This window comes from Aegilops tauschii, chromosome 7, assembly GCF_002575655.3.
Source record: "Aegilops tauschii subsp. strangulata cultivar AL8/78 chromosome 7, Aet v6.0, whole genome shotgun sequence".
Lineage (NCBI taxonomy): Eukaryota > Viridiplantae > Streptophyta > Magnoliopsida > Poales > Poaceae > Aegilops > Aegilops tauschii.
The window spans coordinates 513,369,943-513,440,188 of NC_053041.3; the positions used below are offsets into that span (position 1 = coordinate 513,369,943).

The following is a 70,246-nucleotide window of genomic DNA, read 5'->3' on the forward strand; positions in this document are numbered from 1 at the left end:
GTAGATGCAGGCAGGAGTCGGTCTACTTGTCTCGGACATGATGCCTATATACATGATCATACCTAGATATTCTCATAACTATGCTCAATTCTGTCAATTGCTCAACAGTAATTTGTTCACCCATCGTAAATACTTATGCTCTTGAGAGAAGCCACTAGTGAAACCTATGGCCCCCGGGTCTATTTTCCATCATATTAATCTCCCGACAACAAGCTATTTCTGGCGCCGTTTTTATTTTGTTTTCTTTACTTTGCATCTTTATCATAAAAATACCAAAAATATTATCTTATCATATCTATCAGATCTCACTCTCGTAAGTGACCGTGTAGGGATTGACAACCCCTTATCGCGTTGGTTGCGAGGATTTATTTGTTTGTGTAGGTGCGAGGGACTCGTGCGTGGCCTCCTACTGGATTGATACCTTGGTTCTCAAAAACTGAGGGAAATACTTACGCTACTTTGGTGCATCACCCTTTCCTCTTCAAGGGAAAACCAACGCAGTGCTTAAGAGGTAGCAGTCCACAGTATCAATTCTATTGGAAAAATTCCATCGATTATTTTTGGAGGTTTTGAATTTCCTCTTCCTACTGTCAAGAAGAAATATGATATTCTTATTATTGGGGATGTGCATATCCCCGTTGAGGTAACATAGTGTCACTCGAAATTTCTCCGGTTCCATGTTAGTCGGAATGAGTTTGTTGACAAGACCTGATCAACCTTGTTAGCGGATTCCTTTTGATGAGCATGAGATGGATGAAATTAGAAAGCACAACCTTCTATACCCTCCTTTTACTTTTTGTTATTTAGTTGAAGTAAAGTAAAAATAGTATTTTCCTGTCTGTTTTCTGAATTATCCGTGCAATATAAAAATACCCCGAAAATAAAAGTTCTCCAAATGCCCTGAAAATGGAATATGATTTTTTCTGGAATATTTGAGAATATCTGGCAGTGAGAACACAGCAGGGGAGCAAGCACCTGGCCACGAGGGTCCAGGGCGCGCCCACCCCTACAGGGCGCGCCCCCCTGCCTCGTGGGCCCATGGTGGCTCCCCTCCACTTATTCCTGCACCCACACACTTCTTCTTCCTCCCAAAAAATCACTATCCAGCTCAAGCACGAGTTCTAGCTCATTTTGCTGCGATTTTCGATCTCCTTGCTCAAAGCACCTCTCACAAAACTGCTTGGGGAGATTGTTCCTTGGTATGTGACTCCTCCATTGGTCCAATTAGTTTTTCTTCTAGTGCTTTATTCATTGCAAATTTGTGTTGCCTAGGTGACCATGTTCTTGAGCTTGCGTGTCAAATTTATATGGTTCCAAGTAGTTCTAATGCATGATATTGGCTTTAGGCACTTGTAGGAGTAGTTGCTATCAATTTTGTTGAGCTTGGTTCACTTTTATTTGAAGTTACTAAAAATTTCAGAATTTTTCAAAAAATAATGAAGAGATTTTTGAGGGGCTCATCGAGCCGAAGCTCGAAGGAAAAACAAAGTGAAGAAGCAGAGAGGCCCAAATATAATTTGCCTCGCACCACGAAGGTTCGGCCGTGTGAATGGCCTTCCAATGATTTTTGAGAGCAGCCGGGATTTATGATGATTTTTATGAATTGGCTGAGAATGCAGGCCTCGCCGACTTCCTTCGCGACCAACGCGAACAGTATCTCTTACTCACCAATACTTTTGTGCAAAACTTCTACTATTATCCTAAGGAATCACCTCCTTCAGTAGAGTTTCATTTATATGATGTGGTTAAGAAGATGTCACTAGATGAATTTTGCAAGGTTTGCAAAATACCTTTCGAGGGTAGCTTAGAGGAACCACATCGTAAAAATGTGGACGGGTTTATTGACACTATTACTGTAGGGGAAACTAGGAAGGTTTCCGATGCAAGAATCACTAGCATACATTTTCCTATTTTACGCTACTTTGCTATATTTGCTAGTCGTTTCTTAATTGGTCGCAGAAACTGTGGAAACCTTAGTGTTCCTGATATTATTATTTTGTTCCATGGTTTATTCTGTGATAATACTGTTAGTATGAGCGGTATTATTGCCAAACGGTTAAGTCTGAACCGTACAAAGGGCCCCATCTTTGGAGGTGTCTATGCTTCACGCCTTGCTGCATATTATAACATACCTATTAGGCACTATGAAAAAGAAGAAAAATTGTTGCCCACTGTTTATCTAGATTATAAGAGTATGGTAGCACATGACTTTATTGTTAAGAATAGGGAAGGGGTGCTTAAATACAAATTGTTCTTTGATAAACATCACCCTGAGACTATTACTTGCCTGCTTCTTCCTTGTTTGATTTATCTGCAGGACCGTATCTCGTTCCGCTGGCGGCCATTCACGCCTACCGGAACCCTACATCAGCCACAGAGCCGGAGCCGGAACCACAATTTGAACCTCCACGACAGTCTAATTACCAGTGGGATCCGGAGATGATTGCCAACCAGTGGCAATCAGAGTCTTCTTCATCTCAGTACGACCCCGGTTACAACTATGGATATCCGCCAGGCCACCCGTAGCAATAAACCAACTTAGGCCAAAAGCCTAAGCTTGGGGGAGTACGTATTTCTCACCGACATTACATTCATGTTCACACACTCATTGCTAGTTGTCGGTGCTCATACTCTTTCACTGTAATATCCATGCTAGTTTATTTTACTTTTTCTTGCTTTCTTCTTGTGTGTTTAATAAACCTTAAGAAAAACCAAAAAAAATAGTTGTAGCTTTTAGCTAGTTTACTTTCTTGCTGTAGTAGTAATAATTAAAAAGAAAACACAAAAATATTTCCCGTTCTTTTGCTTGTTGGGAGCTTTCCCGTGTAAATAGTTTTATTTCTTTTCTTTTCTTTGGGGGTCGATAGGAGAAGACCATAATTAAATTGATGAAGTGGCTCTTATATGCATTATTGTTGATTTAACCAAGAGCCCATATTGCCTTGTCTTCTCCTGTTTATTGAATGCTCGCAGATTCCAGCTTAGTCCAATGCACGTGCACTATTATTATTATTCACATCGTTCGGTCGTGCAAGTGAAAGGCAATTATGACGATATATGATGGACTCACTGAGATGAGAGAAGCTGGTATGAACTCGACCTCTCTTATTTTTGTAAATATGATTAGTTCATCGTTCCTGATTCAGCCTATTATGAATAAACATGTTTGCAATGACAATTAGAGATTATAGTTACTTATGACATTCTTGATTAGCTATGAGTTATAATGGTTTACCTTGCGTGCCAACATGCTATTAAAATGGTTGTGATGTGGTGTAGTGGGGTGGTATCCTCCTTTGAATGATTTAAGTGACTCGACTTGGCACATGTTCACGCATGTAGTTGAAACAAAATCAACATAGCCTTCACGATATTTATGTTCATGGTGGATTATATCCTACTCATGCTTGTACTCAATGTTCATTAATTTTAATGCATGTTCATGACTGTTGTCGCTCTCTAGTTGGTCACTTCCCAGTCTTTTGCTAGCCTTCACTTGTACTAAGCGGGAATACTACTTGTGCATCCAATCCCTTAAACCCCAAAGTTATTCCATATGAGTCCACTATACCTTCCTATATGCGGTATTTACCTGCCGTTCCAAGTAAATTTGTATGTGCCAAACTCTAAATCTTCAAATGAAATTCTGTTTTGTATGTTCGAATAGCTCACGTATCAACTAGGGCTGTCCGTATCTTCCATGCTAGGCGGGTTGTTCTCAAGAGGAGTGGACTCCGCTCCTCACTCACGAGAAAATGGCTGGTCACCGGGATGCCCAGTCCCATGCTTTATGCAAACTAAGTCAAAATAATTGCAAACAAAACTCCCCCTAGGACTGTTGCTAGTTGGAGGCACTCGTTGTTTTGAGCAAGCCATGGATTGATGCTTGTTGGTGGAGGGGGAGTATAAACTTTACCATTCTGTTTGGGAACCGTCTATAATGTGTGTAGCATGGAAGATATCGCCATCTCTTGGTTGTTATGTTGACAATGAAAGTATGCCGCTCAAAATATTATTTATCTCTGCTTTAAAATCGAGCTCTGGCACCTCTACAAAACGCTGCTTCCCTCTGTGAAGGGCCTATCTATTTACTTTTATGTTGAGTCATCATCCTCTTATTAAAAAGCACCAGCTGGAGAGCACCGCTGTCATCTGCATTCATTACTATTAATTTATATTGGGTATGACTATGAATGGATCTCTTTTACCATGAATTACAATGTTTAGTTAGTCCTTGATCTTTAAAGGTGCTCTGCATTTATGTTTTGCGGTCTCAGAAAGGGCTAGCGGATACCATCCTGTTATATCATATCATGATTGTTTTGAGGAAGTGTTGTCATCCAAGATTTATTATTATTGCTCGCTAGTTGATTATGCTATTGATATGAGTAACCATGAGACTTAAGAGTTATTGTGAATGTGGTTAGTCATAGTCTTTGCTGAAAACTTGAATGCTGGCTTTACATATTTGCAACAACAAGAGCAAACAGAGTTTGTAAAAGTTTTTCTTTATCACTTTCAGTTTATCAACTGAATTGCTTGAGGACAAGCAAAGGTTTAAGCTTGGGGGAGTTGATACGTCTCCGTCGTATCTACTTTTCCAAACACTTTTTCCCTTGTTTTGGACTCTAACTTGCATGATTTGAATGGAACTAACCCGGACTGACGCTATTTTCAGCAGACTTTCCATGGTGTTATTTATGTGCAGAAACAAAAGTTCTCGAAATGAACTGAAACTCCACGGAACATATTTTTGGAAAATATTAAAAATACTGGAAGAAGAATCCATGTCAGGGGGGCCTCCACCTGTCCACGAGGGTGGGGGCGCGCCTGCCCCCCTGGGCGCGCCCCCTGCCTCGTGGGCCCCCTGAAGCTCCACCGACCTCAACTCCAACTCCATATATTCGTGTTCGGGGAGAAAAAAATTAGAGAGAAGGATTCATCGCGTTTTACGATACGGAGCCGCCGCCAAGCCCTAAAACCTCTCGGGAGGGCTGATCTGAAGTCCGTTCGAGGCTCCGGAGAGCGGAATCCGTCGCCGTCATCATCATCAACCATCCTCCATCACCAATTTCATGATGCTCACCGCCGTGCGTGAGTAATTCCATCGTAGGCTTGCTGGACGGTGATGGTTTGGATGAGATTTATCATGTAATCGAGTTAGTTTGGTTAGGGTTTGATCCCTAGTATCCACTATGTTCCGAGATTGATGTTGCTATGACTTTGCTATGCTTAATGCTTGTCACTAGGGCCCGAGTGCCATGATTTCAGATATGAACCTATTATGTTTTCATGAATATATGCGAGTTCTTGATCCTATCTTGCAAGTCTATAGTCACCTACTATGTATTATGATCCGGCAACCCCGAAGTGACAATAATCGGGACCACTCCCGGTGATGACCGTAGTTTGAGGAGTTCATGTATTCACTATGTGTTAATACTTTGGTCCGGTACTCTATTAAAAGGAGGCCTTAATATCCCTTAGTTTGCGCTAGGACCCCGCTGCCACGGGAGGGTAGGACAAAAGATGTCATGCAAGTTCTTTTCCATAAGCAAGTATGACTATATTCGGAATACATGCCTACATTACATTGATGAATTGGAGCTAGTTCTGTGTCACCCTATGTTATGACTGTTACATGATGAACCGCATCCGGCATAATTCTCCATCACCGATCCAATGCCTACGAGCTTTTCACATATTGTTCTTCGCTTATTTACTTTTCCATTGCTACTGATACAATCACTACAAAACCCAAAAATATTACTTTTGCTACTGTTACCGTTACTTCCATATTACTTTGCTACTAAATACTTTGCTGCAGATACTAAGTTATCCAGGTGTGGTTGAATTGACAACTCAACTGCTAATACTTGAGAATATTCTTTGGCTCCCCTTGTGTCGAATCAATAAATTTGCGTTGAATACTCCACCCTCGAAAACTGTTGCGATCCCCTATACTTGTGGGTTATCACTCGTTCCATTGTTCCGGAGAACAGAGCCTTAGTCATCTTGCCCGTAAGGCATGGTTCGCAAGCATCAAGTGATTCATAATCAAGTGATTCCAAAATCCCATCAGCATGGAGTTTCTTCATGCGCTTTACACCAATATGACCTAAACGGCAGTGCCACAAATAAGTTGCACTATCATTGTTAACTTTGCATCTTTTGGCTTCAATATTATGAATATGTGTATCACTACGATCGAGATCCAACAAACCATTTTCATTGGGTGTATGACCATAGAAGGTTTTATTCATGTAAACAGAACAACAACTATTCTCTAACTTAAATGAATAACCGTATTGCAATACATGATCAAATCATATTCATGCTCAACGCAAACACCAAATAACATTTATTTAGGTTCAACACTAATCCTGAAAGTATAGGGAGTGTGCGATGATGATCATATCAATCTTGGAACTACTTCCAACACACATCGATAACATGTATATCAAATATACCTATGTTCACTTTGCCATCCTTCTTATCCGCCAATTACTTGGGGTAGTTCCACTTCCAGTGACCAGTCCCTTTGCAGTAGAAGCACTTAGTCTCAGGCTTAGGTCCAGACTTGGGCTTCTTCACTCGAGCAGCAACTTGCTTGCCGTTCTTCTTGAAGTTCCCCTTCTTCCCTTTGCCCCTTTTCTTGAAACTAGTGGTCTTGTCAACCATCAACAGTTGATGCTTTTCTTGATTTCTACCTTCGTCGATTTCAGCACCACGAAGAGCTTGGGAATCATTTTCGTTTATCCCTTGCATATTATAGTTCATCACGAAGTTCTAGTAACTTGGTGATAGTGACTAGAGAACTCTGTCAATCACTATCTTATCTGGAAGATTAACTCCCACTTGATTCAAGTGATTGTAGTACTCAGACAATCTGAGCACATGCTCACTGGTTGAGTTATTCTCCTCCATCTTGTAGGCAAAGTACTGTCAGAGGTCTCATACCTCTCGACATGGGCATGAGTATGAAATACCAATTTCAACTCTTGGAACATCTTATATGCTCCATGACGTTCAAAACATTTTTGATGTCCCGGTTTTAAGCCGTAAAGCATGGTGCACTAAACTATCAAGTAGTCATCATACCGAGCTTTTGTCAAAATGTTCATAACGTCTGCATCTGCTCCTGGAATAGGTCTGTCACCTAGCGGTGCATCAAGGACATAATTCTTCTGTGCGGCAATAAGGAAAATCCTCAGATCATGGACCAAGTCCGCATCATTGCTACTAACATCTTTCAACTTATATTTCTCTAGGAACATATAAAATAAACGGGGAGTTACATCGCGAGCTATTGATCTACAACATAGATATGCAAATACTACCAGGACTAAGTTCATGATAAATTAAAGTTCAATTAATCATATTACTTAAGAACTCCCACTTAGATAGACATCCCTCTAGTCATCTAAATGATCATGTGATCCAAATCAACTAAACCATGTCCGATCATCACGTGAGATGGAGTAGTTTTCAATGGTGAACATCACTATGTTGATCATATCTTCTATATGATTCACGCTCGACCTTTCGGTCTCAGTGTTCCGAGGCCATATCTGCATATGCTAGGCTCGTCAAGTTTAACCTGAGTATTCCGCGTGTGCAAAACTGTCTTGCACCCGTTGTATTTGAACGTAGAGCTTATCACACCCGATCATCACGTGGTTTCTCAGCACGAAGAACTTTCGCAACGGTGCATACTCAGGGGAAAACACTTATACCTTGAAATTTTAGTAAGGGATCATCTTATAAAGCTACCGCCGAACTAAGCAAAATAAGATGTATAAAAGATAAACATCACATGCAATCAAAATATGTGACATGATATGGCCATCATCATCTTGTGCCTTTGATCTCCATCTCCAAAGCATCGTCATGATCTCCATCGTCACCGGCATGACACCATGATCTCCATCATCTTGATCTATATCAATGTGTCGTCACATGGTCGTCTCGCCAACTATTGCTCTTGCAACTATTGCTATCGCATAGCGATAAAGTAAAGCAATTATTTGGCACTTGCATTTTATGCAATAAAGAGACAACCATAAGGCTTCTGCCAGTTGCCGATAAATTCAACAAAACATGATCATCTCATACAACAACTTATATATCATCACGTCTTGACCATATCACATCACAACATGCCCTGCAAAAACAAGTTAGACGTCCTCTACTTTGTTGTTGCAAGTTTTACGTGGCTGCTACGGGCTGAGGAAGAACCGTTCTTACCTACGCATCAAAACCACAACGATAGTTCGTTAAGTTAGTGTTGTTTTAACCTTCTCAAGGACCGGGCGTAGCCACAGTCGGTTCAACTAAAGTTGGAGAAACTGACACCCGCCAGCCACCTATGTGCAAAGCACGTCGGTAGAACCAGTCTCGCGTAAGCGTACGCGTAATGTCGGTCCGGGCCGCTTCATCCAACAATACCGCCGAACCAAAGTATGACATGCTGGTAAGCAGTATGACTTGTATCTCCTACAACTCACTTGTGTTCTACTCATGCATATAACATCTACGCATAAAACCAGGCTCGGATGCCACTGTTGGGGAACGTAGTAATTTCAAAAATTTCCTACGCACACACAGGATCATGGTGATGCATAGCAACGAGAGGGGAGAGTGTTGTCCACGTACCCTTGTAGACCGAAAGCGGAAGCGTTAGCACAACATGGTTGATGTAGTCGTACGTCTTCACGATCCGACCGATCCAAGTACCGAACGTACGGCACCTCCGAGTTCAGCACACGTTCAGCTCGATGACGTCCCGCGAACTCCGATCCAGCAGAGCTTCACGGGAGAGTTCCCTCAGCATGACGGCGTGATGACGGTGATGATGTTGCTACCGACGCAGGGCTTCGCCTAAGCACCGCTACGATATGATCGAGGTGGAATATGGTGGAGGGGGGCACCGCACACGGCTAAGAGATCAAGAGATCACTTGTTGTGTCTATGGGGTGCCCCCTCCCCCATATATAAAGGAGTGGAGGAGGGGGAGGGCCAGCCCTCTCTATGGCGTGTCCTAGGGGAGTCCTACTCCCACTGGGAGTAGGATTCCCCCTTTCCTAGTAGAACTAGGAGCCCTTCCAAGTAGTAGGAGTAGGAGAGAAGGAAAGGGAAAAGAGAAGAGAAGGACGAATTCCCGTAACTCTCCGGTACTCCGAAAAATACCCGAATCACTCGGAACCTTTCCGATGTCCGAATATAGTCATCCAATATATCGATCTTTACGTCTCGACCATTTCGAGACTCCTCGTCATGTCCCCGGTCTCATCCGGGACTCCGAACTACCTCCGGTACATCAAAACACATAAACTTATAATATAACCGTCATCGAACTTTAAGCGTGCGGACCCTACGGGTTCGAGAACGATGTAGACATGACCGAGACACGTCTCCGGTCAATAACCAATAGCGGAACCTGGATGCTCATATTGGCTCCCACATATTCTACGAAGATCTTTATCGGTCAAACCGCATAACAACATACGTTGTTCCCTTTGTCATCGGTATGTTACTTGCCCGAGATTCGATCGTCGGTATCTCAATACCTAGTTCAATCTCGTTACCGGCAAGTCTCTTTACTCGTTCCGTAATACATCATCCCGCAACTAACTCATTAGTTGCAATGCTTGCAAGGCTTATAGTGATGTGCATTACCGAGTGGGCCCAGAGATACCTCTCCGACAATCGGAGTGACAAATCCTAATCTCGAAATACGCCAACCCAACAAGTACCTTTGGAGACACCTCTAGAGCACCTTTATAATCACCCAGTTACGTTGTGACGTTTGGTAGCACACAAAGTGTTCCTCGGGTAAACGGGAGTTGCATAATCTCATAGTCATAGGAACATGTATAAGTCATGAAGAAAGCAATAGCAACATACTAAACGATCAAGTGCTAAGCTAACGGAATGGGTCAAGTCAATCACATCATTCTCCTAATGATGTGATCCCGTTAATCAAATGACAACTCATGTCTATGGTTAGGAAACTTAACCATCTTTGATTAACGAGCTAGTCAAGTAGAGGCATACTAGTGACACTATGTTTGTCTATGTATTCACACATGTATTATGTTTCCGGTTAATACAATTCTAGCATGAATAATAAACATTTATCATGAAATAAGGAAATAAATAATAACTTTATTATTGCCTCTAGGGCATATTTCCTTCAGAATTGACAACTCAACTTCTAATACTTGAGAATATTCTTTGGCTCCCCTTGTGTCGAATCAATAAATTTGGGTTGAATACTCTACCCTCGAAAACTGTTGCGATCCCCTATACTTGTGGGTTATGAATGATTGACTGGAGGAAGGAGGGCGTAGAGGCAGTGAGAATGATATCATCTATGTACAATAGCAAATAGGCGGCGTGAGCCCCGCGATGCAAGGTGAAGAGCGACGAGTCGGCCTTGGACGCGACGAAGCCGAGGGAGCGAAGATAGCCGGTGAACCATGAAAACCAAGCCCGAGGAGCATGTTTGAGCCCGTAGAGCGACCTGTTGAGACGACACACGTCCCGAGGCCGCGAGGAGTCGATGAAGCCGGTAGGTTGCGCGTTGTACACCGTCTCGACGAGATGCCCATGGAGGAAGGCATTCTTGACGTCGAGCTGGTGAACTGGCCACGAGCTGCTAGTGGCGATGCTGAGGACGGTACGAATGGTGGCTGGTTTGACCACGGGACTGAATGTCTCGCCGTAGTCCACACCAGCCTGCTGAGTGAAACCACGAAGAAGTCAACGAGCCTTGTAGCGCGCCAGCGAGCCATCGCGGTTGAATTTGTGGCGAAATATCCACTTGCCTGGCACCACATTTGTACCTGCAGGACGGGAAACCAAAGACCAAGTGGCATTCCGCAACAGTGCATTGAACTCCTCTAGCATCACGTTGTAGCAGTTGGGATCCCGCAAGGCTACACGGTAGGAAGAGGGGATGAGGCTAATGGGAGAGGTAGACGTAGTGACAGCGAGATCAAATGCTTTTTAGGCTGAGAAAACCCGGTCTTGGCCCGGGTCTGCATGGTATGTTGGTTAGTGGGCGGTAGAACGGGAACAGCGCGAGGCGAAAGCGGCCGTGTAGGTGGCGGCACGGGAGAGGGCGCACACGCATCGATGGGGGGGCAGGATCTAGGTGATGGGACGAGGCTGGAGGGACCAGGCAGCGTGGGCGGGCTGTCGGCTGGTGGGGGCGGGGAGCGGGGAGGGTGATTGGGTGGGGGCGAGCGGGCCCAGTGGGGCAAGCGCAGAGCGGCGTGCGGGGAGGTGTAGTGGGCGTGGGGCCAGGGGAGCGGTCCGACCAGGGCGGGCCTACGTGCACGACGAGGGAGGAGTGATCCGCGCGGATCCCGGGGCAGACGAGGTAGGTGGGATTTGCATGGGCTCTGCATGCATGGTGGGTGGGATCTGCATGGGATCCGGTGCGGTAGGTGCAGGTGTGGCCGGAGCTGTCTTGTGTTGGGCAAAGGGGAAGATCTGTTTATCAAAAATGACACTGCGCGAGATGTGAACTTTGCGGGTCTGGAGGTCTAGGCAGCAGTATCCTTTGTGCTCGAGGGGATACCCAAGGAAGACACAGGGGGCAGACCGTGGAGAGAGTTTGTGCGCGATGAGATAGTGAGGTTAGGGTAACACAAGCACCCAAAAACCCGCCTGTGATCGTAAGTGGGATGAAGGCCGTGGTGAAGGAAGTAGGGGGTGAGATTGGCTACGGCGGAGGAGGGTCGTCGGTTGAGGAGATGGTTGGCTGTGTGGAGGGCTTCAACCCAGTATTCGGGCGGCATGCATGTGTGCGTGGACTAGGAGGGTGCGAAGGATGTCGTTGGTCATGTGTATGAGGCGCTCAGCCTTGGCATTTTGCGAGGATGTGTACGGGCAGGAGAGGCGGTAGACGACGTCGGAGCGAGAGAGGAAGTCGCGAAGGGAGGAGGGCAAAAATTCGCCCCCATTGTCACACTGCAAACATCGGATGTCAACGTTATACTGGGTGAGAACATAAGAGAAGAAACGAAGTAGAACAACGCTAGTGTCAGATTTTTGTCGTAGAGGAAACGCCCAAGAATAGTGAGAGAAGTCGTCGAGTATGATGAGGTAATATTGGTAGCCGAAAAAACTACTAACGGGCGAGGTCCACAAATCGCAGTGAATCATATGAAATGGGGCAGTAGTATAAGAGGAGGAGGTGGGAAAAGGTAATCTTGGTTGCTTGCCCAATTTACAAGATTCGCATACATGGGAAACTTGCAGGTTATTACATGAATCTAGAAAGTCTTTAGCTAAAATGGAAATAGAGGTGGGACTAGGATGGCCAAGCCGCAAATGCCAGAGCGCGCCGGAGCCAGTGGTGGAGAGCGCCAAGGAGTCGCCTTTATTCTGAAGGAAAGGGTATAGATCGCCGCTGCTACTGGAGCGCATCAGGGTTCTCCCAGTGGCCATGGCCTTCACAGTAAAGCTGAAAGGGTCAAAACAAACAATACACCAATTATCACGAGTAAAGCATCGAACAGAAATAAGATTTTGAACTATGCGTGGAGAAAGAAGGATATGGTTGAGATGAAAGGGGTGGGGAGGGAGGGTTTTGGAACCAGTAGCTAGGACAGGAATCACCGAACCATCGCCAACAGTAATGGTAGAAGGAGTATGCAAAGAAGGCAGAGTGAGCTTGTCGAGGTTACCACTGGGTCCGGCGATGTGGGACGTGGCGCCGCTGTCCATGATCCACTCCTGGCCTCCCGACGGCTGCTGCAGCTGCATGTTGGCGAAGGCGTGCGCCATCATCACCTGCTGGTCCCAGTGCGGAGTGTTGGAGGAGGACGGGACACCGGTGGGGTAGGCCCGGTGCTGAGCTCCGGGACGGGGGCCGAGGACGCCCGCCGAGTTCGGCGGCACCAAAGGCTCACGCCACTGCTGCGGGGATGGAGGCGCCGAGCCCCACGGCGCAAAATACCCAAGCCAGGGCTGCTGGCCACCGCGCCCGATCGGCAGAGGAGCACCTCCGGGTGGGGTACCACGGCTACGACCACGGCCGTGCCCGCGTCCACCGCACTGACGATCGCTGGTAGAGGGAGAGGCTGGCCCCTTGCCTTTGTCGGTTGGGGAGGCACGGGCCTTCCCTTTGTCCGCAGGGTCGCCGGAGATCCTGTTGGGGAACGTAGCAGAAATTCAAAATTTTCTACGCATCACCAAGATCAATCTATGGAGTAATCTAGCAACGAGGGGAAGGAGAGTGCATCTACATACCCTTGTAGATCGCGATGCGGAAGCGTTGCAAGAACGCGGATGAAGGAGTCGTACTCGTAGCGATTCAGATCGCGGTTGATTCCGATCTAAGCGCCGAACCACGGCGCCTCCGCGTTCAACACACGTGCAGCCCGGTGACGTCTCCCATGCCTTGATCCAGCAAGGAGAGAGGGAGAGGTTGGGGAAGACTCCGTCCAGCAGCAGCACGACGGCGTGGTGGTGTTGGAGGAGCGTGGCAATCCTGCAGGGCTTCGCCAAGGACCGCGGGAGAGGAGGAGGGAGAGGGGTAGGGCTGCGCCAAAGAGAGAGATGTTCTCATGTGTATGGCAGCCCCAAAACCTCAAGTATATATAGGGGAGGGGGAGGGTCTGCGCCCCCATCTAGGGTTCCCCCCCAAGGGGTGCGGCCAGCCCTAGATGGGACTTGGGGGGCGGCCAAAGGGGGGAGAGAGGGGGGCGCCCCACTAGATGGGCCTTAGGCCCATCTGAGCCTAGGGTTTCCCCCTTCCCCCTTTCCTGCGCCTTGGGCCTCTTGTGGGAGGTGCACCAGCCCACCTAGGGGCTGGTCCCTTCCCACACTTGGCCCACGCAGCCCTCTGGGGCCGGTGGCCCCACCTGGTGGACCCCCGGGACCCTCCCGGTGGTCCCGGTACGTTACCGATAGCACCCGAAACTTTTCCGGTGACCAAAACAGGACTTCCCATATATAAATCTTTACCTCCGGACCATTCCGGAACTCCTCGTGACGTCCGGGATCTCATCCGGGACTCCGAACAACATTCGGTAACCACGTATATCTATTCCCTATAACCCTAGCGTCATCGAACCTTAAGTGTGTAGACCCTACGGGTTCGGGAACCATGCAGACATGACCGAGACGTTCTCCGGTCAATAACCAACAGCGGGATCTGGATACCCATGTTGGCTCCCACATGTTCCACGATGATCTCATCGGATGAACCACGATGTCGGGGATTCAATCAATCCCGTATTCAATTCCCTTTGTCTATCGGTATGTTACTTGCCCGAGATTCGATCGTCGGTATCCCGATACCTTGTTCAATCTCGTTACCGGCAAGTCTCTTTACTCGTTCCGTAAATCACATCATCCCGTGATCAACTCCTTGGTCACATTGTGCACATTATGATGATGTCCTACCGAGTGGGCCCAGAGATACCTCTCCGTTTACACGGAGTGACAAATCCCAGTCTCGATTCGTGCCAACCCAACAGACACTTTCAGAGATACCTGTAGTGCACCTTTATAGCCACCCAGTTACGTTGTGACGTTTGGTACACCCAAAGCATTCCTACGGTATCCGGGAGTTGCACAATCTCATGGTCTAAGGAAATGATACTTGACATTAGAAAAGCTCTGAGCAAACGAACTACACGATCTTGTGCTAGGCTTAGGATTGGGTCTTGTCCATCACATCATTCTCCTAATGATGTGATCCCGTTATCAACGACATCCAATGTCCATGGTCAGGAAACCATAACCATCTATTGATCAACGAGCTAGTCAACTAGAGGCTTACTAGGGACATGGTGTTGTCTATGTATCCACACATGTATCTGAGTTTCCTATCAATACAATTCTAGCATGGATAATAAACGATTATCATGAACAAGGAAATATAATAATAACCAATTCATTATTGCCTCTAGGGCATATTTCCAATAGTCTCCCACTTGCACTAGAGTCAATAATCTAGTTCACATCACCATGTGATTAACACTCACAGGTCACATCACCATGTGACCAACATTCAAAGAGTTTACTAGAGTCAACAATCTAGTTCACATCACTATGTGATTAACACTCAATGAGTTCTGGTTTGATCATGTTGTGCTTGTGAGAGAGGTTATTAGTCAACGGGTCTGAACCTTTCAGATCCGTGTGTGCTTTACGAATATCTATGTCATCTTGTGGATGCTACCACGCGCTACTTGGAGCCATTTCAAATAACTGCTCTACTATACGAATCCGGTTTACTACTCAGAGTCATTCGGATTAGTGTCAAAGTTCGCATCGACGTAACCCTTTACGATGAACTCCTTTTCACCTCCATAATCGAGAAAATTCCTTAGTCTACTAGATACTAAGGATAAGTTCGACCGATGTCATGTGATCAATTCCCGGATCACTATTGTACCCTTTGACCAACTCATGGAAAGGCACACTTCATGTGCGGTACACAGCATAGCATACTGTAGAGCCTACGTCTAAAGCATAGGGGACGACCTTCGTCCTTTCTCTCTCTTCTGCTGTGGTCAGGTCTTGAGTCTTACTCAATACTCACACCTTGTAACACAGCCAAGAACTCCTTCTTTGCTGACCTATTTTGAACTCTTTCAAAATCATGTCAAGGTGTGCGTTCTTTGAAAGTATCATCGGGCGTCTTGATCTATCTCTATAGATCTTGATGCCCAATATGTAAGCAGCTTTATCCAGGTCTTCCTTTCAAAAACTCCTTTCAAACAACCCTTTATGCTTTCCAGAAATTTTACATCATTTCGGATCAACAATATGTCATTCACATATACTTATCAGAAATGTTGTAGCGCTCCCACTCACTTTATTGTAAATACAAGTTTCTAACAAACTTTGTATAAACCCAAAAACTTTGATCACTCCATCAAAGCGTATATTCTGACTCCGAGATGCTTGCTCTAGTCCATGGAAGGATCGCTGGAGCTAGCATACCTTTTAGCATCCTTAGGATCGACAAAACCTTTCTGATTGTATCACATACAACCTTTCCTTACGAAAACTGGTAAGGAAACTTGTTTTGACATCCATCTGCCAGATTTCATAAATGCAGATAATGCTAACATGATTCCGACGGACTTAAGCATCGCTACGGATGAGAAAATCTCATCGTAGTCGACTCCTTGAACTTGTGAAAATACTCTTTGCCACAAGTCGAGCTTCATAGACGGTAACATTACCGTCCACGTCCGTCTTCTTCTTAAAGATCCATTTATCTCAATGGCTTGCCGATCATCGGGCAAGTTCACCAAAGTCCATGCTTTGTTCTGATACATGGATTCTATCTCGGATTTCATGGCCTCGAGCCATTCGTCGGAATCCGGGCCCACCATCGCTTCTCCACAGCTCATAGGTTCATCGTTGTCCAACAACATGACTTCCAAGACAGGATTACGCATTACTCTGAAGTAGTACGCATCCTCGTCATCCTACGAGGTTTGGTAGTGACTTGATCCGAAGTTTCATGATCACTATCATAAGCTTCCACTTCAATTGGTGTAGGTGCCACAGGAACAACTTCCTGTGCCCTGCTACACTAGTTGAAGTGACGGTTCAATAACCTTATCAAGTCTCCACCATCCTCCCACTCAATTCTTTCGAGAGAAACTTTTCCTCGAGAAAGGACTCGTTTCTAGAAGCAATTACTTTCGCTTCCAGATCTGAAATAGGAGGTATACCCAACTGTTTTGGGTTTTCTATGAAGATGCATTTATCCGCTTTGGGTTCGAGCTTATCAGCCTGAAACTTTTTCACATAAGCAGCCCCAAACTTTTAAGAAACGACAACTTAGGTTTCTCTAAACGGTGCCGTCTCAACGGAATTGCGTGGTGCCCTTTTTAAAGTGAATGCGGTTGTCTCTAATGCCTAACCCATAAACGATAGTGGTAATTCGATAAGAGACATCATGGTATGCATCATATCCAATAGGGTGCAGTTATGATGTTCGGACACACCATCACACTGTGGTGTTCCAGGCGGTATTAATTGTGAAACACTTTCCATAATGTCTTAATTGTGTGCCAAACTCGTAACTCAGATATCTCTATGATCATATCATAGACATTTTATCCTCTTGTCACGACGATCTTCAACTTCACTCTGAAATTACTTGAACCTTTCAATAATTCAGACTTGTGTTTCATCAAGTAAATATTCTCAGCATCTACTCAAATCATCTGTGAAGTAAGAACATATCGATATCCACTGCGTGCCTCAGCACTCATTGGACTGCACACATCAAATGTATTACTTCCAACAAGTTGCTCTCTTGTTCCATCTTACTGAAAACGAGGCTCTTCAGTCATCTTGCCCATGTGGTATGATTTGCATGTCTCAAGTGATTCAAAATCAAGTGAGTCCAAACGATCCATCTGCATGGAGTTTCTTCATGCATATATACCAATAGACATGGTCGCATGTCTCAATCTTTTCAAAAATGAGTGAGTCCAAAGATCCATCTACATGGAGCTTCTTCATGCGTTCTATACCAATATGACTCAAATGGCAGTGCCACAAGTATGTGGTACTATCATTACTATTTTATATCTTTTGGCACGAACATGTGTATCACTGCGATCGAGATTCATTTTAGGTGCAAGACCATTGAAGGTATTATTCAAATAAACAGAGTAACCATTATTCTCCTTAAATGAATAACCGTATTGCGATAAACATAATCCAATCATGTTTATGCTCAACGCAAACACCAAATAACAATTACTTAGGTTTAACACCAGTCTCGATGGTAGAGGGAGCATGCGACGCTTGATCACATCAACCTTGGAAACACTTCCAACACATATCGTCATCTCACCTTTAGCTAGTCTCCGTTTGTTCCGCAGCTTTTATTTCAAGTTACTAACACTTAGCAACTGAACCGGTATCTAATACCCTGGTGCTGCTAGGAGTACTAGTAAAGTACACATGTATATCCAATATACTTCTGTCGACCTTGCCTGCCTTCTCATCTACCAAGTATCTAGGGTAGTTCTGCTTCAGTGACCGTTCCCCTCATTACAGAAGCACTTAGTCTCGGGTTTGGGTTCAACCTTGGGTTTCTTCACTAGAGCAGCAACTGATTTGCCGTTTCATGAAGTATCCCTTCTTGCCCTTGCCCTTCTAGAAACTAGTGGTTTTACTAACCATCAACAATTGATGCTCCTTCTTGATTTCTACTTTCGCGGTGTCAAACATCGCGAGCTCAAGGATCATCATGTCTATCCCCGATATGTTATAGTTCATTACGAAGCTCTAATAGCTTGGTGGCAGTGACTATGGAGAACCATCACTATCTCATCTGGAAGATTAACTCCCACTCGATTCAAGCGATTGTGGTACTCAGACAATCTGAGCACATGCTCAACGATTGAGCTTTTCTCCCTTAGTTTGCAGGCTTAAGAAACTTGTCAGGGGTCTCATACCTCTTGACGTGGGCACTAGTCTGAAATCCCAATTTCAGTCTTTGGAACATCTCATATGTTCTGCGATGTTTCAAAACGTCTTTGGTGCCACAATTCTAAACCGTTAGCATTACGCACTGAACTGTCACGTAGTCATCAAAACGTGTATGTCAGATGTTTCGCAACATCTACAGACGACGCTGAGGTTCAGCACACCGAGCGGTGCATTAAGGACATAAGCCTTCTGTGCAGCAATGAGGACAATCCTCAGTTTACGGACCCAGTCCGCATAATTGCTACTATCAACTTTCAACTAAATTTTCTCTAGGAACATATCTTAAACAGTAGAACTAAAGCGTAAGCTATGACATAATTTGCAAAGACCTTTTGACTATGTTCATGATAATTAAGTTCATCTGAACTCCCACTCAGATAGACATCCCTCTAGTCATCTAAGTGATACATGATCCAAGTCAAACTAGGTCGTGTCCGATCATCACGTGAGACGGACTAGTCATCATCGGTGAACATCTCCATGTTGATCGCATCTACTATACGACTCATGTTCGACCTTTCGATCTCTTGTGTTCCGAGGCCATGTCTGTACATGTTAGGCTCGTCAAGTCAACCTAAGTGTTTTGCATGTGTTCCGAGGCCATGTCTGTACATGCTAGGCTCGTCAACACCTATTGTATTCGAACGTTAGAATCTATCACACCCGATCTTCACGTGGTGCTTCGAAACAACGAACCTTCGCAACGGTGCACAGTTAGGGGGAACACGTCTCTTGAAATTTTAGTGAGGGATCATCTTATTTATGCTACCGTCGTTCTAAGAAAATAAGATGTAAACATGACAAACATCACATGCAAATCATAAAGTGACGTGATATGGCCAATATCATCTTGCGCCTTTGATCTCCATCTTCGAGGCGCGGCATGATCACCTTCGTCACCGGCATGACACCATGATCTCCATCATCATGATCTCCATCATCGTGTCTTCATGAAGTTGTCTCGCCAACTATTACTTCTACTACTATGGCTAACGGTTAGCAATAAAGTAAAGTAATTACATGGCGTTTTCATTGACACGCAGGTCATACAATAAATTAAGACAACTCCTATGGCTCCTGCCGGTTGTCATACTCATCGACATGCAAGTCGTGATTCCTATTACAAGAACATGATCAATCTCATACATCACATATATCATTCATCACATCCTTTTGGCCATATCACATCACATAGCATACCCTGCAAAAACAAGTTAGACGTCCTCTAATTGTTGTTGCATGTTTTACGTGGCTGCTATGGGATTCTAGCAAGAACGTTTCTTACCTACGCAAAAGCCACAACGTGATATGCCAATTTCTATTACCCTTCATAAGGACCCTTTTCATCGAATCCGATCCGACTAAAGTGGGAGAGACAGACACCCGCTAGCCACCTTATGCAACTAGTGCATGTCAGTCGGTGGAACCTGTCTCACGTAAGTGTACGTGTAAGGTCGGTCCGGGCCGCTTCATCCCACAATGCCGCCGAATCAAGATAAGACTAGTAACGGCAAGTAAATTGACAAAATCGACGCCCACAACTACTTTGTGTTCTACTCGTGCATAGAAACTACGCATAGACTGAAGGAAATATGCCCTAGAGGCAATAATAAAGTATTATTTATTTCCTTGTATCATGATAAATGTTTATTATTCATGCTAGAATTGTATTAACCGGAAACATAATACATGTGTGAATATATAGACAAACAGAGTGTCACTAGTATGCCTCTACTTGACTAGCTCGTTAATCAAAGATGGTTATGTTTCCTAGCCATAGACATAAGTTGTCATTTGATTAACGAGATCACCTCATTAGGAGAATGACGTGATTGACTTGACCCATTCCGTTAGCTTAGCACTCGATCGTTTAGTATGTTGCTATTGCTTTCTTCATGACTTATACATGTTCCTATGACTATGAGATTATGCAACTCCCGTTTACCGGAGGAACACTTTGTGTGCTACCAAACGTCACAACGTAAATGGGTGATTATAAAGGTGCTCTACAGGTGTCTCCAAAGGTACTTGTTGGGTTGGCGTATTTCGAGATTAGGATTTGTCACTCCAATTGTCGAAGAGGTATCTCTGGGCCCACTCGGTAATGCACATCACTATAAGCCTTGCAAGCATTGTGACTAATGAGTTAGTTGCGGATGATGTGTTACGGAACGAGTAAAGAGACTTGCCGGTAACGAGATTGAACTAGGTATCGAGATACTGACGATCAAATCTCGGGCAAGTAACATACCGGTGACAAAGGGAACAACATATGTTGTTATGCGGTCTGACCGATAAAGATCTTCGTAGAATATGTGGGAGCCAATATGGGCATCCAGGTCCCGCTATTGGTTATTGACCGGAGACGTGTCTCGGTCATGTCTATATAGTTCTCGAACCCGTAGGGTCCGCACGCTTAACGTTACGATGATAGTTTTATTGAGTTTTGATGTACCGAAGGAGTTCGGAGTCCCGGATGAGATCGGGGATATGACGAGGAGTCTCGAAATGGTCGAGACGTAAAGATCGATATATTGGACGACTATATTCGGACTTCGGAAAGGTTCTGAGTGATTCGGGTATTTTTCGGAGTACCGGAGAGTTACGGAAATACGTATTGGGCCTTATTGGGCCATACGGGAAAGAAGAAAAAGGGCCTCAAGGGTGGCCGCACCCCTCCCCTTGGTCTGGTCCGAATTGGACTAGGGAAGGGGGTACCCCCTTCCTTCCTTCTCTTTTTCCCTTCCTCTTTTCCTATTCCATATGGGAGGTGGAATCCTACTAGGACTAGGGAGTCTTAGTAGGACTCCACACTTGGTGCGCCCCCTCCTAGGGCCGGCCTCCTCCTCCCTTGCTCCTGTATATACGGGGGCAGGGGGACACCCCAAAGACACAACAATTGATCCTTGAGATCTCTTAGCCGTGTGCGGTGCCCCCCTCCATCATATTACACCTCGATAATACCGTTGCGGAGCTTAGGCGAAACCCTGCGTCGGTGGAACATCATCATCGTCACCACGCCGTCGTGCTGCCGAAACTCTCCCTCAACACTCGGCTGGATCGGAGTTCGAGGGACGTCATCGAGCTGAACGTGTGTAGAACTCGGAGGTGCCGTACGTTCGGTACTTGATCGGTCGGATCGTGAAGACGTACGACTACATCAACCGCGTTGTGATAACGCTTCCGCTGTCGGTCTACGAGGGTACGTGGACAACACTCTCCCCTCTCGTTGCTATGCATCACCATGATCTTGTGTGTGCGTAGGAAATTTTTTGAAATTACTACGTTCCCCAACATAGACCTAGCTCATGATGCCACTGTTGGGGAACGTAGCAGAAATTCAAAATTTTCTACGCATCACCAAGATCAATCTATGGAGTAATCTAGCAACGAGGGGAAGGAGAGTGCATCTACATACCCTTGTAGATCGCGACGCGGAAGCGTTGCAAGAACGCGGATGAAGGAGTCGTACTCGTAGAGATTCAGATCGCGGTTGATTCCGATCTAAGCGCCGAACCACGGCGCCTCCGCGTTCAACACACGTGCAGCCCGGTGACGTCTCCCACGCCTTGATCCAGCAAGGAGAGAGGGAGAGGTTGGGGAAGACTCCGTCCAGCAGCAGCACGATGGCGTGGTGGTGTTGGAGGAGCGTGGCAATCCTGCAGGGCTTCGCCAAGCACCGCGGGAGAGGAGGAGGGAGAGGGGTAGGGCTGCGCCAAAGAGAGAGATGTTCTCATGTGTATGGCAGCCCCAAAACCTCAAGTATATATAGGGGAGGGGGAGGGGCTGCGCCCCCATCTAGGGTTCCCCCCCCCCAAGGGGTGCGGCCAGCCCTAGATGGGACTTGGGGGGCGGCCAAAGGGGGGAGAGAGGGGGGCGCCCCACTAGATGGGCCTTAGGCCCATCTGAGCCTAGGGTTTCCCCCTTCCCCCTTTCCTGCGCCCTGGGCCTCTTGTGGGAGGCGCACCAGCCCACCTAGGGGCTGGTCCCTTCCCACACTTGGCCCACGCAGCCCTCTGGGGCCGGTGGCCCCACCTGGTGGACGCCCGGGTCCCTCCCGGTGGTCCCGGTACGTTACCGATAGCACCCGAAACTTTTTCGGTGACCAAAACAGGACTTCCCATATATAAATCTTTACCTCTGGACCATTCCGGAACTCCTCGTGACGTCCGGGATCTCATCCGGGACTCCGAACAACATTCGGTAACCACGTATATCTATTCCCTATAACCCTAGCGTCATCGAACCTTAAGTGTGTAGACCCTACGGGTTCGGGAACCATGCAGACATGACCGAGACGTTCTCCGGTCAAGAACCAACAGCGGGATCTGGATACCCATGTTGGCTCCCACATGTTCCACGATGATCTCATCGGATGAACCACGATGTCGGGGATTCAATCAATCCCGTATTCAATTCCCTTTGTCTATCGGTATGTTACTTGCCCGAGATTCGATCGTCGGTATCCCGATACCTTGTTCAATCTCGTTACCGGCAAGTCTCTTTACTCGTTCCGTAACTCACATCATCCCGTGATCAACTCCTTGGTCACATTGTGCACATTATGATGATGTCCTACCGAGTGGGCCCAGAGATACCTCTCCGTTTACACGGAGTGACAAATCCCAGTCTCGATTCGTGCCAACCCAACAGACACTTTCGGAGATACCTGTAGTGCACCTTTATAGCCACCCAGTTACGTTGTGACGTTTGGTACACCCAAAGCATTCCTACGGTATCCGGGAGTTGCACAATCTCATGGTCTAAGGAAATGATACTTGACATTAGAAAAGCTCTGAGCAAACGAACTACACGATCTTGTGCTAGGCTTAGGATTGGGTCTTGTCCATCACATCATTCTCCTAATGATGTGATCCCGTTATCAACGACATCCAATGTCCATGGTCAGGAAACCGTAACCATCTATTGATCAACGAGCTAGTCAACTAGAGGCTTACTAGGGACATGGTGTTGTCTATGTATCCACACATGTATCTGAGTTTCCTATCAATACAATTCTAGCATGGATAATAAACGATTATCATGAACAAGGAAATATAATAATAACCAATTCATTATTGCCTCTAGGGCATATTTCCAACAGATCCTGCCGCCGCCATGCTGGACGGAGAGAGCAGAGGCGCCCTCGACGCGTTCACGCTCGGCCAGACCGATCTCTTCCAGGAGGAGACGAGATCGGGCCTGGTTGAACGTGGGGAAGGGTTGCTGCATGGGAAGCAGGGTCGCCATCATCTGGAAGCGGCGGCTTAGCCTGCGAACGAGCTGCAGGGTCAGCGTGCGTTTGGAGACGGGCTCCCCAACGTCGGCGAGCTGCTTAAGGCGACGACAGTACTGGGCGATGGAGAGATCGCCCTGGACGGTAGCCCGGAACTCGGCGCCGATGTGGATGGCACGGCCGGCGGCGTTGTCGTGGAAGAACACCTCCAGCTCGCGCCAGAGGGTGTAGGCGGTGTTGTTCGGCGACTGCACCACGTCGTAGAGGTCGTCGAAGATGGTCGCGTAGATCCAGAGGACGATGGTCACATCATCGTTCCTCCAGACGGCGTCGGCGTGGAGAGGGTCGGTGTCCTCGGTGACGTGGTCCTCGGCATGGAATTTGGAGAGCACGAAGGCGAACATCTGCCTCCATTTGGAGTAGTTGCCGCCGTCGATGGAGAGCTTGAAGGGGATGAAGCTCACAATGTTAGCGGTGCGCATCGACGGAGCGGGGGAGGAGGAACCTGGGGGTCCGGATCGCGCAGAGCCAGGGCGCGAATGGGGGCGGGGATGATGTGGCCAGCGCCGCGCCCGGCGAGGGGTAGCGGGGCGCGAGCATGCACCTGGCCGGCGCGAGCATGCACCTGGCCGGCACGAACAGGGCCGACGCGAACGGGGATGGGTGGCACCGGCGCGTGCACATGGGCGGGTGGGGCCGGGACGGGTTCGGGGGCGACGCAGGGCAAGTCGTAGACGGCGTCGGCGTCCCCGAAGGAGGGAGTGCGACGGAGAGGGCGTCGAACGCTCATGGAGGAAGCGAAGGAAAGAGAGTCTGATACCAAGTTGGACAACTGAATTCTCACTGTATTGATTCAGAATTACATGGGTGTGTTTATATACCACGCGATACACATATTGTTACAACAGAAAAGAGGATAAGCCAGCGACTACGCAGGAGGTGGAGCGACTACGCTGCATGCGGAGTGGTTGGCGATCGTGGGAGCGTGGTCACCGTGGGACTCGGACCATCCCGTTGGCCTTCTGTACGTGCGTTGAGTGGTGTCTTCGAGCACTATGCATCTTGCATTGTATAAGGCATTGTGCGCCTCTTGATATATTACTATTTTGCTTGATTTCAAACATGAGCGGTCAGTCAACTAGAACTTTCAGTTTCGTCATGAAACTTGACTTCAATTTTCTGCAATAATTATTTCAAAGTTTTGTTTAGATTTTGATTAATCCAAGAAATTGAATTTTTGGTGTAGAAGGACTCATGCTTATCATGCATATCCTTCAGCTCGCTCCAGTCCTTGTAGTCGTCGCTAGACGGTCCACAAACATGGTTGTAATTTATATTATCTCTGTTGTTCATACTGCCATGATTGAAGATGAATAAATTGAAAGCGCGACAAGAAAATATTTTCTAGATACTCCCTCCGTTTCCTTTTACCCCGCGTATAGAATTTGGTCAAAGCCAATCTACATAAAATTTGACCAAATTTATATAAAAAAATATGAACATCTACAATACTAAAATTATATAGTATGAAAATACATTTCATGGTGCATGTGATAATATTGATTTCATATTGTGAATGTTGACATTATTTAATATAAAATTAGTCAAACTTTAGAAAACTTGACTTGACCAAACCTTATATGCAGACTAAAAAAACGGAGGGTGTATATACCATGTTTATTCTTTATTTTCTTATATAGAATATCCTATTTCCAATGTTATCTGATAAACTATGTTGACTGGACTAGAGTCGCAATAGAAGGACCAAACAGACAAAATCGTAAAAAGAGAAGACTCTGGAAACCGCCTCGTGGATTGGCATCCGCTGTCCACTTCAGCGCAGCGTGAAGAGACGCGGAGCAACCAAACTCCGCGCAGCAGAGGGGACTAGAGCCGGAGCGGGGAGGAAGAAGAGCATGGCGGCGGCGGCGGCGAGGAAGAGCGTGTGTGTTACCGGCGCAGGAGGCTTCGTCGCCTCGTGGCTCGTCAAGCTCCTCCTCTCCAAGGGCCACTACACGGTCCGCGGCACCGTGCGCGATCCCGGTAAGGGCCTTCCTCCCTCGCTTCGATCCGTCCTTCCCACCGCCAGAAGATTCCTTTTCCTCTTGGCTGTGCCATCGAAGATCTATGCTTATCCAGGAGGATGTATAGAAATGTTTTTTTAGGAATATATCAGTAGCATGTTGCTGAAAAGTGAAAACCGAACGAGGGGAAGCAGTCCAGGCAACCATATTTGGGGGGAAGCAGTCCCCTAAAAATAATGTGGTTCTTGGAAGTTGTAAGTGAGCATAAGCTTTTTGAGACAGTATTAGATTTAGAAAATAATGTTGTTCTTGGAAGTTGGAAGTGAGCATAAGCTTTTTGAGACAGTATTAGATTTAGATGCTTTTTAGCAGTTTCTTCGAACATGATGTGTAAATGTTGAGAGGAAATTGCAGGAATTGTGAGCTCCGACGTATTATTAGTTCTTGAAACTTTGAAAAAATAGTTGGGCATACGTTGTTGTGATGGACCCAAGAAATTTGTTGTATGTGAATATGTGATGATGGTGGTGTGTTTTGCGTGTGACCATATGCTGCAGGTAATGCCAAGAATGCTCACCTTAAGGCGCTAGAAGGTGCTGGGGAAAGGTTGGAGCTGCTCAGCGCCGACCTGCTGAACTACGACAGCATTGCATCAGCAGTTGCTGGCTGTGAGGGCGTCTTTCATGTTGCTAGCCCTGTCCCTTCTGGCAGATCAACCAATCCTGAGGTGATTTTTTCAAGAACATGTGTTTTACTTTCACGGTTTTGTGAGGTTTTGAGGTAAAAACAAGAGGAAATAGCAGGTGAACGAGTGATTTAGCATAGCGCAATTTTATTGGAAACTATACGTGGCTCTGCATCCCAAGTTAGATGTAAAGTTTACTTGACCTTGAGGCCTAGATGGATTTTCTCAAGGATTTTGCCCTAAAAATGACCGTTTCTTATTCATAGGAGATATACTGAATTCACCGCATAACATGTGAAATATATAACTTTTTAACCATCCTTGTTTCCCTATAAACATAGTTCATGAAAACAGGCATAGTTTATTGATTAGTTTAGCTTTGTGCAGCATCAGGCTATCTGAAACCTATCTCTTTCTTTTATATAGTGCTGTTATACAGATGTGTTACTAATGATTAATTTCTAGAAACAACTGTGTATTACAATATTCTATTAATTTACTTCTTTGTAGGAAGAAGTTATAGCCCCTGCTGTAACAGGCACACTGAATGTCTTGAAGGCTTGCTACGAGGCGAAAGTTAAGCGAGTTGTTATGGTGTCTTCAATTGCTGCTGTGTTCAATAATCCTAACTGGCCTAAGGGCAAAGTCTTCGATGAAGATAGCTGGTCAGACGAGGATCTCTGCAGAAAGGGCGAGGTAAGTAAGCCAATGCCTTTGCATTTGCTAAACCTTATTCTGCCAAGAAGATTGTTTAGCTCAGTATAGCATACTACATCAGCTGCTAATTAATAACAGATTGATGATATTGACTTGGAATATACTCCCTCCTCCCACAAATCATTCGTGGATGGACTTGAAAGAAGGAAGAACCAAGTAGCACTGCTTCCTCAAAGCGAACTTTCAGTACCCGATCAAAGGGACTAATGAAATACCAGCCCCAATTCTTGAATAGCTCTCACTTGTCTTGGCTGATAGCTTAGATGACCGACCGTTTGGTATGGTTTGCAATGATTTAATAGTAGGCTTCTTGTTTGGTGAACTAACGGTTTCACCCAAGGATGAAGGTAATCGATGAGCCGCATCTTTGCACAAATACCTCAACGGCTTTCTAATAATACGATGTTCTTCAGCTAACCACACAGAATATTCCTGGTCTTTTGTTGTGATTCTTTGCTCCAGATGACTTATTTGAACTAAATTATCTGTGCCATTCTGGCAGGATTGGTATTTCCTTTCCAAAACGCTCGCAGAGCGTGAGGCTTTTGCTTATGCAGCAAAAACTGGGCTGGATGTTGTAACTATTTGCCCATCGTTGGTAATTGGCCCCTTGATGCAGTCTACAGTAAATGCGAGCAGTAATATTCTCCTTAATTATCTCAAAGGTGGGTCTGTTTATCTCAGTATTTTCTTGTTTTACATGCAATTTGTATGAAAAAGTGACAATTTACTCAGCATTGCTCTGTTTAAACTGGGGCATCATAATTTGATGTGTGAACTGAACACAAAGCATATATTAACCAATAGCACAATGGACCTTCCTACCTTTAAGATCAAGTTGTTTAAAAATCCAAACTAGTTTATTCTTATAGTTCTGTTTCTGTAAAAATGAAACAATTTTCTCTTACAGGAGAACGTGACACTGTGGAAAATAAAATCAGGAATATAGTGGATGTCCGTGATGTTGCCGATGCTCTTCTGTTGGCATATGAAAATCCAGAGGCGTCTGGACGGTATATCTGCAGTTCAAAACCAGTAAAAGTCTCTGATATGATAAGCGTACTGAAGACCTTATATCCAATGTACACTTATCCCAAAAAGTAAGCGCCTTCCTCAGCAGGCAACTTTTTGTTTGTCTTACTGCTATTTTGATTCTGCATTTCACAAGCTAGATGGTCCATTTATCTTTTCCTGAGACAAGCATATATATCAGCATCACTTGGGAAGCACTAGAATGGGGATTGACAAATTGAGTTAAGCATAGCAGAGTGCCGGGTTTATGGAGGTGTAATGCTCTGCATCTACGATTTAATTTTGCATGTAGTTTATGATATGGAATATCAAAAATTAATGAAAGATGTCACCACATCATAACATTCTTTGATACGATTTTTCGATGCTCAACTTGGACGTAACTTGTTGTCTCTCCGAATTGCTTTGCAGCTTTACAGAAGTGGAAGAGAATACCATTTATAGTTCGGAGAAACTTCAGAAGCTAGGGTGGACCTTCAGGCCTTTAGAGAAGACCCTGGGGGACAGCGTGGAATCCTACAGAGCATCTGGCGTCCTGAACTGAGCATCCAACCAGGGAAAGTTTGGCTGTTAATGCTCGCAAACTCCATGTGGTTATGTAAGCAGTGAAACAGAATAAGTTGGTGACACAATCGTCAGGAGAATTGTGTGAACATGAGCAAAGCTTGAATCTTATGTGCGCCTTTCTTTTGGGGTGTCTTAAACTTGAGGTGTTTTGAGGCATAGTGCAATGTCCTGGTGTTTCTAATGAATGACTGCCTGCACCTGTTAAAGCTTGAACATATTGCCCATTTTCCAGTTCAAAAAGTATTGCCCATTTTCCCTTAACGGGGTCAACCTTTAGAAAAAGCACTTGATCTACCTACCAAACCAGCGGTAAAAATAGGGAGCCCCTATTTCATGCATAGGTCGGCAAATAGCCACAAAACGTGCACACCCCCCCCCCCCCCCCCCCCCCCCCCACCCCGAGGCGATTTAAAAAAAACTATTATAATTTTAACAAATTAGGAAAACATGTGCCCTAATAAAAAACAATTAAAAGTATGACCCCGTCGGCCTCACTAAAGCCGAAAAGGCACTCTTCGATCTCGCTTAGGCCAAAGAGTAGTCTTCGGTCTCACTTAGGCTGAAAATGCACTCTTTGGTCTCGCTTAGGCCGAAGAGTGGCAGAACTGAGCTAAAGAGCTCTTCGATTTTTGCTAGGCCAAAGTTGCATGGCCATCAGCCTAAACTAGACCGAAGAACCCTCTTCGGCTTTCCCGTGATCGAAGAGTCCTTTTTCTTTTCTTTTCTCCGTCCACAAGGTTGTCTTTCTACCCTTAACCAATTTAGCATTACTGCTCTTTTTTCTAATATACTTTTCTTTTTTTAAATATTTAGTTTGCTTGTTCGTAGTAATATTATTCTCGCATCACATCGCATTGTTTCTTCTCTCTCCATTTGAATAGTATTATTTTGATGTACAATGACATTTTTTAATATGGGTTGAACATTCATAAACTATGAATATTTTTTAGTACACGATGAGCATATTTGGATCACATGATTAAACATTTCTGAAATACACGATGAATATATTTTTAATACACGATAATATGTTCTGAATACGGGTTGACCATTTTCTTAACACGATGAACATTTTCAGGTTACAAGATTAATTATCAAATATAAGATGATCACTCATATTTATTTCTCTTCTTCTATTATCCTTACTATTTATATGGTTTTCAGCCCCGTTTTTCTCATAAACGGGGTCAGCTTGTTCAGATTTTGGACCCGGTTTTCCTTACATGAATATTTGTTTTGTAAGATGCAAATATTTACATGTTTATTTTAAAAAAGGAAGCTAAAATGTAAAAAATACGAAAATATTAGAAAACTAAATGTATAAAAACATGAAAAATATTTAAAAAGCAACGAGAATGCTGAATTGGTTATGGCCGGGAAGACAACCCGGTGGACGAAGAAAGAAAAAAAAGGACTCTTCGGTCACGGAAAAGCCAAAAAAGTGCTCTTCGGCCTGGTTTAGGCCACGGCTGTGCAACTTCGGCCTGGCAAAAATCGAAGAGCCGGTTCTGCCACTCTTCGGCCTAAGCGAGACCAAAGAGTGCCTTCCGAAGTCCACTCTTTGGCCTAAGCGAGACCGAAGAGTGCCTTTTCGGCTTTAGTGAGGCTGACGGGGTCATACTTTAAATTTTTCGAATTAGGGCACACATTTTCCGAACTTGTTAAAAAAATAATATAAAAAAACCCCCAAGCGCCTCAGCGCGCATTTTGGGCCAGCCCAAGTGGGGCTGGGCACTCATCTTTTTTTTTTCATTTTTGATTGTTTTGTTTTTTAATCTAAGAACTGTTCATGAATCTCGAATTTGGAAAGAAATTTTTGGGATTTCAAAACTGTACACGAATTTGATTCTTTTCCATGAGTTTGTAAAATGTTTGGAATTTCAAAAAATATTTATAAATTCTGAAAACATGTTCACAATTTCAAAAATTGATCATGAATTTCAAATATTTTTTATCGATTCAAAAAAAATTCACTAATTAAAAAAGTTCATAAATACAAAAAAGTTTGTCAATTGAAAAAATGTTCATGAATTTCAAAAAATGTTTACCAGTTCAAAAAGTGTTCACGAATTTCAAAGATGTTTTCCATTTTAGAAAATGTTCATATAGTTTAAAACTACGTTCATGATTTAAAAAAAATTCAAAAAACGCAATTCTAAAAAATGTTCACGAGATTAAAAAGGAAAAAATGAAAATAAGAAAAATAAAAACACAAAAGAAAGAGAATAATAAAAATAAAGAAAACCCAGAAAAAAACAAAAGAAAAAGAAAAACCCGGTCCAGGGAAGATTCTAGAACCTTGCTGAGACCGGTGGAAGAAAAAAAACAGCCAGTTTTTTCTTTTGAGACAAAAAAAAACAGCCAGTTGCACACCCTGTTCTACTTCCCGTGTGGAACGGAAGTGGGTCGGCCCAGAAAAGAGCAGACGAACACGTGGTGATACGCGGTAGGTCGCTATTCAACGACCTACGCGCGGATTATGGGCATTTCCTATTTGGCGCCAGGCGCCTGTGGCGTCCGTAAATGGGCCGGCTCATCTAGGCGCCGGTAGACATTTTCCTTTTTGAAAATTCTATGCACTTTTAAAAAATTTCAACAGTTTTGTTTCACATTGATGAACTTTTTGAATATCGATGAACTTATTTGAAATTTGATGAACATCTTTTTGAAAATGGATGAACTTTTTTTTATTTATGAACTTCTTTTTCAGTTCAATGAACTTTTTCTAAAAATACATGAAATTTTTCTGAATTTCTATGAGATTTTTTCAAATTTAATGAACTATAAAAAATAATGAACTGTTGCTAAATTGGATGAACTTTTTTCAATTTGAATGAACTTGTTTGCAAATTTATGAACTTTTTTCATAATTGATGAACCTTTTTTAAAGATATGAACTTTTTCTTCAAATGGATGAACCCTTTTTCTTTAAATCTTTAAACCTTTTTTGATTTCATTTTTTTTTCGTGACAATTTTTTTTTAAAAAAAATTGGGGCAGCACGATAGTGGGCCGACCCATGCTAGCAGCGCTGCAGGCGCCGGATCGTTAATGGGCGCCTGCAGCGCTGTATAGGAGCTCCCCGGATTAGGAGGTGCAGTAAAAATATCCTTGAAAAATTCAAAAAGTTACATCGATGTCCGGTGGGTCGACCGTCTTCGTCCTCCCAAACAGGCTGATCGTGTGTCACTCGATGGGCTAATCGCGTGCCGGTCTAACGTTGGGCGAACATGTTGTTGATCTTGGACCCTGTTTCTCAGAAAGAAAAATCAAGGCCACGTATTCTGACGGACCAACACGGAACAACAACAAATTCAAGAGAAATCTCAATTATTTCTCACATGCCTTATGCGAGCATCTGAGGGCGGAACGCGTGACAGATATGAGGCCGGAGGATCAAACTATGAAGAGACGATGTCATCGCCGTCGCGCCAAGAAAACATGCTAAGGGCATTTCCAACGCGAGCCCTCAAAATGGCGAAACTATTTGATCAGACTCGTCCACATGCAAGAATACGAGAGTCGGCCATCTAACCTTAGAGCATCTCTAGTAGACCCCACAAAAAGCCCCGACCCGCAAAATAACCGTCAAAATAAGGGTCGGCGCGCAAAATCCCGCCTGAACAGACCCTGCAAACGCGGCCGGCCCGCAAAATTTTTGAGGGGCGCGGCAAAAACTTGACCCTAACCCGCGAATACGCGGGTCCCCCCCCCCTTCCCGGCCCGTCGGTGCACTGCATATAGCAGGAGCGGTTGGTGGGGAGGACATTTCAGCCCGCGCTTTTCCCCACCTACCACCTTCCCTCTCCCCTCGCCCCGCCGCCCACGATTCCGGCGAAAGTAGCCGGCGGGATCACGCCGAAAGGCCGCCACACGCATGAGGTTGCCTCCGCCCCCCCCCCCCCACCCGTCCTACGTCGGCTGGCCGGAAAGTTGCAGATCTGCGGTCCTTCGTTGCGGGCGGCCGGATTTGGCTTTTCCGGCCGCCGGTGGCTGCGTCCAGCGATGGAGTGGTCGGGGAGCACCTCGCGCAGCCTCGGCAAAGTCCCATCGCCGCATTTAGGTACGGGTTCGCCCTGTCGCCACTGCCGATAGTTTGCGGGCATGGATTCGGCCGGCCATCCGCCGGGCTCGGCGCTCGCGCAGAGGCTCTGTGGATCGCCGATTCCGCTCATACAGTGCGACGACTGCACGCGGACAGTGCTGCGGCTAACTTCGGGCAAGTCGAAGCACCCGGATGGGTGTTCTTCAAATGCGAAAACGGCGGGGTACGTGTTGTTTTCATTCGGCTTTGGCATCGCATTCTTTGGTTCAATTGCGATAGCTCATTTCAAACATCATCATGTGTGTAGGAAGATGGATACTCATTTTGGTTTTGGGAAGGCGAATACATTGATTTATTGATAGAAAGAAACTTAATAGACGTTCGTGCACTCCTTAGTACAATCAAAGGCAATGAAACGGCTGCCTGCGCACTGCAACTAGAGGGGAAGCAACGTCTACTTCTTTAGAACCAAAGAAGAAGAATGAAGAATGCAAAATCAAGAATCCACAGATCAACAATGAATGCATGGAGAAAATATTGGTGCCACTAGTGGGTGCAGTTATGGAAGTTGGAAATCTTCTAAAATGCATAATTGTGGTTATTGTTTTCTTTGGTCTTGCTATTCTAGCAAAGATTTGGTGATGACCTATGTATCCAATGTTGTTGAAAAAGCAAAGAAATGCATTATCTTGTGTCAAATTGAGATGCAAATTTAGGATTTGCGGGCCGGCAGGAGCGGCGCAAGACCAGACCCCGCAAACTGACCCGTAAAAGAGCATATTCCGCGAATATCCTTTTATACGGGTCCGTTTTGCGGGGTCTGTCTCTGCGGTCATCCGCGCCGGCCCGCAAAACCGTTTTTCCGCGAACTGCAAACGCGTTTTGCGGGTCGGGATTTTGCAGGGTCTGTAAAAGATGCTCTTATCCCCTAAATGTCCATGTTTTTCTTCTTATGTCCACAACATTTAAAATAAGTATAGAAAATAACACAATTCATCCGCAAAGAACATTCAAATATCACTAATACAACAATACTTCAAATGCAAATATTACATCTAAGATAATCGGATGTTCTACAAGTTTTTTGAATTCAACGATACGCGAGAATCCGCACATGTTATCCCACACACTGTCTTGAACTTCATAAAAAAAAAGAGAAAAGTATGTTTTTGGTCCCTCAAGTCCCAAAAAGTACAGACTTGGTCCCTCAAGATTTTTTGGTATACATTTGGTCCCTCAAGTCTCAAAACCGGACAAGTTTGGTCCTAAACTAGATTTTGACCCCGTTGACCGGGTTTGACCGCCACAAAACCGCCCGATGAACAGTAAATTCGAGTTAAAAAATACTTAAAAAAACTGAAATTTTTTGGGGTCCGCATGTAAGCATATTGGCCACAAAAAATTTCAGTTTTTTTTGAAGTTTTTTTAAAACTCGAATTTACTGTTCATCGGGCGGTTTTGTGGCTGTCAAACCAGGTCAACGGGGTCAAAATCTGGTTTAGGACCAAACTTGTCCGGTTTTCAGACTTGAGGGACCAAATGTATACCAAAAAATATTGAGGAACCAAGTCTGTACCTTTTGGAAACTTGAGGGACTAAAAACATACTTTTCTCTAAAAAAATGTATGAACATAAATGAGGCCGTTAGGTGCGGAAAGGACGGCCACGTGTCAATTCTTTTTAACGACACACAGGTGTAAGCTGAGAGTTTTTCTTAGAATATACCAAAAAATTTGCGTATACCGAGAGTATTTTAACATGCACTCAGCGTAGTGCCTAAGCCGAGCCTGCTTTTGTTGCCGTGTATTTTATTTACGCACTCGGCTTACACTCGGTTTATTGGGAAGGAATAGGCAACTTTTTTTTTCTCGAATACAACTTTTGATTTTCTTGTAGTTTCTGGAGTACAACATTTTTCTATTTTCCCCTGGAATTTATTTATTTATTTTCAACGACTTTTTCTTAAGAAAAAAGGGAGTCAAACTCCACGTTAAGATTTATCTTAAGTCTTTTTAGGGGTATCTTAAGCTTCTTCTGAGCTGCCTCGGTATCGATGCTCCATCCTTCCAAGGCTTTTTTTTTTTGGCGGAAAAAGGCTTTCATTAACCTTATGGTGCTGTGGTTCCAAGTTGGCTATCCCTCGCGCCGCCGCGCATCTCCCCCGCGTAGCTGAGCCAAACATGCGGATAAGCTGCTCCTCGTCTCCCCCGCGTAGCCGAGCCGCTCCCTCTCTCTTCCTTGCCTATCCCTCGCGCCGCCGCGCATCAGGAGCGTCTTCTCCAGCTCCGGCCACCCTGCTTCTTCTCCGACCACCCCTCCGTCACGCTGTGCCCACATGGCAGTGACTGGATGTCGCCGAGACCGTGAGGACCGCCGGTTCGCACCGAGCTTCGCGCCTGCCGGTCCGGTCCCCGAAATCAGGACCGCCGCACTGCTCGGTCCGGTCCGGCTCGGACCGCCGGCGGCCGGTCCAAACGACGGCTCGGACCGGGACCGGACCGTGTCCACCCACTTCCAAGCATCCACTGCTGTAGCCTGTAGCCCGCCAGCGAGTTTTTTTTTGTTGGTTCTACAAAAGTCAGAGGCCAAACTGATCCCCATGTGATATAGGCAGTTGCTGAAGTTTTGTTTAAAAGAGTCCACCTTGCATTTCCATGCAACCGACTCACCATGTGCTGGAAGCAGCATACTCCATGAGCAAATCAAGAACTTGATTCAGCAACCACCCAGTTTATATTAAAAAAGAGCCGGAAGCCAAGAACCATATGCGCATGCAAGAGGCAAAAGACAGCCCACTCCCATGCATGTTTACGGATGAACGTCGTGACCTGTCAGGCACACGGAACACGCAAGAACATTCCCATCACAATTATCACGGAAGTTAAGCTCGCATCTTAATCCCAATTATAATGGTGCCAACAATATCAAAGCTATCCTAATGTACAATCATACACTCATACCTCGCTGGCTACAACATGCTTGTACCTCATCAAGACAAACCGGGACAAGAAAAGGACGATTTCACTGAACGAGAACACCGTCACAATTAGACTCCAGCAGCCTCCATGTTCTATACCAGCTAAATCACAACATGCTGGTCAATTATCGGCCCAATGTCGTCGATTAATCATCTGAGACTAGCTACCTATCCAATGTCGTCGATGCACGTATAAATAGCCCTACCTTACGAGCAACATCTCATCGCCTTCTCATCGGTCGATCACACTCTCGATATTGATAGTACACAAAGGCTGATAACTTAGTTAAGAGCTTGAGGAAACAATGGCTGCCGCCTGGCTTAGGCTCTCTGTTGCGCTGACATGCGCATTGCTCTTGTCGTCGGCGTGCCATGGCCTGCAGGTTGGCTACTACAAGAAGACGTGCCCCCGCGTGGAGGCCATCGTGAGGGAGGAGGTGAAGCGCTTCGTCTACAAGAACGCCGGCATCGGCGCCGGCCTCATCCGCATGTTCTTCCACGACTGCTTCGTCCAGGGGTGCGACGCCTCCGTCCTCCTCGACCCGACGCCGGCCAACCCGCAGCCCGAGAAGCTCAGCCCTCCCAACTTCCCCAGCCTCCGCGGCTTCGAGGTCATCGACGCCGCCAAGGACGCCGTCGAGAAGGCGTGCCCCGGCGTCGTCTCCTGCGCGGACATCGTCGCCTTCGCCGGCCGTGACGCCGCCTACTTCCTTACCAGAATGACGATGAAGATCAACATGCCGGCCGGCCGCCTCGACGGGCGCGTCTCCAACTCCACGGAGGCCCTGGACAACCTCCCGCCTCCGGTCTTCAACCTCGACCAGCTCATCGCCAGCTTCGCCGCCAAGGGCCTCACCGCGGAGGACATGGTCGTGCTCTCCGGCGCCCACACCATCGGGGTGTCCCACTGCTCGTCCTTCGTCTCCGATCGCCTCGCCGTCCCCTCCGACATCAACACCGGCTTCGCCAACGTGCTGAGGAGGCAGTGCCCCGCCAGCCCAAGCTCGGCCAACGACCCCACGGTGAACCAGGACGTGGTGACCCCCAACGCGCTCGACAACCAGTACTACAAGAACGTCCTGGCGCACAAGGTGCTCTTCACGTCGGATGCCGCCCTGCTTGCCACGCCGGCGACGACCCAGATGGTGCGCGACAGCGCCAACATTCCCGGGCAGTGGGAGGCCAAGTTTAACAAGGCGATGGTCAAGATGGGAGCCATCGAAGTGAAGACCGCTTACCAGGGAGAGATCAGGAGGAACTGCAGGGTCGTCAACCACTGAACCAACGAATCATCATGGCGTCCTATTTTTGTTTGTGCACTTCAGTTTTTGCACTTGCGGGTTCACCTACTTGTGAGTGACCTCCGTTGAATTTCACGCATGTAATTTGTCTGTTGTTTCAACTCTTCAAAATTCTTTGGCTGGTTTGTTGGTGCTACTGCTGTTCCTTCTTTTTTTGGCGAATCAAATAGATCTACTTCTCTTACCTCCTCCACAAAAAAGACTCTAACTTTCCTCCTCCCGTCCGCCGCCGCCGGTCCGCCCCTCTCCGATGGCCTTTGGGCCATGGAGGTCCGCTGGGAGGGACCCCATTCTCGTTCTTGTTAGGTTCATTATCTTGGTTGGGGCTGTGTGGCGGTGGCGATATCCCTCAATAGGAATAGGGTGTGGCTAGGTTTCAGTCGACTGAGATTTAACCAAGTTTCAGTCAGGTGATATAACATGCAAGAGAGAAAAAGAAAAAGAAAACTGAAAACAAAAATTGCACGGATCTCAATGTAAGATCTTGCGGATATAGCATCGGCTAAGCCTTAACGAAGTCTCAGTCGACTGAGACTTAGGAAGACTGGTAGGAATAATGTCTCCCACGTTCTATCTCCGTCCCGATGGTGCATCTAGCGTCGTTGGAGAGCGTGCCGAGGTGTGTCATCGTCGGATCTCGCGGGATTTAGTCAGTGTAGGTCTGCGGTGGATCTAATTAGATTCGGTCTTTGTTTGTCTTCGTTTCGGTGTTTACATGTTTGATCCTTTCGATCTACGACTTTTTTCATCGGCGATGGTTGCTGCTATGGTGTGCTGGTCCTATGTGGGCTTAGCATGACGAATTCTGACTGTCTACTACAACAAGGTTTGCTCGGCTTCAGCGAGGGGACCGGGGGGGGGGGGGGGGGGGGGGGGGTTGATGACAGCGGCGCGCCTTTGGCTCGCTCTCGTGCTTGTAGTCGTCACTAAGTGCCACGGACCTGGTTATAATTTTTATTACCTCTTGTGTTTTTTTACTGCCATGATTAAGATAAATTGATTGAAAGTTTTTTCAACAAGCGAGATTACAATCTTGCTGCAAGACACCATCAACGAGATTACAATCTCAGCTATACATGAACGTGATGGTTTTTAGATTCCCTGAACCAACAAGAGGCAAACCCCTATAAATTTCCGGCCGGAGTGCCTGAGTGTCCTATGTATGCACTCCATCAGGCGTGTCTCTTTGTGTTTATCACTTATTAGAGATTGATGGATTGATCTGCATGTTTGGACTCCCTCCAATAGGTCCCCCCCCCCCCCCCCCCCCGCGTCGTCTCCTCCGAGGCGACTCGGGGGCCAACCCTAGCCGCCAAACTTTAGCCCCCTCCCCTCCCTTCCCCCCCTCCGCCGCCGCCAGAGGAGCACCTCGGCGAGCCCGCGCGGCTCTGATGAAGGTGGCGGCGGGGATCTCGGCGGCTTCACCCTGTGTGGAGGGCCTCGGCTTCCGGGGCGGTGGCCCCGGACGGCGGCGCGCGACGTGGCCTGTGCGGCGGGTGGCGTCGGCGGGTGCAGGTGGGCCGCCTCCCTGGCCGTGAGGGCGGCGCGGAGGCGGCGGGCGACGGCTGCTGCGGCGACTCCTCGCCAGTCGTTTGCGCCCTGGAGAAGTGGCGTCTTCAACCTCGATCTACTCCGATCCGCGCTGATCTCGGCCTCTGGCGGCTCTGGTCGCTGGATCTCGGCGTCGGGTGCGCGGATCTGGTGCTTGGGGGCGGATCCAGGGGAAACCCCTGGCCGGCGTGGCGGCCACACCGAAGGCGACGCCTTTGTGCATCGTTTACCTTGTTGGAGGCTTCGGTGGGACTCCTCCTCCTCCCATCCCGTCCAAGAGCTCAGGTGAAAGCCTCAGGTCCCCTTTTCCTGGCGACAACGACATTTTGGTGGCGTGTTCCTTCCTGAGGGTGTCGTCCGGGGATGGCTCGAGTGGTGGTGGAGTTGGGTGTGGTTCGAGGGCGGCATGTGGTGGCCTGATTCCATCAACGGCATCCTTCTCTGGTCCAGGTGCGGAGGGTTCCAGCCGCTGGTTCGAGGGGATTGGGGTCCCTGTCTCCATGCCGGCGGTAGGCCTTCGGCGTGGCAATTCCTATCCTTGACTAGGGGGCATGGTGTCGCATCCTTTTGGCCTTCTCTGAGGTTTCAGCGTCTGTGTCTGATAACTCTCGTTCGGTGTTTGGCCTTGCTGCTGCCGACGACGGTGTTTTGGTGGTCGGTTCTCCGTTTCATGAGGGTCTGTCCCTTGTGCCTCTCCTTTGGCAGCCGGGGCACTCTGATTTGGATTCTAGGGTGAATCACTCCGTCGGCCGCCGGGGCGGCACCCGTCGAACCCGGGTGGTAGGGTAGGGGCCCTTTGCGGCAGCGGAGTCAGATCATGTTTACCCTGTTTGATCCCTTTGGTGGCAGCCAGCGACACAAATCATGAATGGTGGTGCCCTCCTCCTGGCGCTTTCGTAGGTTAGCTAGTTTTGGCTTTGCGTCGTTCGATGGCAAGAGTGGTTGTACTCTTTGCCTTCGAGTTGTTCTGCTGAGCACATTGTATCTTTTTCTTTCCGCTTTCCTCTTTCTTGTTGTTTGTTGCAGTCTTGTTCGCCTGGCCGGTTGATGGCTTTGTTAATTCAAAGCCGGGCTCTTCTTGAGCCTTCGTTCCAAAAAAAAGATATTGATGGATTATGTTTCTGATACCCCTTCGTAACCCTCTCTGTATTGCCTTTTTTCCCCCGGAACCGGAAGGTAGTTGTCGCCGACGCCATACGTAGATCTCAAAGCAAGGATCGGTGGAGGAGATCGAAGATGGCTAGCTTCCATGTCGCGGACGCGTCGGAGTACCTAGCCATCACCGGCTGGGGCATCGACGGCGTCAAGCTCGCCAAGAAGGCGTGGGTTTTCGTGGGGCAGCAGTGCAAGAAGTTCAACATCTCGCCCGTGAACTACGAGTTCGAGGTGCACGCCATGAGCGCCGAGAAGCTGCCCTTCATACTCTCCGCCGTCTGCGCCATCGGCCCCAAGATCACGGCCACCGGGGCCAAGGAGTCGGACGGGAAGGACCTCGAGACGCAGCTCCTCCTCTACGCCAAGCTCACCGCGCCGCTGGACAGATCGAGGAAGATCCACGTCCAGGAGCTCGTCAAAGGGATCGTCGAGGGCGAGACCCGCGTGCTCGCCGCGGAGCTCACCATGGAGGAGATCGTCAAGGGGAGCAAGGCGTTCAAGGAGAAGGTGTTCAGCAGGGTGCAGCTTGAGCTCAACCAGCTCGGCCTGGTCATCGACAACGCCGACGTGAAGCAGCTGGTGGAGGTGCCGCGGCACGAGTTCTTCTCCTACCTTGGCCAGAAGACGCAGCAGGACGCGGCAAACCAGGCCATGGTGGACGTGGCGGAGGCCCGGATGATGGGAGAGGTGGGAGCCAAGGAGAGCGAGGGGCTGACGCCGCAGAACATGGCAAAGGTGGACGCCGAGACCAATGTGTTGTCCCTGCTGCAGCACGACCAAGGGCTAAGGCCAACTCCACCGCGCAACCCTATCTAGTCCGAGTGCGTCCGTTTAGGGTAAAACGGACAAATAGCACGGTCCAACGCGCGGCCTCAAACGGACAAATGTCCGAATTCCGTCCGTTTTCGACCCATTCCCGGCCCAAACTTGCGCTCGGTTTGGGGTGAAACGGACGCGCGCGGACGGCCTCGACGCACGCCTTTGTCCCCCCCCCCCCCCCGACCCGCCTGTCGGGGACATTAGCAGTCGCTCCGCTCCCAACGCTTCCACCCTCTCTCCCCGCCCCGCTCCGCCGCCGGCGCCGCCGCTATTTTCCGGCCGCCTCCTCACCCCGCAGCCCCCGGCCGTCGATACCAAACCACGTCTCGACATGGCCGTCACCACGCCCGCGCTTTCGCCGTAGTTTTGGCCGTCGATCGGAGGAGGTTTGGCCGTCGCCGTCTTTGCCGGTGGCAGAGGGGACACGACCGCCGGTGACGTACCACGGCGGCCGCGGCAGCTTCCGACGAGAGCTCCAAAGCGGCCAGTAGCCGGGATCAACTTTGAGATCAACGGCCATCAATACAACAAGGGATACTATATATATCCTTAGTGGTCAACTTTTGTGAAGACAATCTCGAAACCCCAAGGTGAGAAGAGAAAGAGATTTGCCCAAATGCAAGAGAGTGCTAGAAAGGATGTGGAACGTACTTTTGGTGTGCTTCAATCCCGGTGGGGTATCGTTCGAAACCCTGCACTGTCATGGGATGAAAGAAAGCTTTGGGAGGTGATGACTGCTTGTGTGATCATGCACAACATGATCGTCGAGGACGAGCGTGATGAGAGTATCTTCGACCAAGGATTTGATTATCAAGGTGAAAATATTAAGCCCCTGCACCAAGACCCGGCCACATTTGAATAGTTTCTCCAATTCCACCGTGAGATGCGTGACTGGCACACTCATTTGAATCTTCAAAATGACTTGGTTGAGCACGTGTGGGATCATATTGGCAACCAATAGATGTATTGGTTCATTTTATGTTCAGTCAAGACAATTTCGATTTGATTGTAAAACTATTTTATTAAGGACAATTTCAATTAGGTTGTAAAACTATTTTAATTTTCAGACGAATTTTGAACGTGCAAACTAGTTTTGATGAATATATGGACATTTTTGGCCCTGGCGGACAGGATGGGGCAAACGAATGCGGCGGCGCACGGCCACCGCATCCCAGGATACGTCCGGACACGACCCCATTGTCCTACGCAAACGAACAGAATCCGAACAAAACGGACGTCCGTTTGAGATTGCGCGATGAAATTGGCCTGAGGAGGAGGCCAAGGTGATGGCTGAGGTACATGTGCTCGAGAACGGAAGGGCGGCGGAATCGCCACGCGGCCAAGGCCGAGTGGGACAAGCAGGCCAAGGTGCCCGAGGACCCGAGGTCGAGGCGGCCAAGGCCGTCGACATCCGCCATGCAGAGCTCTAGATGGATTTGTGACTTCCGTTGAATTTCACGCATGTACTAATTTGCTTGTTCTTTGGCTGGTTACTGATGCAACAATTTTTTTTTTTGTTGAATCAAAGTGCTTCAGAGCATCTTCAACAGTCGCGCAACATGCGGGGCGCTAAAAGTCAAAATACAGCACCGGATGAGACAGCTTTTGCGCGCGGCGGTGCGCTGGCTCTAGCGGCCGCCGCAAAATAAAGCGCGCCCGAGCCGCTCCAGCAGGCGCGCTATATTTCATCTATTTTTTTCTACTATGTAAACTACGATTCGATACATATTTGGTTTCGATAGTACAAATATGGAGATAGTTGATACAAAATAGTGCGTAGATAGTTCATAGTCTTCTCCTACGATAGATAGTTCATAGTTCGTCACATAGCCTGCTTCTATGATACAAAATAAAACAAAAAACTACGAAAGTGCTATTCTGAGCTCGATCTCAGATGCGCTCGATATCTCAATCGCCCGATGGCATCTAGATCCCCACCAGCCCACGTATGTGTCAGGGTATTCCAGTTAGTATATGCCCACAAATTTTGGGCCATGGTCCACTCATCGGTCGCAATCAATGCGACGATTGCCGTTCAGCACTCGGAAGGCTCAGACGTGGGACACCGTTCTGGTCCACGGCTCAGACGCCAGGCTAATAACGGGCGTCGTCTACACCGGCCCCTTTATTTTCCTCCATCACCCTGCCCCCGCCAAGATTCTTCCACAGTGCCACCACCCCATCTATTCCTCAAGAAGAAACCAGATCTAAATAACCAGAACAAACCAGGCTACAAGAATAAGCAAGATCACCTCAAGGATTCAGCACTACAAATTGCAAGAATCAGTGAGATCAAGCATGCAACTACGACCACAACCATCATTCACACCATGGGCAATTAACTGAAACAACACCACATTCTTTAACTGCACTTCAGCCTGCCAACCAGTACAACACAAAATTAGAAATAGTCCACGACAACACAACAACACAGGTTTACAACTAACGAGAAACAACCCCTCAGCCCTAGCACTACACTCCAGCATCACACATGTTGCTAACCTCATCTTCATTGCCTTGGTGCAGGTGTTTCTCCTATGGCCCTCAAACCACAACTCTTGCACCTTGCAGGCTTCCGAGGTTGCTTCGGGGACATCACCATATCCAGACATGGTGTTCTTTTATGCAGTCCATCGTCCGATTCTGGTCTGCAATCATAACATAAGCAAGTTAATCAGTTCATCCCGAAAGGACCATAAGGCTATCATATTACATCATCAAACAAGCCATATTACCAATGAGTATTGTCTTCGGCACCACGCCTCTCATCATCCGTAGAAAGTCTGAAAAAACACACTCAAAACTTTCCTCAGTCTCGTCTCGTAGCAGTACACCAGTCAGTATAATACTCTGAAAATTGTTGTTATCCCCAACGAAAAGTCTTAAGGGCATGCCATAAAGGTTCGTCCAGTACGTTGTATCAATCATCACTACACCACCAAAGAAACTGTACTACAGCCTGCTGCTGCCATTCGCCCACATCAAGTTCTTTTTCCGACCCTCCTTGTCTGCTTGCACATGGTATGTAAAATGCGGATCCTTACCCCAATTCAGCAAACACTTCCATTGTCTTCCTCACATCGTCATCTACCTGCTCCTGGCTGATCTTTCCACACAGATTTTTCAGAGAACTCTTCGTAAACGACACATTATCCATTCACCCGAAAAAATTCTCAACAATGTTACCACATAGTACAATGGGCCTATGTGCGTTATACCACATAGTACAATCTATGACATTATCTTACCCGTACAAAGAAATGTGCACGCCAAAGAAGGCCGCTGGTCTTAAAACTGTCGTATGTTCTTTGTTCTTGCCGACTTGAGAGTGGTCATTTCAATAAGCATTCCAGGCATATTGGACTGGCTTTAATCACGTCATAATTATGAAAAAATATTTGCGCACATATGTCCACAAATTTAGTTCATGCACTGGTTCCAGAAAGGTATGGAATTTATACATGTTCTATCAATTCTACAAGTAATTTAAAAAAATTGAAGTTAGCACTTGTACGGCACCGTGGTCTGCAGCCCCAGAGCAGTTCGTCGCTCTCGGTCACCTCTTCTTGATCGTGATAGCTTTGCTAATTTATTCGCCTACTAGCCCTAACCATGCCAAGAGGAAACAACTTCACGAAAACCTGCTTACCAGTGCAACTTTGCCTGCCTGTCAAGTCAGCATGTTAGGTTAGTGAAAACTAGCCACCTAGTCAACCCTTTATGGTATGACTGACACAAGAGTACCTGCATTACAAAGGTCTCCAATTTGATTGTGGATGGTTTATTTCACCGTCACAAATGAGTGCAAATGCACTTCTAGGTGGTCCACTTTAAATTGCAACAGCAAAAGCATGCACACAATTAAGTGGTAACTCCGATGCCCAATCATCCATGGAACGCATAAGGAAGCTTACTTGTTCGAATGCTCGAGAGACAGGAGTGTGCTTCAGCTGGTAATGCACACGAACATGACAATGGTTGGTTGCAAAATACATCATCTGCAGGTGCCAGGTCATTAGTTGAAGCCTCAAATGGGCAAAACAGAAGTTACGAGGCACTGAGGCAGTACCTGTAACTCAAATCAAAACATGAGTCATGCAAGCAGATTACTTGTGGTCCAGGAAAAGTACACCAATCTTCTTCCATTACTGCCGGGCAACCATATGCCTTTCCGAATAGATGGTAGCAAGATGGACGAACGTCTGAGAGCTACAACGCTTTCAAGAGGACGATAAAATATGAATCGTGTACTAGACAAGAAAATTACTCGAGAGGAGGTACAAGAGTACACACTAGAATTGAATTTGGAATCAATGAAGAGAATGTATTCACTGGTGAGTATCAAATCAATGAGGAAAATGTATCCCTTTCGCTGTGTTTCCTGTCTTTTGATTGTCATCATTAGATCACCTGTATTATGACATTAAATCGACATGAAAAGAAGAATCAGTGAGAAAAATGATAACATGGACTTGGATCATGGTTCAGTAATATCAAAAATACTTGTTTAAGATGATAGTCACATATTAGCCTTCAACTCAGAAAAGCAGAAAACAGATGTCATCGAACTATATCACTACAAAATCTACCCCTAAAAAAACTATACAAAAACTTGATGCTGGTATACAATAATCATGAAAAAGGAAGCAAAGGAAGCCTTCTGCTGCACTGCTAAATTAACATTGCCCTAAACTAGTAATTACATAAAAACTACAAATGACCTTGGTGATGTTTAGAAAAGCTAGCAGGGATGGCACCAAGGTAAGAAAAACATAACAATGTTAGAATACATGCCACATGATTTCTTATTCCAGCAACATTTCCCACCCTCTCTCAAATTCATTTTCCGTCAGCATATGGTTCAGCACCTTATGAAATTCAGCTCTGAACTCGCTTTTCTTCGTGTACAGAGCACCCAACGACTACTTTGTTTTCTGCAACATGTGCCACTTGCACCACCGGTGTGTTGTGCCTGGCATAATGCTCTTGATAGCCAGCTCCATGGTACGGTTTTCGTCTGCAAAACAAAAGAGACAGAATTCTTATCATTTTTATTATGCACCATATCACAGCTACATGCACCAAACATGTCGCATATTAAAACCAAAAAAATAAGTTTTACCTGTTAGTATGGTCACAGGTGGAGAACCACCCATCATTCTAAGGAATTCTGAGAATACCCACTCGAAACTTTCTTGAGTCTCATCACAAACGAGCACACCGGCCAGGATCACACTCTGGAAGAGATTGTTAACCCCAATGAACAGCCTGAAAGGCATGTCATATAGGTTGGTCCTGTACGTGGTGTCGAATGAGTACTGAAGCGTGTTGCTCCCACTTGCCCACATCAGATTCTTAATTCTCCACTGGGCAGAACGTGCTGCAACACCTATCCTCAGCAAAAGGCGCGAAGAGTACGCAGACGGCGCCAGCCGACGAAAAAGAGATCGCCGGAGCCCGGAGGTGGATGCCCTGCTCTGCTCGTCGATATCACGTAAGTCCTAATACTCTGCTCCTCTCACGCCATCTTTCACATGAATAAAAACACTACAACTGATCGAACTTTCACCATCAGGTTGCTTTGGAACTCTATCAAGTTTCCGTTTTTCTCATGGAAGAATCAGCTTGTTGAACTTGATCAAACATCTTTTCTGTCATGGAGGAAGCAACCGAGATGGAAGAACATGCCAACACAGCCCACCAGGATTCCGATTCCAATAGGTAACTTCTGCACGTATACAAGTCTGCACATATTCAGATTTACATAATTTCTCAATAGTTTAGTGATAGTTCTATTACATAATTTCTGCACATATACAAGTCTGCATATATTCAGATTTACATCATTTCTCAATAGTTTAAGTGTTACTATTACATAATTTCTGCACATATGCAAGTCTGGACATATTCAGATTTACCAAGTTTCTCGATAGTTCAGTGATACTTCTACAATCCCCTTACTCGTGGTGTTTTTACTTTGCAGAGTTGTATTGCCTAGTTTGGTACCTTATGTTGGCATGGAATTTAGAAGCTCAGATGAGGCTTGGTCATATTGGCTTAGCTACGGTGGGCAGAAAGGCTTTGAGGTTAGGAAAAGGTATACTAACAAAAGTTCAGCCGAAGGCAAGGTTACATCATGTAAATTTGTTTGTGCAAATGAGGTTCAGCGAGCACAAGACAAAAGGGATCATTTGACAGAGTGCCCTCGAGCTGAAACTAGAACCAATTGTGAAGTGCACATGAAGCTTAAAATGGACCGGAAGAAGGGAAATCTCAAAGTGTCGGAGCTGGTTTTGGAACACAACCACACACTACACCTAGCAGAAACCTTACACTTAATGGTGTCACAAAGAAAAATTTCAGAGTTACAAGCTTTTGAAATTGCAACAGCAGATGATGCGGGAATTGGGCCAAAAGCCGCACATGAGTTGGCTAGTCGCCAAGTTGGTGGACCACTCAATCTTAGTTATACCCTCCGTGATCACAAGAACCATTTGCGGACCAAGCGCCAACGAGAAATGGCATATGGCCAAGCGGGTAGCATGCTTAAGTATTTTCAAGACAAAATTGCTGAAAACCCATCTTTCCAATATGCATTGCAAATGGACTGTGAAGAACAAATAGCGACCATATTCTGGGCTGATGCTAGAATGATCATGGACTATGCACATTTTGGTGATGTTGTTAGTTTTGACACTACTTTTGGAACAAACAAGGAGAGTAGGCCCTTTGGTGTCTTTGTCGGATTCAATCACTTTGGCGCTGGACAAAGGAAGCACGAAGTGGAACTGTACAAGACAAACAAGGAAGAAATATCGTCTTAAATCCGAATATGGATGCCATGCTTAGCTACAAATATATCTCCCACAAATTGCATAATTTGGCAGATCGAGCAGCCTACTTTCCGGAATGTGTCGTGTTAGTAGACAACACACATGACATCCTTGGTAAGCAAATTGAAGAAAAAATTAATGCATGTGCAAGCACATTGGGGTATCCGTGTACAATTCCGATAGATGCTAGCCCATCAAATGACTTGTTGACTAATGCACGTCTAAAGAAAAAGGAGGTCCAAACAAAGAGTTCAAAACTGATTTTTTTTGGCTCGATAAGAAGCACAAGGCTAGGAAAAAGAGAGAAAGCAGAGCTACATCACAGTTGGGTGAAGAGGTATGTTGATAAACAATACAATGCTTTCGGTGTTATCATTATGTTCATTAATTCTCACAGCCTCCAATTTTCTTTCACAACAAGATGCAGGAGGTCGGGGAAGTGGCAGGTGGTGGTGGTGCACAAGTTACAAATGATAAGAGTTTATAGGGATAATGCAGAGGTGCCTGAAGGTTACAAGACCAACCTTAGCTTCACTCAGTTGCTGATGGTATAATCGTGCCCATGTAGTTTAAAAATCTAGAATGATCCAACTAGAGATTGCAAAATCTTGCTCATACGGTATTCTTATTTATTTAATTTTCAGGGGCCAATTACAGATGATCTTTTCACTGGGTCATGGTGAAGTACTGTTGTTTTTGGGCAAATGAATAAGAGGGCATTGGTGTGCAAGTTCAATTCTGGGCAACACTACTTGACATTGAGTTCAGTCCAAGTTCAGTTCTAGACAACATTTTGCCATTCGCTTCAGTCTAATTATGCACATGTACAAGTCGAACTTCTGTACAAGTAGAAATTAAAATGCTCAATCTCCAGCCATATCTCCCAGAGATATGTTTTGGCATCTATTTTGCTCAATCTCAGTCACTTTTTATGATAATTGTACAATCTATTTTGCTCAAACTATTCACTGAACTCCAATCTCAAATGACATTGCAAACTGAATTTAAATTCAGTCACACTATTCATTACACATTACTTTTGATTTAAATCAATTACAATCTCAAATTGGCATTTGGCTTTGTCTCTGTTGCCATTGCTTCCTCTGCTGGTTCTGTCCAACTAAAACTGAAGTAGCAGGGAACTTCCAACAAAAGTCCAGAGCCTGAGTAGCCAACGGCGTTGGATTCGTGGCCTAGAAAGCTCGACGGCGCGACGATGCTTGCTCCGGCGGGTCGCGGGGCAGTGGCTTGCTCCTCCCCCTCCACAGCTAGGCGCGTCGCGGCCTGACGGAGACAGCGCGGGCTTCGTGACCTCGATAGATTGATGGCGGCGATGTAGCTTGCTTCGCGGCTCTGGGGCGTGGCTAGGAGGCGTCGCACCCTGAAGGAGCAGCGGCTGCCCTTCCCCGCCGGCCAGCGTCGCACCTTGAAGGAGCAGCGGCTGCTCTTCCCCGTCGCGCCTGAAAGGTGAGCGAGGCGACAACGACCGGCCGAACACCTTTTTTTTGCAGTGACGCGCGAGCGAGGAGTTCTGGGCGTGCTGGGCCGTATGGGCTGCTTGTTTTCGTGTCCATGCGAGTGAAAGTAGCGCTGGTAGCGAGTGTCGTTGGATATAGATCAACGGCGCTGGGTGTACGACGTCCCTCGGCAGTAGTTTCTTCCAAGTCAGAGGATCTCGTTCCCAGGAACTCCACGGTGGCTCGCCGCCGGCGCTCCGTCTCTCCATGCCGCGGTCGCCAGCTCCCAAATGAGCACGCCCTTGGTGGAGAAGACACTGGACCCTACATTCAATCCCTACCTACACGCCCGAACGGAAAGTGAACTTCCTGTACCACGGATCAGACGGATACACCGATTCCGATCCACGGCTCGCCTCGCCGACCGCGGACGGACGTCCACCTGCGTGTTAAATCTGACTACACCAACGGGCCAACATGGCCCACCACCGCCACTGCCGCCTACGTATTTTCGCTACAGTTCGCATTTTCCAGCAGGCCGCCACCGCCCATATAAAGAACTGGCCTAGATCCATATGCACTATCGAACGTCCTGGATATCGATAGCATTTGAGTTCGCGCTCAGATACTCCATGTCCGAGAAACTACTAGTACTCGTCACTTTCTGACTCGGACTCTGCCTCTGTGATGTCCTCCTCCGACGTCTGAGCGTAGGCGTCAAGGAACCGCTCGTCGCCGGAGTCCCAGGAGGACGCATCTCCTAGCGCGATGTTGTATTTAGCGACTGCCTTCCGCGTTCGCTTGTCCTCGCGATAGGCGGCTCGCTCCTCCCTCCTCTTCATCCTCTCCGCCCTCCTCTCGGCGAAGAACTATTTCTCGTTGGTGATGTCTTGTGGGAAGCGATGGCTCCACAACGCCATGGCTTCCTCGTCCATCTCGGCCAGGCTGAGACGGCGCTCCCGCCTCAGGTTCTTGCGACGATCCTCGTCGGTGATAAGCCGCAGGAAAGGCGCCAACTCATGTGCGCTCCCGCATTGCCACGTCGGCGAAGTTCATGTCCTGATGGGACCGCCGGAGGCGCCACGCCGCAGCGTCGTACGTGCGGGCGCCCTCCTGGACGGTGTCGAAGGTTCCGAGGCGGAGGCGCATGTCGCCGCCCGACTGAATCTCGACGGAGTAGGTACCGGACGGATGCACGCGGACGCCGCGGTAGCCCGAAGCTCCCCGGCGGCGAGGTGGCATGGTAGCGCGATGGTGTTGTGTCGGCGGCGAGGAGAGAAAGCGGTAGAGGGAGCGAGAGAGAGCGGCAGAGGGCGCTGGAATTTTATAGGCGCGCCGGACGCGGTGTGCCAAATCTAGCGCGCGAGCTGCCGCCTTTTCCCGCGCGCACGCAATCGTTTCCCACGCGCGCTAGTTTCTTGCCACCGCTGGAGCGCACGAAAACATCCCACGTGCGCTAAAAAGTCAGTTTACCGCGCGCTTCTTTTGGCGCAGCTGTTGAAGATGCTCTCGTATACACAAACCAGAAAGGCGAGTGATAGGCCCCGCAGCCAACCGATTGCGCCTCGTGCAGCCGTAGGATTTGGTCCTCCTCTTCCACGTCATATTCTTCCCCACACCGGTCACAAGAAAAACCACGCGCTCGCTGCAAGTCACGTCTGCTCGCTGTTGTAGCCGTGGCCGACGAGCACAGGCGAGGGGCCCCCCGCTGCCGATGAATCCCATCACCATGGATGTAGCTCTGACGCCTACCGGTTCCATCTCGCGGGTACCATGGTTGCAGCAAATCTCACATCACCGGCTCTGGCTCGGCGCCGTCGTCAAGACGTGTGCCCAACGAAAAATCTGAGCAAACAAAAAATCTTAGTGGTCAGGCTTTTTTTCTTTTTTCTTTTTGCGAATACTCAGTGGTCAGTTGAAGCCAAAAAATTGCCCGGTTCCAGCTAGAATACACAAAGGCTGAAGCAAAAAAGACACAACACCAACTCCAACAAATGTTCGACGTAGCAAATGAAATAGCCGGTTCCAGCAAAAAATTGCGCTGGTTCCAGCAGCAAAAAATGTCGCCGTCGTGTTCCCATCAAAAAATCTAGTGAACAACAATCTCAGCCGTAAGTTGAAGCAAAAAACATTGGCCGGTTCCAACCAGAATTTACCAAGGTTACAACAAAAAAGACATAGCAGCAAAACTCAAACAAATCCGATGTAGCAAATGAACTAGCCGGTTCCAGCAGTTCCAGCGAAAATGAAGTCGTCAGTGAGGGAACGGTCTGGTTCCAACAAAATTGGAAGCTGGTTCCAGCACATAGCCTTGCTCGTTGCAGCAAACACCGATGTCGGTTCCAGCAAAGTGCTAACTGGTTCTTCAGCGTCGCCGCACGCCTCCATCGCAACATCTCTGTCGCGCTGCCACCGATAGTTTGCCCCCAAAGCATCTTTGTCACACCGGCATCTATGTCGCGTCGCCGCCGGTGGTTCGCCACCAAAGCTGCAACGCCTCGTCGCGTGGGTCGACGTCGTGCTGCAGCAAGGATCAGAGGTGGTTGGCAAAAAAAGAAAGGAGAACGAGTGGTCAAGAATAGAGGAGCGCGACGTGAACGAAGGGATAAGGTTGTGCCCAAAGCGGTGCATGGACCCCGCCAGCACGTGGACGCGTGCGAGTACGATTCAGGAGGAAATGTGAGCGGCCGATCTGGACACACCAGACGACGCGCGTGAGACCGGCCAAACGCTTCGGCCGGCCAGCTGGTGGCAAACATTTCCCAACCAGAAAAGAACATACAAAGACAGAAACAACAAATACAGGCTCTGGGATCAACTCAAGAAATCTGGCACTAGAAAAATCGACCGTGCACCATAGGACTGTGTTTTAGGAAGTGTAAACAAAACTGACATGTTCTATGACGGCTTTCACCATTGACTAGAAGGGTTGAGCGTGCTTTGCTGCGCCGTTGGTGTTGTTTTTTGGCTTCTTCAAAAAATAATCACTTTGTTTTAAAATATATTGTGTATTACTTTTTTGAAAAGTTAAACCTTTTAAATTCAATAAAATTTGTAGAGAAATATATAGAAATCCATAATGTCAAATCGGTATTTTTAAATTCATCATGAAATGAATTTCCATATTTTTTCGGTTAATATTGTGGATATTGATATTTTTGCTCTGAACTTGGTCAAAGTGGAAGAAATTGGACTTTCTACAAAATTAATACCCCTTATATTTTGGAACTGAAGGAGTATTTAGTTTGGCGGGTGGTGGAGATTACTTTTTCGAAAAGTCAAACCTTTTAAGTTCAATAAAATTTGAAGAGCAATATATAAAAATCCAAAATATCAAGTCGATATTTTTAAATTCATCATGGGATGAATTTTCATACTTCTTTTGTTTAATATTGTGGATGTTGATATTTTTGCTCTGGACTTGGTCAAAGTAGAAGAAATTTGACTGTGTACAAAACTAATACTCCCTCCACTCCCTTATACAAGGCCACATCATATTTTTATGTCTAACTTTGGCCATTTATTTTATAATAAAGTGAGTTATATGCCAAAAAAATTCATTGGATGCACATTCAAAGAACTTTCCGATGATATACTTTTATCACATATAATCCATATTTTGTTAATTATAAGTAAAAGTTTGACACAAAAAAACAAAGTGGCCTCGTATAAGGGAATGGAGGGAGTACCCCTTATATTTTGGAACTGATGGAGTATTTAGTTTGGCGGGTGGTGAAGATTATAGAGTGTGTTTTATTTTTATTGTAATACGGTGATTTGGTGGGTCTTTCATGGTGTGATTCTGAGTTATCCGCTAACCAACCTATATCTATGAGGAAATTTCGGTGTCGGTGATCGCATGTTTGGTGCTAGGATATGACATGGTGGCGCTTCTTTTTTTTTAGGTGGTGGAAGGTTGCGCGGGATTGATATATTTTAATAGGCCAGTTGCTGCTAATTAATTTGAAATATCGTTGGCCTCGTAGAAATCATAAACCAAATCCAAAATTGAATACCTTAATTGAATGAAAAAGCTTTAAAATTAAGGAACATAGTGAATTAAAAGAATTGAATGAGAGAGCCTGAGAAAGTGTTGACCCGGTCAAAATCAGTTGACCTAATTCTAAATTGAATACCTCAATTAATTGTGGGAAATCGTTTATTTTCAACCGGCTGATCCACGCAGCTTGTAAACCGCCTCCTCCTAGCGACGCGTGTCCCGCGTGGACCCAGCAACTCGCACGCCTTCCGCGTCGTCTGTCCCTCGTCTCCCATCTCTGAAACCTTGTCCCCTCCTTCCCAATTCTTCCTCTTCCTTTCTTCCCATCGTTCCCATCTCCACTTCTCCCCATGGTTATATGCTTCATCGAGGAAGCCAACTTCATTAGTGCTGCGCGGTGCTACCGCGTCCTGCTGTGAAGCTTCCGTTGTCTGCCGCTCCGATGCTGTCGTTGGAGGCGCCTGCGCTGGCCGTGGGCACTGCAAGGCTGGGGCTCGGCTGCTGCTACTGGATAAAGCATTAAAGCTCGCCGGCGCTGCATTCGGGAGGTCTCACCGGCAACAGATGTTGCGACGCCCAACAACGAAGCTTCGTCGGTGCTGCAACGGAACTTCGCCGGGCTGCGGTGGAGCTTTTGCCGCACCGTCGTTGCTGCATTGGAGCTTTGCCGCCGCTGCAATGGAGCTTCCCCGGGCTGCGTTGGAGCTTTTGAAGCACCGCCGGCGCTGCAATGGAACTTCGATGCGGTGGAGCTTTGCCGCACCGTCGGTGCATTGGAGCTTTGCCGCCGCTGCAATGGAGCTTCCCCGGGCTGCGTTGGAGCTTTTGAAGCACCGCCGGCGCTGCAATGGAACTTCGATGCGGTGGAGCTTTGCCGCACCGTCGGTGCATTGGAGCTTTGCCGCCGCTGCAATGGAGCTTCCCCGGGCTGCGTTGGAGCTTTTGACGCACCGTCGGCATTGCAATGAAGCTTCGACGGGGCTGTGGAAGCTGTGACGGTGTAATGGAGCTCCGTCGAGGCTGCAATGGAGCTTCGCCGGATGCTGGAGATGCTGCATTGAAGCTGTTGCACGCTCGGTGCTGTGTGGCGTTGCTGCGTCGGAGCATCGGCGGGCTGCGGGATGTTGCGTTGGAATTATTTGTCCGTGGTACGACGACGGGGCTGGTGCGACCAGAATCAGTACTCCGGCGAACGGCGACGCTGCACTGCTGGCCGGGGAGGGGCTGCTGCTCCAACGACGTACTGCTTCGTTCGCGACAGGAGGATGGGGTAGCGAGAAAAGGAAGACGTGTACTGCGAGCCTGCAATCAACGGCCACGCACGCCTCAATCAGACGGCTGCGCGGGCGGATGATCTTTATGTAAGATCGTCCGGCTTACGCGTAGCAGCCGCCTTAATTGTGAGGCCTGGAAAATTAGAAAACATAGGTGTATAGTATAAAATAATTGAATGACTCGGCTTTGAGAAATTATTGGCCCGGTCAAAATTAAGTGACCCAATTTTAATTGAAGACCTCAATTAAACGTGGTCTTCTAAAAATTGAGGAGCTGGATTTTTAGATTTTTAGTGGAGCAGCTCGTCTACAGCCGGCATTACTGTATGAGACTTCTTCTATGAAAGCTACAAGTGACATGGCACCGGTATAGAGCCAGTAGCCGGCTGCTCTATTAACCAAGAGTGGTAGGTACTCTGCACCGAAGATAAGCCAGACATCGAGTAGTCCCTCTCGGGTCGCAGTACAGAGTACGGACAGAGGAGCGATATGGACCCGGCCGGCGCGGGGAAGGCGACGGCGGCGGCGGCGGCTGTGTGCGTGACGGGCGCGGGAGGCTTCATCGCCTCGTGGCTCGTGGAGCGCCTTCTCGCCGGAGGAGACTACGCGGTGCATGGCACCGTCCGTGATCCCAGTAACATATTCTTGAGATGATCCGTCCTCTTATCTCTCGCAGATCTAGGTGAAAGCTTTGCTGCGCCTGTTATTAAGATGCGAAGTTCCCCGTCTGCAGGCGACCCCAAGAATAAACACCTGAGGGCGCTGGACGGCGCCGGCGAGCGGCTGCGCCTGTTCAAGGCCGACGTGCTGGACTACGCGAGTGTGGCGTCCACCGTGGCCGGCTGTGCCGGCGTCTTCCACGTCGCCAGCCCCTGCCCCGCCGCCCAACCCACGAACCCCGAGGTAACTAGCAGCCTGGCTGTAGCACACAAGCGCGAGCATACGCGACGGTGATTAATTGGTTGCACGGCGCAGGTGGAGCTGCTTGCCCCGGCGGTGGCCGGCACGCTGAACGTGCTCCGGGCCTGCCGGGAGGCCGGCGTCCGCCGCGTCGTGGTGGTGTCGTCGGTCGGCGCGGTCTTCATGAACCCCAACCCCCCCGAGGGCCCCACCATGGACGAACACTGCTGGTCGAACGAGGAGTACTGCAGAGCCACCGAGGTGAATTTCCATCGTCGCTAGACTTGGTCAACTCAACTTGACCCGTGAGATGATCATCTTACATTCTTGCTTGATGGTTTCGTAGAACTGGTACTGCCTCTCCAAGACGCTGGCCGAGCGCGAGGCCTGGGCTTACGCAGAGAAGGCCGGGCTGGACGTGGTGACCGTGTGCCCGCCGCTGGTGTTCGGGCCTCTGCTGCAGCCCACGGTGAACACCAGCAGCCTGTTCCTCATCAGATACCTGAAATGTAGGCTACATCTCGTGCCCTTTCACATTCGCAGTGCAATTATAAGCTGCGTTTGAATTGATTTTGATGTATCTGCAGGCGACGGCGTGGACGCCATGGACGACAGGGTGAGGAACATGGTGGACGTCAGGGACGTCGCCGACGCCCTTGTGCTGGCGTACGAGAGCCCGGAGGCGGCCGGCCGGTACATCTGCAGTGCGCACGCCAGGAAGGTGTCCGAAATGGTTTACGTCGTCAGGAGCCTGCATCCGAGCCTGAACTGCGCAAACAAGTAAAACGCCATCACTTAATCTGTACGTACATCGATGTGCCATGTGTGCACGGTGTAAACTCTCTGGATTCTGACGACGGTGACAATGATTTGGCAGGTTCGTTCAGCTGGTGGGAGATGAGAAAGTGTTCAGCACCGAGAAGCTGCAGAGGCTGGGGTGGAAGTTCAGGACGCTGGAGGAGACGCTCAAGGACAGCGTCGAGTCCTACATGTCTGCAGGCATACTCAGCTGAGCAGGGCCCAAGGTTGCGCGCGGATCGGAGCCAGGTGGGCATTTTGTATCCTAACGAGCACTGCGGATGTGCCGCTAGTTTCAGTTCAAGGATAGCACGGTAGCTAATGCGATGATCAAACGGTGGTGTGAAATTGTATTGATCAAACTAGTGTCACAAATACTGCAATTGCTATATGTAAATTGACTGAATTTGTAATTTGGGTAAGTCGGTTTTATGGGAGAAGGAGCTATTGAAGGATGAAGAAAGTTGCAGGAAGAAAAAAAAAAAAGAATGGTCGTTGAATCTTAATCTAATGGCGCAAAAGATTGACTTATCCAAAAACACTTGTCAGACAACTTACGTATACCCGGTCTCAAAAATATCAATGTCTCATAAGCCGTTCTCAATGCAGATATGATACTCAAGATACAAAGTTTCATGACCATTTGTATCTTTCTTATAAATGATGTTTCCTATTGACTCGCAATGTTACATTAAGAGAATACAAGCATCATAAGCATACACTGGCCTCGGCAAAATTAGTACGCACACTGACCCGGTAAAATCAGGGAGCATTACTTGAATGCCGCTGCAAGTACATGTGAAAAAAGTTCAAAAAATGATTAAGAGAATTGTATTTTCCGAGAGAATGACAACACCAATCCACACACAAGGAATATAAAAATGATAGCCAAAAGTCTCATCGAAACAAATTAGCATGCAACAGCAACCATCAACATCACGGGTACATCACGTCTTTGCTGAGCATCCACCAATTCCCACATGCAGACTTGGTGAAAGGTAAAATGGTTGTGCATGAAGTTGGCCGGCCTATACATGCAAGCAGTGTGAAGGAGCCAACGCTTCAATGGGTATCCCCTCCACCCGGCTGGACAAAAGCTCAACACCGACGGAAGTTTTGTCCAGGCCACGGGTGCAGCAGGTGGTGGTATGGTCCTGAGAAATGAAAAAGGAGAGCTCATCTTCACAGCATGCAGGCAGTTGTTTACATGTAATAATAGCCTCCAAGCGGAGTTGGAAGCATGCAGGGAGGGACTGCAGCTGGCCTTGCACCGTACAAACATGCCCATCTTAATGGAGTTGGACAATACTGAAGCGGTCTCGATGCTGTCAGCACAGTCGGCGAATCGCTCACAAGTCCGAGCGCTAGTTGAGGAAATACGTGGAATAGTAGCTGCTGAATCAAGGGAGATTTCCTTTTCTCATATTAGTAGATCACAAAATAATGTCAGTCACGCGCTCGCCGCGTATGGGCGTAGTACCCCGCGCACGGCTGTTTGGTTGCGATCGGGATTAGACTGCATTGTAAACCTTTCAGAGGCCGAGAAGCATCATTGAGTTAATGAAATCTTCCTTTATCCCGCAAAAAAAAACCCATCAACATCATCCACTAATGATGCCATGCCATCACTCAGTTATTTCAACAACGATGCCTCCACAATGGGATGACAAGTGAGCGTCGTTGTTGCCAGGTCCGACCACGAAGGTAGGTCTTGGGTTTTAACCCTAAGAGAAAGTTCAAGCAAATTCTAGACAATTAAACCCATTAAACGTCGCGTGAAGGGCGTCTAACCAGCTATGCCACATGGCACAACCTGGTAGGCCGCGGTGAGTAATCTTTTGAAAAAAAATTAGATGAAGGTGAGGATTATTTTTTAATGTATTTTTTATTTTTAGATAGAGGTTAGGACCTCTGGTATTTTTCAAAATGGAGGTGTCCCAAATGGTTTCCGTCGTCAGGAGACTGCATCCGAGCCTGAACTGCGCAAACAAATAAGACGCCGTCACTTAATCTGTACGTACATCGATGTGTCATGTGTGCACCGTGTAAACTCTCGGGATTCTGACGACGGTAACAATGAGTTGGCAGGTTCGTTCAGCTGGTGGGAGATGAGAAGGTGTTCAGCTCCGAGAAGCTGCAGAGGCTGGGGTGGAAGTTCAGGATGTTGGAGGGGATGCTCAAGGACAGCGCCGAGTCCTACATGTCTGCAGGCATACTGAGCTGAGCTTGACCATGGTAGCTAATGTGATGATCAAATGGTAGTGCAAAATACTCTCGAAAAAACGGTAGTGTGAAATTGTATTGATCAAACTAGTTTGACAAATACCAATGTTTGGTCAGCCGTTATCATTACGAAAAAGGGTTTTCCCCCGCTTTATATTATAAAGCAAACATCCGATACATCCAACACGCTGGGGCCACAGCACAGATAAGCCCAAAAGAAAACAAAAGAAAATGAAAGAGAAATGAACGCCGACACCGGCAGATCAACGACGAAAGAAAAACCGGCAACCGCTGCACCCTCCGACGAAGTGCCACCGCGCTCCCAGCATCTCGAAGCGCCTCGCACCAAGCAACACCTTCAAGAAGGAATGCGACGACGCCGCCGCTGTTGCCCGAACAAGTTCAAGGGTTTCCCCCGGTACGCGAGGGATGGTGGGGAAGGGATATATCCGACGCCCCTCAGGAAGGTCCAATGGCGCCCGCAAGCGTCACCGCGTCGATGCCGGACAAGCCGACAAGGATTTCTCCCGATCCACAACCACCACCATCACCGAGGCACTTCGAGATGCACCACCACAACAGCCGCCCACCAGCCTGTGCCACCACGGTTACCGGACACCCCCGCCGTCTCACTGGAGCTGCCAACACGAGGCCTAGCTCGGGCACGGAGACCCCGGCCACGGGAGCGAGCACAACTCGGACGGGGGGAGGGGACAACCTCCACCGCCGCAGCGGAGCCGACCGGGTGCGGCGACGAGGACTTGCCGGGCCTGGACGGCCCGGCCGGGTCCACTTGGACCCGGACAATCCTGTCGCCACACTGCAACTCGCCGACCGACGAAGTCCTCACCACCCGAGACCGCCGCCACCATGCCATCACCAGGAAACGACACCGCCGAACACCGAGCCACCGGCCCACCCAAACCTAGATGGGGCCCAAATGGGCCCAGATCTGGGCTGGGCGGGCGCCGCCAGCCACCAGCGCCACCGTGCCGCCCCACGGCCAACGACCGCACATCCGCGTCGAGCACCATCGTGGCACGCGACATCACCACCGATGGGCCACACCGATGCTGGCCGAGGAGCACCGCCGCCAGCCCCCACCGGCCGAGCATGGGGGGCCGCGCGCAGGGAAGGGCAGGCCCACCGCCGCCAGCACCACGCGGCCGAGGCCCGGCGGCGCTCGCTGGCGGCGATGGGAGGAAGGAGGTGCGAGGAGAGAGCTTGGAGGGGAGCGGCGGAGGGGCCCCCCGGCCGCCTCGCCCGGGGAGGCGGCGCAGGGGGTACGGGGAAGGGGGGAGGTGGTTGGAGGGGCGGGGGAGCAGGGGAGGCGCGCGGCGACGGCGGGCTCCGGCCGCGGCGGCGGCTCCGCGCGGGGGAGCCACCGGCGGCGGCGTGGGAACCCTAGGCGGAGGAGGGAGCTCGGGGTCGGGGGTCGCGCTCGGGGTCCCTCCTCTCAAAGTAGCTTCTGGCTCTACCGGGCGAATCCCATTGCAGATATGATACGCAAGATACAAAGTTTTGGAAGTGGATGGCTACCTTATTGCTTTGGAAGTGGATGGCATGAGCCGTTGCTCAGATGCGCGAAACAGTCCCGACCATGCACGGCTAGCCGAGAAACGATGGGTCAAAACAAGGGTGTTGGTACCTTGATCAACGACGCCATCGCGTTGACAAATTCACAACCCAACTGCTCGTTGCCATCCTCGGCCACCAACTGTCCACCTAGACACACTCCTCTAGATCCAGGCGTTCTGAACGACATCCTCCCCGCTTCCCCATCGCGATGGCCGACTACCGTAACTTCTCTAGAGCGAATCCTTCCAAAGGCGCTGCCGACAACGTCGTCCCTGTGGTGCTGCTCCTTCTTTCTCGTGCCTTTTGCTCCATTGACCTCCTTCCTATGAAATTTTAGTAACAAAGTTTCAGTAATCAGTAAAAAAATGCAGATTTTAGTACAAGAAAAATGAGCCTCTTGACAAAGTTTTAGTAGAAATCAGATTTCCGTACAACAAGATATTTTAGTACCTACTGAAAGGAATAGTATCATCATAAGTATGAAACTGAATCTTTAGTCGCAGGAGGTGACTACCCTTGTCATCTCAATATCATCATATGTTTTTTGAAGAAAATCATAAGCATCAGCACCACTACATGGAAGACAAATCTCCTAGCTTCTTTATGATTCAGAATTCAACCGCATTCAGGCCAAAATGAATAGCATCTCAAGGATCTAGATAAATACCTGGAACAAAACTCAATGAAGAACCATAACATCAGTCGAAACTAAACATGAAAATTTTAAACTCGCTGACTTTGTATCAGTCCAGTAGTAATAGTAGTACAAGTGTTGGTAGAAAATGCAATTCTCAAGGTGCATATAGATATGCTATTATCTTGCTGCTAGAAAATGTAGCGCTCAAGGTACATATTGATATGCCATTATCTTGATGTGAAATAGACTGCTTGGTTTGTTAGCTAGATCAGGAAACTTAAGCTTTCCAATAATTCTAATCTGGAAGCACAATCAGACCTCATAGCCTATAAAGATAAATGAAAGGCAATCAAACCATTGGAGAGAACTTCTGATTGCAGCTCTGAGAGAGCTCTAATCCATTTGTAATTTGCCTAGTAATAAAATCAATCAAACCGGAAAACAGTCAAACTGTAATTTGCCTAGAAACAAGACCTCAATGGCACGCATATCATCACCTTTCATATCCTTTTATCACATTAAATGATTGTTGCATTGTCTACGGATGAGCCAAAATTGCTATGCCCCCAGTTCTAGAAATTAGATGCACAATAGATTCCCCATTCAGTCCAATACCACTGCAAATGAACAACATAAATCCACATTAGTAAATACATCACGTACCCTGGTTAAGTAGTTAATTTTAAGTCCAAAAAATTAACACACTCCGGGACAATGTGCATGGTTAACCATGAGTTGCCGCGTCCTTTCCATGTGTCCTCATTGTTGGGGAACGTAGCATGTAATTTCAAAAAAATTCCTACAATCACGCAAGCTCTATCTAGGAGATGCATAGCAACGAGAGGGGGAGAGTGTGTCCACGTACCCTCGTAGACCGAAAGCGAAAGCGTTAGGTTAACGCGGTTGATGTAGTCGAACGTCTTCACGATCCAACCGATCTAGTACCGAACGTACGACACCTCCGAGTTCAGCACACGTTCAGCTCGATGACGTCCCTCGAACTCTTGATCCAGCAGAGGGTTGAGGGAGAGTTTCGTCAGCCGACGGCGTGGTTGACGGAAATATGCCCTAGAGGCAATAATAAAGTTATTATTTATTTCCTTATATCATGATAAATGTTTATTATTCATGCTAGAATTGTATTAACCGGAAACATAATACATGTGTGAATACATAGACAAACAAAGTGTCACTAGTATGCCTCTACTTGACTAGCTCGTTGATTAAAGATGGTTATGTTTCCTAGCCATTGACATGAGTTGTCATTTGATTAACGGGATCACATAATTAGGAGAATGATGTGATTGACTTGACCCATTTTGTTAGCTTAGCACTCGATCGTTTAGTATTCTGCTATTGCTTTCTTCATGACTTATACATGTTCCTATGACTATGAGATTATGCAACTCCCGTTTACCGGAGGAACACTTTGTGTGCTACCAAACGTCACAACGTAACTGGGTGATTATAAAGGTGCTCTACAGGTGTTTCCAAAGGTACTTGTTGGGTTGGCGTATTTCGAGATTAGGATTTGTCACTCCGATTGTCGGAGAGGTATCTCTGGGCCCACTCGGTAATGCACATCACTATAAGCCTTGCAAGCATTGCAACTAATGAGTTAGTTGCGGGATGATGTATTACGGAACGAGTAAAGAGACTTGCCGGTAACGAGATTGAACTAGGTATTGAGATACCGACGATCGAATCTCGGGCAAGTAACATACCGATGACAAAGGGAACAACGTATGTTGTTATGCGGTTTGACCGATAAAGATCTTCGTAGAATATGTGGGAGCCAATATGAGCATCCAGGTTCCGCTATTGGTTATTGACCGGAGACGTGTCTCGGTCATGTCTACATCGTTCTCGAACCCGTAGGGTCCGCACGCTTAAAGTTCGATGACGGTTATATTATAAGTTTATGTGTTTTGATGTACCGGAGGTAGTACGGAGTCCCGGATGAGACCGGGGACATGACGAGGAGTCTCGAAATGGTCGAGACATAAAGATCGATATATTGGACGACTATATTCGGACATCGGAAAGGTTCCGAGTGATTCGGGTATTTTTCGGAGTACCGGAGAGTTACGGGAATTCGCCGGGGAGTATATGGGCCTTATTGGGCTTTAGGGGAAAGAGAGAGGAGAGGCTGCGCGCCCCCAAGGCCTAGTCCGAATTGGACTAGGGGGAGGGGCTGCGCCCCCTCCTTGCTTCTCTTCTCTATCCCCTTTCCTTGACTCCTACTCCTACTACTTGGAAGGGGGGGAATCCTACTCCCGGTGGGAGTAGGACTCCTCCTAGGGCGCGCCATAGAGAGGGCCGGCCCTCCCCCTCCTCCACTCCTTTATATACGGGGAGGGGGGGACCCCTTGGAGACACAACAATTGATCTCTTGATCTCTTAGCCATGTACGGTGCCCCTCTCCACCATAATCCACCTCGATAATATCGTAGCGGTGCTTAGGCGAAGCCCTGCATTGGTACAACATCATCATCGTCACCACGCCATCGTGCTGAGAAACTCTCCCTCAACACTCGGCTGGATCGGAGTTCGAGGGACGTCATCGAGTTGAACGTGTGCAGAACTCGGAGGTGCCGTGCGTTCGGTACTTGATCGGTCGGATCGTGAAGACGTACGACTACATCAACCGCGTTGTGCTAACGCTTCCGCTTTCGGTCTACGAGGGTACGTGGACAACACTCTCCCCTCTCGTTGCTATGCATCACCATGATCTTGCGTGTGCGTTTTGAAATTGCTACGTTCCCCAACAGTGGCATCCAAGCCTGGTTTTATGCGTAGATGTCATACGCACGAGTAGAACACAAGTGAGTTGTGGGCGATATAAGTCATACTACTTACCAGCATGTCATACTTTGGTTCGGCGGTATTGTTGGATGAAGCGGCCCGAACTGACATTACGCGTACGCTTACGCGAGACTGGTTCTACTGACGTGCTTTGCACACAGGAGGCCGGCGGGTGTCAGTTTCTCCAACTTTAGTTGAACCGAGTGTGGCTACGCCCGGTCCTTGAGAAGGTTAAAACATCACTAACTTGACGAACTATCATTGTGGTTTTTGATGCGTAGGTAAGAACGGTTCTTGCTAAGCCCGTAGCAGCCACGTAAAACTTGCAACAACAAAGTAGAGGACGTCTAACTTGCTTTTGCAGGGCATGTTGTGATGTGATATGGTCAAGACGTGATGAGATATAAGTTGTTGTATGAGATGATCATGTTTTGTTGAAGTTATCGGCAACTGGCAGAAGCCTTATGGTTGTCTCTTTATTGCATAAGATGCAAGCGCCAAATAATTGCTTTACTTTATCTCTATGCGATAGCAATAGTTGCAAAAGCAATAGTTGGCGAGACGACCATGTGACGACACATTGATATAGATCAAGATGATGGAGATCATGGTGTAATGCCGGTGACGATGGAGATCATGACGATGCTTTGGAGATGGAGATCAAAGGCACAAGATGATGATGGCCATATCATGTCACATATTTTGATTGCATGTGATGTTTATCTTTTATACATCTTATTTTGCTTAGTTCGGCGGTAGCTTTATAAGATGATCCCTTACTAAATTTCAAGATAAAAGTGTTCTCCCTGAGTATGCACCGTTGCCAAAGTTCGTCGTGCCCAGACACCACGTGATGATCGGGTGTGATAAGCTCTACGTCCATCTACAACGGGTGCAAGCCAGTTTTGCACATGCAGAATACTCGGGTTAAACTTGACGAGCCTAGCATATGCAGATATGGCCTCGGAACACTGAGACCGAAAGGTCGAGCGTGAATCATATAGTAGATATGATCAACATAGTGATGTTCACCATTGAAAACTACTCCATTTCACGTGATGATCGGTTATGGTTTAGTTGATATGGATCACGTGATCACTTAGAGATTAGAGGGATGACTATCTAAGTGGGAGTTCTTAAGTAATATGATTAATTGAACTTTAATTTATCATGAACTTAGTCCTGGTAGTATTAGCATATCTATGTAGATCAATAGCTCGCGTTTAGCTCCCCTATTTTATTTTGATATGTTCCTAGAGAAAACTGAGTTGAAAGATGTTAGTAGCAATGATGCGGATTGGATCCGTGATCTGAGGTTTATCCTCATTGCTGCACAGAAGAATTATGTCCTTGAGGCACCGCTAGGTGACAGACCTATTGCAGGAGCAGATGCAGACGTTATGAACGTTTGGCTAGCTCAATATGATGACTACTTGATAGTTTAGTGCACCATGCTTAACGGCTTAGAATCGGGACTTCAAAGATGTTTTGAACATCATGGACCATATGAGATGTTCCAGGAGTTGAAGTTAATATTTCAAGCAAATACCCGAGTTGAGAGATATGAAGTCTCCAACAAGTTCTATAGCTAAAAGATGGAGGAGAATAGCTCATGCAGTGAGCATGTGCTCAGATTGTCTGGGTACTACAATCGCTTGAATAAGTGGGAGTTAATCTTCCAGATAAGATAGTGATTGACAGAATTCTCTAGTCACCATCACCAAGTTAGTAGAACTTCATGATGAACTATAGTATGCAAGGGATAACGTAAACGATTCCCGAGCTTTTCATGATGATGAAATCAGAAATCAAGAAAGAGCATCAAGTGTTGATGATTAACAAGACCACTAGTTTCAAGAAAAGGGCAAAGGGAAAGAAAGGGAACTTCATGTAGAACGGCAAGCAAGTTGCTGCTCAAGTGAAGAAGCCCAAGTCTGGACCTAAGCCTGAGACTAAGTGCTTCTACTGCAAAGGGACTGGTCACTGGAAGCGGAACTGCCCCAAGTATTTGGTGGATAAGAAGGATGGCAAAGTGAACAAAGCTATATTTGATATACATGTTATTGATGTGTACTTTACTAGTGTTTATAGCAACCGCTCGGTATTTGATACTGGTTCAATTGCTAAGAGTAGTAACTTGAAACGGGAGTTGCAGAATGAACAGAGACTAGTTAAGGGTGAAGTGACGATGTGTATTGGAAGTGGTTCCAAGATTGATATGATCATCATCGCACACTCCCTATACTTTCGGGATTAGTGTTGAACCTAAAATAAATGTTATTTAGTGTTTGGGTTGAGCATGAATATGATTGGATCATGTTTATTGCAATACAGTTATTCATGTAAGTTAGAGAATAATTGTTGTTCTGTTTACATGAATAAAACCTTCTATGGTCATACACCCAATGAAAATGGTTTGTTGGATCTCGATCGTGGTGATACACATTTTCATAATATTGAAGCCAAAAGATGCATAGTTAATAATGATAGTGCAACTTATTTGTGGCACTGCCGTTTAGGTCATATTGGTGTAAAGCGCATGAAGAGACTCCATGCTGATGGACTTTTGGAATCACTTGATGCTTGCGAACCATGCCTCATGGGCAAGATGACTAAGACTCCGTTCTCCGGAACAATGGAGCGAGCAACTGACTTATTGGAAATAATACATACTAATGTATGCGGTCCGATGAGTGTTAAGGCTCACGGCAAGTATCGTTATTTTCTGACCTTCACAGATGATTTGAGCAGATATGGGTATATCTACTTGATGAAACACAAGTCTGAAATATTTGAAAAGTTCAAAGAATTTCAGAGTGAAGTGGAGTATCATCGTAACAAGAAAATAAAAGTTTCTACGATATGATCGCAGAGGTAAAATATTTGAGTTACGAGTTTGGCGTTCAGTTAAAACAATGTGAAATAGTTTCACTACTCACGCCACTTGGAACACCATAGTGTAATGGTGTGTCCGAACGTCATAACCGTACTTCATTAGATATGGTGCGATCTATGATGTCTCGTACCGATCTACCACTACCATTTTGGGGTTATGCATTAGAGACAGCTGCATTCACGTTAAATAGGGCACCATCTAATCCGTTGAGATGACACCGTATGAACTATGGTTTGGCAAGAAACCTAAGCCGTCGTTTCTTAAAGTTTGGGGTTGCGATGCTTATGTGAAAAAGTTTCATCCTGATAAGCTCAAACCCAAATCGGAAAAGTGCGTCTTCATAGGATACCCAAAAGTTACTGTTGGGTACACCTTCTATCACAGATCCGAAGGCAAGATATTCGTTGCTAAGAATGGATCCTTTCTAGAGAAGGAGTTTCTCTCGAAAGAAGTGAGTGGGAGGAAAGTAGAACTTGATGAGGTAACTGTACCTACTCCCTTATTGGAAAGTAGTTCATCACATAAATCTGTTCCTGTGTCTCCTACACCAATTAGTGAGGAAGCTAATGATGATGATCATGTAACTTCAGATCAAGTTACTACCGAACCTCGTAGGTCAACCAGAGTGAGATCCGCACCAGAGTGGTACGGTAATCCTATTCTGGAGGTCATGTTACTTGACCATGACGAACCTACGAACTATGATGAAGCGATGATGAGCCCAGATTCCGCGAAATGGTTTGAGGCCATGAAATCTGAGATGGGATCCATGTATGAGAACAAAGTATGGACTTTGATTGACTTGCCCAAATGATCGGCGAGCCATTGAGATTAAATGGATCTTCAAGAGGAAGACGGATGCTGATAGTAGTGTTACTATCTACAAAGCTAGAATTGTCGCAAAAGGTTTTCGACAAGTTCAAGGTGTTGACTACGATGAGAGTTTCTCACTCGTATCTATGCTTAAGTCTGTCCGAATCATGTTAGCAATTGCCGCATTTTATGAAATTTGGCAAATGGATAAAAAAACTGCATTCCTTAATGGATTTATTAAAGAAGAGTTGTATATGATGCAACCAGAAGGTTTTGTCAATCCTAAAGGTGCTAACAAAATATGCAAGCTCCAGCGATCCATCTATGAACTGGTGCAAACATCTCGGAGTTGGAATATACACTTTGATAAGTTGATCAAAGCATATAGTTTTATACAGACTTGCGGTGAAGCCTTTATTTATAAGAAAGTGAGTGGGAGCACTACAACATTTCTGATAAGTATATGTGAATGACATATTGTTGATCAGAAATAATGTAGAATTATTCAGCAAAGCATAAAGGAGTGTTTGAAAGGAGTTTTTCAAAGAAAGACCTCGGTGAAGCTGCTTACATATTGAGCATGAAGATTTATAGAGATAAATCAAGATGCTTGATAAGTTTTTTCAATGAGTACATACCTTGACAAGATTTTGAAGTAGTTCAAAATGGAACAGTCAAAGAAAGAGTTCTTGCCTGTATTGCAAAGTATAAAGTTGAGTAAAGACTCAAAACCCGACCACAGCAGAAAATAGAAAAGAGAATGAAAGTCATTTCCTATGCCTCAGTCATAGGTTCTATAAAGTATGCTATGCTGTGTACCAGACCTATTGTGTACCTCACCATGATTTTGGCAAGAGGGTACAATAATGATCTAGGAGTAGATCACTGGACAGCGGTCAAAATTATCCTTATTGGAATAAGGAAATATTTCTCGGTTATGGAGGTGATAAAGAGTTCGTCGTAAAGAGTTACGTCGATGCAAGCTTTGACACCGATCTGGATAACTCTAAGTCTCGATCTAGATACATATTGAAAGTGGGAGCTATTAGCTAGAGTAGCTCCGTGCAGAGCATTGTTGACATAGAAATTTGCAAAACACATACGGATCTGAATGTGGCAGACCCATTGACTAAATTTCTCTCACAAGCAAAACATGATCACACCTTAGTACTCTTTGGGTGTTAATCACATAACGATGTGAACTAGATTATTGATTCTAGTAAACACTTTGGGTGTTGGTCACATGACGATGTGAACTATGGGTGTTAATCACATGGTGATGTGAACTATTGGTGTTAAATCACATGGCGATGTGAGCTAGATTATTGACTCTAGTGCAAGTGGGAGACTGAAGGAAATATGCCCTAGATGCAATAATAAAGTTATTATTTATTTCCTTATATCATGATAAATGTTTATTATTCATGCTAGAATTGTATTAACCGGAAACATAATACATGTGTGAATACATAGACAAACAAAGTGTCACTAGTACGCCTCTACTTGACTAGCTCGTTGATTAAAGATGGTTATGTTTCCTAGCCATTGACATGAGTTGTCATTTGATTAACGGGATCACATCATTAGGAGAATGATGTGATTGACTTGACCCATTTCGTTAGCTTAGCACTCGATCGTTTAGTATTCTGCTATTGCTTTCTTCATGACTTATACATGTTCCTATGACTATGAGATTATGCAACTCCCGTTTACCGGAGGAACACTTTGTGTGCTACCAAACGTCACAACGTAACTGGGTGATTATAAAGGTGCTCTACAGGTGTCTCCAAAGGTACTTGTTGGGTTGGTGTATTTCGATATTAGGATTTGTCACTCCTATTGTCGGAGAGGTATCTCTGGGCCCACTCGGTAATGCACATCACTATAAGCCTTGCAAGCATTGCAACTAATGAGTTAGTTGTGGGATGATGTATTACGGAACGAGTAAAGAGACTTGCCGGTAACAAGATTGAACTAGGTATTGAGATACCTACGATCGAATCTCGGGCAAGTAACATACCGATGACAAAGGGAACAACGTATGTTGTTATGCGGTTCGACCAATAAAGATCTTCGTAGAATATGTGGGAGCCAATATGAGCATCCAGGTTCCGCTATTGGTTATTGACCGGAGACGTGTCTCGGTCATGTCTATATCGTTCTCGAACCCGTAGGGTCCGCACGCTTAAAGTTCGATGACGGTTATATTATGAGTTTATGTGTTTTGATGTACCGAAGGTAGTTTGGAGTCCCGGATGAGATCGGGGACATGACGAGGAGTCTCAAAATGGTCGAGACGTAAAGATCGATATATTGGATGACTATATTTGAACATCGGAAATGTTCCAAGTGATTCGGGTATTTTTCGGAGTACCGGAGAGTTACGGGAATTCGGCGGGGAGTATATGGGCCTTATTGGGCTTTAGGGGAAGGAGAGAGGAGAGGCTGCGCGCCCCCCAAGGCCTAGTCCGAATTGGACTAGGGGGAGGGGCTGCGCCCCCTCCTTCCTTCTCTTCTCTCTCCCCTTTCCTTGACTCATACTCCTACTACTTGGAAGGGGGGAATCCTACTCCCGGTGGGAGTAGGACTCCTCCTAGGGCGCGCCATAGAGAGGGCCGACCCTCCCCCTCCTCCACTCCTTTATATACGGGGAGGGGGCACCCCTTGGAGACACAACAATTGATCTCTTGATCTCTTAGCCGTGTGCGGTGCCCCTCTCCACCATAATCCACCTCGATAATATCGTAGCGGTGCTTAGGCGAAGCCCTGCGTCGGTACAACATCATCATCGTCACCACGCCGTCGTGCTGATGAAACTCTCCCTCAACACTCGGCTGGATCGGAGTTCGAGGGACGTCATCGAGTTGAACGTGTGCAGAACTCGGAGGTGCCGTGCGTTCGGTACTTGATCGGTCGGACCGTGAAGACGTACGACTACATCAACTGCGTTGTGCTAACGCTTCCGCTTTCGGTCTACGAGGGTACATGGACAACACTCTCCCCTCTCGTTGCTATGCATCATCATGATCTTGCGTGTGCGTAGGAATTTTTTTGAAATTGCTATGTTCCCCAACAGTGGTGACGGTGATGGTGATGTGATCCATGCAGGGCTTCGCCCAAGGACTACGTGAATATGACCGGAGGAGTAAACCATGGAGAGAGACGCCGCACACGGCTTGGAACAATTGGTGTGTCTCCAAGGGGTGCCCTGCCTACATATTATAAAGGAGGGAGAGGGGGAGGCCGGCCACCTGGGGAGCGCCAAGGGGGGACAGTCCTACTAGGACTCCACTATGATAACCCACAAGTATAGGGGGCCGCAACAGTTTTCGAGGGTAGAGTATTTAACCCAAATTTATAGATTCGACACAAGGGGAGCCAAAGAATATTTGGAGGTATTAGCAGCTGAGTTGTCAATTCAACCACATCTGGAGA

At 47.0% G+C, this 70,246-nt stretch overlaps 6 protein-coding genes and 1 non-coding gene across 7 annotated transcripts; 5 read left to right on the top strand and 2 right to left on the bottom strand.

Moving 5' to 3' along the window:
• Positions 1–10,305: 10,305 nt before the first annotated feature.
• On the bottom strand, positions 10,306–24,207 carry LOC141027319 (uncharacterized). The gene is made up of 5 exons (XM_073504318.1): positions 23,612–24,207; positions 12,256–13,162; positions 11,824–11,979; positions 10,830–10,847; positions 10,306–10,740 (listed from the first exon to the last, which is right to left on the bottom strand). Exons 1-5 carry the CDS (start codon positions 24,205–24,207, stop codon positions 10,306–10,308), a joined length of 2,112 nt encoding a protein of 703 aa, XP_073360419.1.
• A 1,245-nt stretch (positions 24,208–25,452) lies between these two features.
• LOC109736531 (cinnamoyl-CoA reductase 1) lies at positions 25,453–28,963 on the top strand. Its single transcript, XM_020295743.4, has 6 exons — positions 25,453–25,768; positions 26,307–26,476; positions 26,945–27,130; positions 27,654–27,816; positions 28,062–28,251; positions 28,595–28,963. The coding sequence occupies exons 1-6, from the start codon at positions 25,642–25,644 to the stop codon at positions 28,725–28,727; spliced, it is 969 nt and encodes a 322-aa protein (XP_020151332.1). The 5' UTR covers positions 25,453–25,641; the 3' UTR covers positions 28,728–28,963.
• Positions 28,964–35,987: 7,024 nt separating this feature from the next.
• Positions 35,988–37,256, top strand: LOC109736533 (peroxidase 2). The gene has a single exon (XM_020295746.4). The coding sequence runs from the start codon at positions 36,077–36,079 to the stop codon at positions 37,049–37,051; it is 975 nt and encodes a 324-aa protein (XP_020151335.1). The 5' UTR covers positions 35,988–36,076; the 3' UTR covers positions 37,052–37,256.
• A 2,603-nt stretch (positions 37,257–39,859) lies between these two features.
• On the top strand, positions 39,860–42,027 carry LOC109736538 (flotillin-like protein 2). The gene is made up of 2 exons (XM_073504319.1): positions 39,860–40,565; positions 41,867–42,027. Exons 1-2 carry the CDS (start codon positions 39,860–39,862, stop codon positions 42,025–42,027), a joined length of 867 nt encoding a protein of 288 aa, XP_073360420.1.
• A 165-nt stretch (positions 42,028–42,192) lies between these two features.
• LOC120968031 (uncharacterized) lies at positions 42,193–45,932 on the bottom strand. Its single transcript, XR_012189433.1, has 5 exons — positions 45,720–45,932; positions 45,466–45,614; positions 44,667–45,007; positions 43,333–44,595; positions 42,193–43,245 (listed from the first exon to the last, which is right to left on the bottom strand). It is a non-coding gene; the product is annotated as an uncharacterized protein (transcript).
• Positions 45,933–45,993: 61 nt separating this feature from the next.
• On the top strand, positions 45,994–48,368 carry LOC109736542 (protein FAR1-RELATED SEQUENCE 5). Its single transcript, XM_020295754.4, has 5 exons — positions 45,994–46,091; positions 46,173–46,318; positions 46,581–47,767; positions 47,852–47,978; positions 48,075–48,368. Exons 2-3 carry the CDS (start codon positions 46,254–46,256, stop codon positions 47,419–47,421), a joined length of 906 nt encoding a protein of 301 aa, XP_020151343.1. The 5' UTR covers positions 45,994–46,091; positions 46,173–46,253; the 3' UTR covers positions 47,422–47,767; positions 47,852–47,978; positions 48,075–48,368.
• A 6,153-nt stretch (positions 48,369–54,521) lies between these two features.
• LOC109736534 (cinnamoyl-CoA reductase 1) lies at positions 54,522–56,322 on the top strand. The gene is made up of 6 exons (XM_020295747.4): positions 54,522–54,795; positions 54,895–55,064; positions 55,137–55,322; positions 55,408–55,570; positions 55,649–55,841; positions 55,939–56,322. The coding sequence occupies exons 1-6, from the start codon at positions 54,651–54,653 to the stop codon at positions 56,072–56,074; spliced, it is 993 nt and encodes a 330-aa protein (XP_020151336.1). The 5' UTR covers positions 54,522–54,650; the 3' UTR covers positions 56,075–56,322.
• The last annotated feature ends 13,924 nt before the right edge of the window (positions 56,323–70,246 follow it).

Excerpts from the sequence above, each read along its gene's own strand:
- LOC109736533 (XM_020295746.4), top strand. The coding sequence starts at position 36,077 with ATGGCTGCCGCCTGGCTTAGGCTCTCTGTTGCGCTGACATGCGCATTG.
- LOC109736542 (XM_020295754.4), top strand. The coding sequence starts at position 46,254 with ATGGAGGAAGCAACCGAGATGGAAGAACATGCCAACACAGCCCACCAG. Across the intron at positions 46,319-46,580 it reads CAGGATTCCGATTCCAATAG|AGTTGTATTGCCTAGTTTGG; the intron begins GTAACTTCTGCA and ends TTTACTTTGCAG.
- LOC109736534 (XM_020295747.4), top strand. The coding sequence starts at position 54,651 with ATGGACCCGGCCGGCGCGGGGAAGGCGACGGCGGCGGCGGCGGCTGTG. Across the intron at positions 55,323-55,407 it reads AGTACTGCAGAGCCACCGAG|AACTGGTACTGCCTCTCCAA; the intron begins GTGAATTTCCAT and ends ATGGTTTCGTAG. Across the intron at positions 55,842-55,938 it reads AGCCTGAACTGCGCAAACAA|GTTCGTTCAGCTGGTGGGAG; the intron begins GTAAAACGCCAT and ends ATGATTTGGCAG.
- LOC109736538 (XM_073504319.1), top strand. The coding sequence starts at position 39,860 with ATGGCTAGCTTCCATGTCGCGGACGCGTCGGAGTACCTAGCCATCACC. Across the intron at positions 40,566-41,866 it reads GCAGCACGACCAAGGGCTAA|AGGAGGAGGCCAAGGTGATG; the intron begins GGCCAACTCCAC and ends GAAATTGGCCTG.
- LOC141027319 (XM_073504318.1), bottom strand. The coding sequence starts at position 24,207 with ATGCGCACCGCTAACATTGTGAGCTTCATCCCCTTCAAGCTCTCCATC. Across the intron at positions 13,163-23,611 it reads GCCTCTGCTCTCTCCGTCCA|GATCTCCGGCGACCCTGCGG; the intron begins GCATGGCGGCGG and ends GTTCCCCAACAG. Across the intron at positions 11,980-12,255 it reads ATAACCTGCAAGTTTCCCAT|TGTGACAATGGGGGCGAATT; the intron begins GTATGCGAATCT and ends CGATGTTTGCAG.
- LOC109736531 (XM_020295743.4), top strand. The coding sequence starts at position 25,642 with ATGGCGGCGGCGGCGGCGAGGAAGAGCGTGTGTGTTACCGGCGCAGGA. Across the intron at positions 26,477-26,944 it reads GCAGATCAACCAATCCTGAG|GAAGAAGTTATAGCCCCTGC; the intron begins GTGATTTTTTCA and ends ACTTCTTTGTAG. Across the intron at positions 27,131-27,653 it reads ATCTCTGCAGAAAGGGCGAG|GATTGGTATTTCCTTTCCAA; the intron begins GTAAGTAAGCCA and ends CCATTCTGGCAG.